This window comes from Diadema antillarum, unplaced genomic scaffold, assembly GCF_040938485.1.
Source record: "Diadema antillarum isolate AM-2024a unplaced genomic scaffold, OU_Dant_1.0 seq00000839_RagTag, whole genome shotgun sequence".
NCBI classification, from domain to species: domain Eukaryota; kingdom Metazoa; phylum Echinodermata; class Echinoidea; order Diadematoida; family Diadematidae; genus Diadema; species Diadema antillarum.
This window is the reverse complement of record NW_027271715.1, coordinates 1,041,394-1,113,482: the sequence shown is the minus strand read 5'-3', so window position 1 is coordinate 1,113,482 and position 72,089 is coordinate 1,041,394. Positions and strand designations below refer to the sequence as shown.

General features: G+C 38.5%; 3 protein-coding genes across 3 annotated transcripts in view; 2 read left to right on the top strand and 1 right to left on the bottom strand.

Annotated features, from left to right (window-relative positions):
• Positions 1-1,764, bottom strand: part of LOC139740179 (cytoplasmic tRNA 2-thiolation protein 1-like) — a 22,386-nt gene extending 20,622 nt beyond the window's left edge. Inside the window, exon 1 of the mRNA XM_071650766.1 lies at positions 1,667-1,764. Coding sequence (XP_071506867.1) covers positions 1,667-1,723 — 57 coding nt within the window. The 5' untranslated portion in view covers positions 1,724-1,764. The remainder of the gene's footprint in view (positions 1-1,666) is intronic.
• Positions 1,765-28,057: 26,293 nt separating this feature from the next.
• Positions 28,058-48,782, top strand: LOC139740201 (choline/ethanolaminephosphotransferase 1-like). The gene is made up of 4 exons (XM_071650785.1): positions 28,058-28,188; positions 31,193-31,436; positions 45,015-45,162; positions 48,332-48,782. Exons 1-4 carry the CDS (start codon positions 28,142-28,144, stop codon positions 48,475-48,477), a joined length of 585 nt encoding a protein of 194 aa, XP_071506886.1. The 5' UTR covers positions 28,058-28,141; the 3' UTR covers positions 48,478-48,782.
• Positions 48,783-52,366: 3,584 nt separating this feature from the next.
• Positions 52,367-58,583, top strand: LOC139740177 (choline/ethanolaminephosphotransferase 1-like). Its single transcript, XM_071650765.1, has 5 exons — positions 52,367-52,398; positions 53,467-53,638; positions 54,421-54,579; positions 56,314-56,439; positions 58,392-58,583. The coding sequence occupies exons 1-5, from the start codon at positions 52,367-52,369 to the stop codon at positions 58,581-58,583; spliced, it is 681 nt and encodes a 226-aa protein (XP_071506866.1).
• Positions 58,584-72,089: the final 13,506 nt, after the last annotated feature.

Below are 72,089 nucleotides of genomic sequence, written 5' to 3'. Positions count from 1 at the left end.
CACAGAACATATCCCCGACGACCAGATACAGACCGATCTTTTAGTCAAGTTACATGTTACAATTGGCTATTACTTTCAACACTTGGTAGACTTATCTGGGCATGTCTGCATGGCTAAGTGATGCACTTCTATAAGTAAATTTATATTTTACCCTAACTGCGACCAGCCCAAATGCAAAGCATTCCTGCTGCAGGGATAATTGGATTTCAGGTCTTAGGCGGGGTAGTATCGTGTCTAAATTCCAATACTAAAAATTGCTTCAATTTGAATATAATACACATGTAGTCCAATTACTGATAACAGGACACGTTTGGTTCCTCGAATAGTCCATTTCTGTCCAAATTGATGACTTTAAATGACTCCGTCAAGAGGAATCTGTGAGAATGACAACTGTTCTGTAGAATAGATTTGAAACCTGTGCACATGCGCTAGCCAGTAGCAGTGTAGCCTTTTGACCAGGCACTCTTGCTGCGCGACATTGTGTGACACTCAATCGCTCTCTGCTGGGCGCGTTTCACTCTAACCCCTTTGCTCGCCACTAAACAGCAAAAGGGCCTTGTCCAAAGGCTAACAACATAGCGACTTTCATGCATATCAACGATGCACGATGTGCCACACAAAGGATGTTTCGAAAAAACAAAGGTATGAAAGAGGGTATGGAGATGAACTTGTAGAAAATCGTCTTTTCAAGACCATGGGATCAATCCGGAAATGAGCACAACGGGTATGAATAAGATACGGAACGTACCTCTATGTATAGTTTAAAAGTAAGCCGTTTGCTGGTAAAATATGGCACTTTTAGAGGTGCTTTATTTTGTGTTTCTTCTTTCATCACACAGAGACACCACTCTGTTGACCCAGGGTGCTCCCACAGTATAACCAAAGGAGCGCCCACAGGGTTCAATCAATTTCAATTCAATTTCAATTTATTTTCACAAACCATTCACATGTAATTTATTACAACCCGGTGGGGACACAAACATTGTTTTGTATACATGTAATTACAAAAATTCAACCAAGTTGATGTGTAAATGTGTACATGTAATGTTGTGTGGGACCTTGAAAAAGTACAGCTTGTAATAATCAAGGTCCCTCTCGAGCTCTCCCCCCCCCCCCCCCCCCCCCCCCCGAAAAAAAAAAAAATAACATGCAGATAAGTGAAAATGACATAAATTTACAATGTATTGCACAATAAATAAAGGGCTGAGGTGAGAAACAAAAACAAGAGGGAGGGGGTTAATTTTACCTGTAATAATTATGGTTCATGTGCAAGTGCAAATGGTGACTCGGCGATTGGTGTGCGCTTCGCTTTCTTTGATCATTGTTGATGCATACCATCATGTGGATCATTACAGCCACAGATAACAGGCGAGTTTTATTGTCGCATTTATAGTCGTAGGCTAATTATACAGGTGTTGCGCATACCAGAATGGTCGTCTAACTGTCTACTGATCTGGCATCTATCTAGAATAGTGACGTGACTAGTGCAGTGTGACCATGCCACCAGGCAGGAAAAGGAAGGCAAATAATGCTGTGCTATCCAACACCAAAAACGATACATGGGACTATCACAACAAAACAGTAGGCACAACTCTTCGCAAAATATACAGTTCATACGAAAACACTGCTCTGCTTGTGAATCCTGGTCAGAACAAGATATACTTACGGTTTTGGGCCTTTTCAAAATTGCAGATCCCCCGCACAATTTACATGGAACAGGCATGATGACAATCTGTGGATACCACAATGCAGAAATCACGTCAAACAGCTCAGCATATTTGCATTAATTGTACACAACGTGTGATGTCGTGGTGTCGCAATCAGAAAGATTAACCTTTTACAAGGCGTTTGTAATTTGTGCGTTGTTTGGTACAGGTCACTGATCAGGTATACTGTACCGCCTGAAAGTTTACATTCGTTTCAATTCAGTTTCAATTTCAGTTTACTTAAAACCAAATGAATAAATACAAACATGAATATACATTGAAGATACATGGAAAATATTTGCCATACAATCTCGTTGGATGGCAAAGGATATTTTGAGAAGTCCATTCACAATGGGCCCCACTCGTGCTTCTTGGGGACTCCTATATCTCAATTTGCTTCGTGTTCATTCTAAACTGTGACTATAATGGTTTTCAATAAATTGAACTGAATTGAATTGAATTATTTTTGAATGGGGGGGGGGGGGGGGGGAGGGCGGGAGCCCGTCTCACCGCTCGCATGGTGGTAACCTATATGGCTTGATCTTTAATGTATCGATTGGTCCAGACTTTTTACTTCTAGTTGTCACGTCTCTTTCCTCCTATTTCTGTTCCCCTTTCTCCCTTTTTTCCCCTTCTTTTCTCATTTCCCGCACATGTAGTTTTAAGCTATTTACCTTTTTTTTTTCCTTTTCCTTTTCCCTGTGAGGTGCCCATATAGTATGAGCACAGTCTTTTAAGTGGGTACCTCCACTTTTTCTTGTTGCACAGAATGTATATGTTTGTATGAAAAATGCCTCACTTCAATATACTGACATGTAAGATGTTACTCCTTGCTACCTATATGCATCATTTTAGAATGCATATCAACTGTTTATACTTTTTGTACATTCTGTTGAAGGAAGTGAAAATAAAACCTTTGAATTGAATTGAATGGAAATTTACCGTCCCCTCCCCCCCCCCCCCCCCCATGCCCGCATTTTCCGAAAAAGCAAAAAGTAAAAAAAAAAAAACGGTAAACGAAATATTCAGAGAAATGAGAATACAAAATGGTATACGTGTAATGTTCCCCAATTTTTTTTTAAATGGGGGAATCCCCCCCCCCCCTGTCCGATCGAATCCCCTGTCGCCTAGTGTAAGGCTGCAGCAGTTCATGGTGTTTTAGCAGTCGAACGATATGAAGAATATAAGTCACCAAAAATAATTCCACACATTTTCATACATTTATTATACAGTACGTGATGGCGGATCGGGGAGGGGGGCACCTGGCGCGCGCCCCCTCTTTTTATTAAATTTTGTTGTTAAAACAAAAGAAATAAAAGATAAAATGAGATGAAACCGGGAAGTATACTATAGCACAAGAAATATTTTTTGTTTGTTTGTTTATTTGTTTGCTTTTATTTCTGCATTCAATCAGATGCAATTTGAATGCAAACTTCAAAAAGTACAAAGACAAAGAATAACAAGTGCAGTGAAATAAATCGATAACAGTACATAAATAGATAGACATAGGTGATTGCATTGAGCAATGTAGACACACAGAAACATAAAATAAAATATACAGTATTTTTCAGTAAACAACAGAGATAATTGAATGCAGGAGACCACCATCATAAGCGATTAAGCTTGAAATGGATGGAGGCCTCATAAAATGACTATCCAACGACATAACTCTCTTGGAGGAAGGTGATCAGGTGAGTGCAGTGCAGTTGCAGGTGAGAGTGCAAGATGCAGTTGAAGGAAGAAAATAGAGATTGACAATAAGATGACAATCTATACTATAAATATTTGTTAGCTCAATTGGTTTGGAGAATATGATTGTATCAAATATCGTTTAAGTGAAGTTTTCAAAGAATAAATGCTTGAACCAAACTTTATGTTATCCGGGAGATTATTCCAAATATCCGTCTTATAGATTTATGTGTCACTAATAATTTGGGATTCAAAAGGTGGAAATTTCTACATATACGAGTAGGGTACGAATGGACAGAGGTATTGAACCTAAACATGTTATCAAACGATGATGGTGTCACAAATGTACACACTAGTAGTTATGTACATATGTATGATGTACTGTATGCATGGCTGTTTTAATGTGTATGTACACAGGTTGACCAGATTAATGGAGAACATTCTATGTGGTATAGATATAGTACATACAGGCTGACTAGATCAGTGGAGAATTTTCTAGGTGGTATACAATGTAGCTATACAGTACATGCATGTAGCAGGAAATACATTATAGCTCACTCAATCTAGATTGATTTCACCCATTCCAGAATCTTCTGGGAAGTGCTAACATAACCTTGGCTGAGTGAGGCACTGTCCCTGTAGCCCAATGTGATTGGTAGTTATTCTTGGCAATGATGTTTTGTACATAGATAGGCAGTGAATCATCCAGGATTCCTGGAACTTGGACTGGCTAGCGATATAGGTTGGAGAGAGTTATAGAATGTGCTAGAAGGGGGTGAATGGATAGTATATAAGCCAGAGAAATTCTGCAGTAGGCAGAGTACCCAACACCTCTGCTCTGAGAGTTACGTCACTTCTGGCTCTGAAGCGACTTGTTATAGTCAGTCCTGTGTTACCTGCTGACCTGTTATGTTTGTGGAGATAAGGCCTGGGAGACATTTTGCCTGCGGAGAATTTCTTCATTGGAGATAGACTCCATGTTTTTATGTCAATGGACATTGCTACAGCAAAGCTGTGACGGGCTGGATTCCTAGCTGGACAATATAAAGTGAATCATCATTCAACGCATCGACTGGACGTGGTTGTTGGATTCTGCACATTTCGCTGGGAACATTATACGGTGGATCTATTGTGGACATATACCCTGGATTTATAACGCGGACTTTTGCAACCTGTGCCTCTGGATTTACGTCGAAGGAATCATTCATCGGTGCATCACGGATCATTCATTTGTGCATCAAGCATCGTATTTGGACACTACCAGGAAACTGTAGGGATTTCGTGATTTAGTGAGTAAGTGATTCCATTACTGACTTATATTTGTTTCTAGTGATCATTATTGTACTGATGTGAAAACCGATTACGAGTCTGTACCCACAATATCACTGTTAATAAACCGCCTGAACATCAGTTGATTGTTTCTTTTGTGCGATCATTCTCGGAGTGATTTTGGTCGTAACAAAATTGGGGGCTTGTCCGGGAAGTGAATTTAAGCCAAAACTTAGAATTTGGAACGTTCCGGAATCCAGAATATTGGTACAGACATAATACCAGTTGAGTTGATTGTTCAATTGTATATTGTGTGTAACACATTGTCACAATGTCAATCAGTACAATGGATGTTCAGGCATTTGTTCAGAGGACAGATTTGTCCCTCAAAGATTTGCAAAGGTTACGCAAATGTGATTTGACTGCTATTGCACAGCATTTGAATGTTGATGTTCCACAAGGTGCAAGAAAGGCAGAGATTCTTGACTAAGACCAGGCGTCCACTAGGGTGCGGACAAGACGCGGACAAGACCCGGAATGCAAATTTGGTATTCCGCACTCCTTCGGCAACCTGTCCGCACGTTCCTGAACGTGTCCGCTCACTGTCCTAAACATGTCCGGGCGTTTCCGCACCTTCGGGAGAGAGAAAAATTTCCGCGTCCAAATTTTGATCGAGACCAAAATTTGGACGCGGAAATGAACTTCCTGACACCTTCGGCGACTTGTCCTGACGATGTCCTGAGGATGTCCCGCTTGTCCGGAACCCTTCCGCTCCTTCCGCACACGCTCCGGAAAGAATCCTGCGGTGTGGGGAAGCTTCGCGAATGAAAGCGGAAGACACCAGGAATGTTTTAGGACAGCGCGGAGCCGATGCGGATCTATATATGCAAGTGTCCGGAACCGATGCGGAAATTATGTGATCCAGACACGAAAATGTCGACACTTTCCGCGAGCGTCATGCCAATGAAACGCAAAATGAGCAAGAAGGGAGGCGAGGCCCCCATGCAAATATCCCCATCACAGGCACACATTTCGTCTAGTGATAAAGAACAGGTAAATCTAAGGAGTTCCCGGTCCCAGAAGGCAAAGAAGAAGGTAGTAGAGACTGTGTCAATAGCAACCAGAAAGAAGTGAAATCAGTCCTCCTAACCTCCTAGTGAGTTTATGTTGATTTGATCTTTTCAGAAATTATTTTTCATCTGAATGACTTTCCTGGTTCCTATTACTTACTATGGTACATTTTCCTTTATGTTGTTTTCTTATCTTATTTGCAAACAAACGAGGTTGTCCCATGTGACAGCCCAGCTGAAAAATCACAAAAGTAGGTGGAAATACACTCAGAAAAAAAAAAGCATAGAATTTTCGGCTAAATGTTAATGTATTATATAAACATGAACAAGTTGTTATTCATAAGTAAATGCTCTCTAATGATACAACATATTGTGAACAAAGGACAAATTCATCACACTAAAAAGCATGAATTCAATTCCAAAGATATACCTGTGGTCTCATTACAATGTATTGAAGCCCAAAATAACAATGAAAGCTAAAGATAATGGAGGAAAATGAAGAATTTTCTGTCAATTCAAAATTCAAGTGAAATGAGAGAAAAAGCAATAAATTATGAACTCGAAAAAGTGTTAAATTTCTGTCTGTCTTTTTTTTTTGCTGAGTGTTAAGTACACATTAAGCATTACAAATCATTTCAGTAATATTCTTTACCTGAATGATTTTCGTAGTTGTTATTACCTAATAATTTTATCTTCTCGTTTTGTTTTAGTTGCAAATAAACTGGATCGTCCAATTTGACAGCACAGCTGAACCCCCCCCCCCCCAAAAAAAAAGTGAATTAAAGTAGGTTAAGAATATTTCCCCATTTATACACTTCATTGACAATAGGCTAGTAAGCTCTCAGCATGAAAAAAAAATTCTCGGACTTGAATCATTGCAAAATGTTCAAAAGTGATCAAAATAAGAGAGAGTTAGAGATGCACAAAGGTAAAAATGTATATGTAAAAATGTTTTATGTATATATATATATATATATATATATGGTTCAAAAAGTTTGCGAATACCATCCATGTAACTGTAGGCAGAGAAAAGATTGTTCTCCCAGATGAGACAAATAAAAAAAAAAAAAAATGAGTCGTCAGCCGACATGCAGACAATCCTGTTTTTCGACTTTCGGTGGTCACATTTGTAAAATAATATTGACCAATCATATCAATATAATATCAGTAGCTACTGCGGAAGCACAACAAGGAGCATCAACGAAGGCTAGCAGTCAAATGAGGAAAAGTCAAAGTCAGCTCCAAATTTATACCTTTCCATTTTCCCGGCATTGTCCGCAGTTTGTCCGCTTGCCTATCTTATGTTGTCCGGAAGGCATCCTGATTGTCCGCGTTCATTCCTGGTTTAATCCTAGATGCTTCCGCGCTGCCCGGCTACGATTAGCATATTCCGAGGTATTTCGCGCTCTTCCGGAGTGATTCCTAGGAATGTCCGCAGTCAGTCCGCGGACAGTCCGCGGACAGTCCGCGGACAGTCCGCGGACAGTCCTAGGAATGTCCCAGGACAAGCCGATTCACAAAATTATTCCGCGTCTGTCGCGGACAGGATGCCGAAATGACAAAAGTTGCTTCCGCAACCCTTCCGGGGCTTGTCCGCGCCCAAGTGGACGTCCGCCCTTAAGTAGCTGGTCACATGGAGCTCAAAGAAGAAATCGACATTCCAGATCAAGCTCAAATTTCTGATCAAACACGGCTTGAGCTTGCTCGATTGGAACTAGAGAAAGAAAAGATGAGATTAGAAATGGAAAGAGAGAGGGATAGAGAACGAAGAGAAGTGGAGAAAGAAATTGAAATGAAGAAACTTGAGCAACAACTGAAATTGCGTGAGATGGAATTGGCTCATGCACAGACTGTAAGAACTCATGAAAGGGCTCCCTTTGAATTTGATTTGGCCAAGAACATTCGATTGGTGCCAAAATTTGAAGAAAACAGAGTTGATGCATACTTTGTGTCATTTGAGAAGGTGGCTGACAGTTTGAACTGGCCACAGGAATTTTGGCCCATGCTTCTTCAAAGTGTGTTTGTCGGCAAAGCAGCCGACGTGTACTCATCTCTCTCAAAAGAGCAATCACGTGACTATGCTACAGTCAAGAAAGCAGTGTTGAATGCTTATGAGTTGGTGCCAGAGGCGTACAGACACAAGTTCAGAAATTCGTACCGCAAACCAGGCCAGACACATGTTGAGTTTGCTCGTGAAAAAGAAATGATGTTTGATAGGTGGTACAGATCCCTGAAAGTGGATCAGGACTTTGATAACCTACGTGAGGTTGTTCTCTTGGAAGAATTCAAAAAGAGTGTTGCTTTCAGTGTGAGGTCACATTTGGATGATCACAAAGTGACAAGTTTGCATAAAGCAGCCTTGATGGCTGATGAGTATGAGCTGACCCACAGAAATGACAACAGACCACCTTTCAGGAATTTCTCTGGAAATAAGAGAGACAAAATTCAGTCGAGCAGTCCAAAGAATGCTGTTTCTGAAAAAGGCACGAGTTCTGAAACTTCATCGGCACCAAAACCTCAATCTGACAAAGGGTCCAGTACAAGTGGAAATGTCATCAAATGTTTTCACTGTAACAAGACAGGGCATGTAAAGTCACAGTGTTGGAAGTTGCAAAACAAAACAAAGAAGGACTTGGGATTTGTCATGTCAAAAAGTGTCCTACCCGAAAACAGTGTCCCGTTCAGTGAAACACAGGCCATTGAAAGTCAATCTCCCAAATTCAAAGATAGGATGAAGCAGGTGGATGAGAGCTATCGTAGCTTTTTGTTTGATGGTGAGGTGACCCCATGTACTTCTGGTGAGGCAGGTAAGCCAGTGGTCATCCTGAGGGATACGGGGGCCTCTCAGTCGTTGATGGTGGATGGTGGTATGACTTTTCCACCAGATAGTGCAGTGAATGCAAAAGTCTTGATTCAGACTGTTGATGGCAGTTATATGTCAGTGCCACTGTATAGAGTGGATTTGAAGTGTGACCTAGTTTCTGGTCCTGTGACTGTTGGAGTTGTTCCTGAGTTGCCCATGGCAGGCATTGACTTTTTGTTGGGGAATGACTTGGCTGGGGACAAGGTGGTTGCGTCTCCAGTTGTTTCGGATAAACCAGTGGTGGTTGCTGAAACTGAGCAGTTGCAGGAGGAGTTTCCTGGGATTTTCCCAGATTGTGTTGTGACTAGGTCTCAGGCTCGTAGAGCTGTTCAAGATGATGCGGATTCTGTTGATGTGGAGGAGAATTCCGGTGTTTGGTTGGCAGAAACCTTTTTCAAGGATTTGAATGATGGGGTTGCTGTATTAGGCTCCGAGGCTAACAGTGATGGGCTGTTTAGCAAGTCTTCCTTGGTTGAAGCACAGCAGGCAGACTCTGAGTTGAAAGGCTTGTCTCAGACGGCGTGTTCTGAGGCTGACGCTGAAAAGGTCCCTGAGTGCTATTATGTCAAAGATGGCATTTTGATGAGGAAGTGGAGACCTCCCCATAGGCCAGCTGATGAGGATTGGACGGTGGTCCGTCAAGTTGTTGTCCCTCCTAGTTACCGCGGTGAGATCTTGAGGATTGCTCACGAGTTACCTGTTGGCGGCCATTTAGGCGTCAGAAAGACAAAGGATCGGATCATGAGGCATTTCTATTGGCCAGGGTTGAATGTGGATGTGGCTGAGTTTTGCAAGACTTGTCACACATGTCAGGTGGCTGGTAAACCACAGCATTCAGTGAAGCCGGCGCCATTGATTCCGATACCTGCGTTTGAAGAACCATTCAGTCGGGTTCTAGTTGACTGTGTTGGACCTTTGCCTAGGACTAGGTCAGGTCATAAGTACCTCTTGACAATCATGGATATGTCTACACGGTTTCCAGAGGCTATCCCATTGAGAAATATCACTGCTAAGACTGTGGTAGATGCTCTAGTGCAGTTTTTCACTAGGTATGGGTTGCCCAAGGAAGTGCAGTCTGACCAAGGGTCAAATTTCATGTCAGGCATATTTCAAGAGGTGATGTATCGTTTGGGTGTGAAGCAGCTGAAGTCGTCAGCTTATCATCCCCAATCCCAAGGTGCGTTGGAGCGCTACCACCAGACCCTAAAGACAATGATTAGGGCATTCTGTGAGGAGTATCCCGAGGATTGGGATAAGGGCATCCCTTTCCTGCTGTTTGCAACGAGGGACTCCCCAAACGAGTCGACGGGTTTCAGCCCATTTGAGTTGGTGTACGGTCATGAAGTCAGGGACCCACTGAAGCTCATCAAAGAGAAATTCATGACGGAGGATGATGAGGTCCACCTACTTGACTACGTGTCAAAATTTCGTGAAAGGCTTTCAAAGGCTTGCGAGGTAGCTAGGGAACACTTGAAAGTGTCACAAGACTCTATGAAGAGAAAGGCAGACAAAAATGCCAAAGCCCGAACTTTCAACCCAGGTGACAAAGTTCTTGTACTGCTGCCCATACAAGGTGAACCACTGAAAGCCATGTTCAGTGGCCCATACTGTGTCAAAAAGAAACTCAATGATGTGAACTATGTGATCAGTACGCTAGACAGATGCAAAGATCAGAGGGTGTGTCATGTCAACCTGTTGAAAGAATGCTATGACAGAAAGTCAGTTGGTGTGACATAAGTAGTGGATAGCACAGTAGGAATTTAAAGGTGAAAAGTTTTCACCGGATATCATATGTGTTTAGCTTATCCATTACTGATGTATGCAATTTGAGTTTGACATGATTGTATAAGCTCCGAGAATCCAAGCAATATCATTGTACATTGTAAATGGTATCCATGAAAAGAGAACATGGAATACAGCTATCCAAAAGGCATGTGATAGTATGTGATTATTGCAGCTTGACTTGGATTTTACCTCACATTCATTGTAAATAATAATGAGAAATTGTGAAGGTAAAAGAAACCCTTGCTACGGCAAGGCTTTCTTTTTCCCATGGGGGATGGTGTCACAAATGTACACACTAGTAGTTATGTACATATGTATGATGTACTGTATGCATGGCTGTTTTAATGTGTATGTACACAGGTTGACCAGATTAATGGAGAACATTCTATGTGGTATAGATATAGTACATACAGGCTGACTAGATCAGTGGAGAATTTTCTAGGTGGTATACAATGTAGCTATACAGTACATGCATGTAGCAGGAAATACATTATAGCTCACTCAATCTAGATTGATTTCACCCATTCCAGAATCTTCTGGGAAGTGCTAACATAACCTTGGCTGAGTGAGGCACTGTCCCTGTAGCCCAATGTGATTGGTAGTTATTCTTGGCAATGATGTTTTGTACATAGATAGGCAGTGAATCATCCAGGATTCCTGGAACTTGGACTGGCTAGCGATATAGGTTGGAGAGAGTTATAGAATGTGCTAGAAGGGGGTGAATGGATAGTATATAAGCCAGAGAAATTCTGCAGTAGGCAGAGTACCCAACACCTCTGCTCTGAGAGTTACGTCACTTCTGGCTCTGAAGCGACTTGTTATAGTCAGTCCTGTGTTACCTGCTGACCTGTTATGTTTGTGGAGATAAGGCCTGGGAGACATTTTGCCTGCGGAGAATTTCTTCATTGGAGATAGACTCCATGTTTTTATGTCAATGGACATTGCTACAGCAAAGCTGTGACGGGCTGGATTCCTAGCTGGACAATATAAAGTGAATCATCATTCAACGCATCGACTGGACGTGGTTGTTGGATTCTGCACATTTCGCTGGGAACATTATACGGTGGATCTATTGTGGACATATACCCTGGATTTATAACGCGGACTTTTGCAACCTGTGCCTCTGGATTTACGTCGAAGGAATCATTCATCGGTGCATCACGGATCATTCATTTGTGCATCAAGCATCGTATTTGGACACTACCAGGAAACTGTAGGGATTTCGTGATTTCGTGAGTAAGTGATTCCATTACTGACTTATATTTGTTTCTAGTGATCATTATTGTACTGATGTGAAAACCGATTACGAGTCTGTACCCACAATATCACTGTTAATAAACCGCCTGAACATCAGTTGATTGTTTCTTTTGTGCGATCATTCTCGGAGTGATTTTGGTCGTAACAATGGAAGTTGATGATGTATATATTTAAACATAATTACTGCTACTTGAATAATATTCAAATCAAAAACCTTCAATGTTTTAAGCTCATGAAATAAAGACTCAGTATGAGCCAGAAAATGCGATCCTGTACAAATACGTATAACTTTCTTTTGTAATTTAAATATAGAATTTATTTTGGTAGAGCCGCAAGTACCCCATACAACATTGCAATAACTTATATATGGGAAAATTAAGGAATTATATAATAGAAATAAAGTTGAACGAGGAAGAAAGAACTTCAGCTTGGAAATTATCCCTATATTTCTAGAAATACACGTTGTAACATGATGTAAATGCTCATTCCAAGTCAAACTTTCACCTATATATACTCCTAGAAATTTTGAATTCATTTTCTTTTCTAATGGGATATCATCAATGTTTTGTATCAACGTATCTTCATTATGAGAATGAAGTTTGAAATGAATAAAATGAGTCTTTTTTATATTCAAAGAAAGTTTATTAGACTTAAACCAATTTGATACTTTACTAATTTCAATATTTAAAGTATCATTTAAAATCTTAAGATCTTTATGAGAATAAAATATATTCGTATCATCAGCAAATAGAACAAAAGAGAGAAGAGAGGATGTATTTATGATATGATTTAACATAAAGAAGGAATAATAATGGGCCCAGAATTGAGCATTGAGGAACACCACATTTAATTAAAAGGGGGTCAGATTCACGACCATTAAAACTAACATATTGTCTTCTATTAGTTAGATAATCTTTAAGCCATAAAAGTGCTTGTCCTCGAATACCATAATGACTAAGTTTGGTGAGTAAAATAGAATGATCAAGAGTATCGAATGCTTTACTCAAATCACAAAATATATACCTGCAACATGTTCTTTGTTTGCAAAAGCACTCGTAATTTTGTCATAAATTTGTATTAGTGCTAAATCAGTTGAATAATTTTTTTCTGAAACCATATTGATTGGGAATAAGTAAATCATACTTATTAATAAATTTAAGAAGTCTATTATAAACAATTTTTTCTAAGATTTTGGATATACTAGGTAATAAAGAAATAGGACGATAATTGCTAATTTCATGAGGATCATCTTTTTTGTGAACAGGATTAACTTTCGCTATTTTCAGCAGATCAGGGAAAATACCTTGTGATAAAGAAAGATTAAATATATAACTTAACGGTTCTGCGAGTGGATAAACTATTTCTTTCAATAACATCATACTTATTTTATCAGAACCACAAGATTTAGAGCTATTTAAAGATTCAGTGATACTGAATTTTGACTGAACTGATTTTGCGCCCCCCCCCCCTTATACGGAATTCCTGGATCCGCCCCTGATGTAGACCTATTTTTTCGTGGTATAATGAAAGAGGGGCTGAGCCTTCCGCGAGGGAGAATATAGGCCCTATATTTTCCCAAACACGCCTGTATGTCAGTAACAAGTTGAGGGACTGTGTACTTTTGGCATTAAAAAGGAACTGAAATTTGTAGAATTCTCTTAGTATTCATTTTCCAAATATCGTCCCACTGTTATACTGTGACATCACAGAAAGTTGTAGTCTTATTCTACGGTGATAGAAATTAATACTAGTACTCTAGAATTAATAAATTTCGTATGGAATGCCTTCTCAAACTTTATTTCCTTTCTGCATTTTACTGCGCACTGAATCCGTAATGTTCGGCTGGGATAATATCCCAAAATATGCGTAGATCACTGGTTAACTTTTTAAAATGCATTTTTGATTAACGGTCTTATACTTTTCAGTAGGCACCCATATGCTTTACAAGTAAAAAACACAACTCAACACTTCAAGATTTTCTAAACTTAACTTTGCATGATTGTACAAAGTGATAAAGCTATAATAAGATCTTGTTAATAATTCGACAACTATATCAGTTCAAAATGAAAACTTTTTAAAATAATATTATCTATGGCCTATACCTGTATAGTTCAAAATGAAAACTTTTTAAAATAATATTATCTATGGCCTATACCTGTTGAATATTTCGATTCTAAATTTTTTGCAAAGAAAAAGGGCCGCACATCCGTCACACATTTCTTTTTGCATGCATTTTATGTTCTTCTTTGTCGTATATAGGTCCATACAACAATTATTCTTCTTCTCAAAAGCTCGTCTGATACAAAATGTTTCAAGGCCTACTCCTCAAACCAATTCAGAGACGATCTTATGATAACATCTTGTGCTGAAGAAGTCTAGCTGTGGAGAGAATTCTAGAAAATCAGTCTTAAACTGATTGTGATATACTGAGAAACTCATAAAATTCAACATTTTGGATAGATCTGTTCTTCAGTAGGATCAAGCATCCTCAAGTAAAATAGAAGAGATTGATTGCAAAACGCCATTAAAAGCGCCATTTTGTAAACATTTAAAGTAAGTCCATCATCAGATCTTATATAGGCAAAATTAAAACTTTTCCAATGATCCCAAACTGTTACACAACATGGAACGTTCTTGAAGTTATGATTAAAAGATTCCATATATTTTCTTTGTTTTTTAGCGGCTTTAATCACAATAAGCATCTCACTTAAAGGACAAGTTCACCTTCATAAACATAAGGATTTAGAAAATGCAACAATATTGATAGAACACATCAGTGAAAGTTTGAGGAAAATTGGACAATCGATGCAAAAGTTATGAATTTTTAAAATTTTTGTGTTGGAACCGCTGGATGAGAAGACTACTACAGCTTGTGAGTCATATGCGTACAACAATATAAAGAAAATGTAAAAGAAAATTCAAAATATTTCACTTTTTTCGCATAATAAAAGAGCACTTGACTTGCCTCTTTCAAAAGGCAGGGGGAATATTATTACCCATAACGTTTTGTCGGTAACGAGTCAGGGGAATGTGTACTTTTTTCAAAAGATGGAATTTTGTGAAATTCTCTTTATATTTTCCTTATATTGTTGTACGCATGTGACATCTGGACGTCTTCTCATCCAGCGGTTACTGCACAAAAACTTCAAAAATTCATAACTTTTGAACGGATTGTCTGATTTTCCTCAAACTTTCAATGATGTGTTTTACTAATATTGCTACATTCTCTCAATCCTTATGTTTATGAAGGTGAACTTGTCCTTTAACTTAGCTCGTTTTGCGATGAAATTCTGCAAGCAGCTAAAGTGGAAAAAGAAGAAAAGAATGCGCCCTTATATAATGTTGAATGTTGAATAAATTTGAATAGCTTGCTTCTGTAATTCGAACGGTCTCTGCATAATATTTTGTTCACTAATGATCTTATCCACGCATCCTGCGTGTCCTGGGCCTATAAGGTGCAAAATTAAATTTCAAGAAGGAGTATAAAGTGAAATAATGGTGTTCTCTGATACAGAAATAATTATAAAGATTTGGACTCATAGCGCCTTAAATCCGTTCAGGATCTCAATTATCTTTTATATATGACTTTGACAGACAGTCATCAATTTCAATATCAAGGATTTTTTTTTTTTTACTTTCTATTTCCATTTGTTGAATCATTAGAAGTGAAAGAAAGATTCAATGTCTTTCCCGATGAATTATCACTATTGAATCCATCGACTTAGCGTTGAGCTTTGCTGAAAGTTTGGAATGCCTCCTTTTGCACCTAATGATTATTGTTTCCAATACAGAAGAAAAGTCGCAGTTCAAGGTTGGAAACACGACGTGTACCACTCAAAAAGTGAACATATGGTGGGCTGGTGGGCGCGCTAATACCCGAGCGTGGCTAGCAGCAGCCGCTGAATAGGGATAGCCGTCGGGGCGATTGGCGGCCAAACACTCGACGAGAGTGTAGCAGACGTCGCTGGTGCGGAGATGTCAGCGCCACGTGCGCGCCACATAAGACGCGCCTAATAAGGGCGATAGATACGCGTGCGTCAAGTACGGTATCTCTTTCTCAAAAAGCGACTTCAAGAAAATGAGCTCATTATAACGTTTGCATGGACAGCCTGTAGAGATGACGGATAAAAACAACAAACTCCGGTAAACAGCACTTAATTCAAACTGTCACTAGATTTTCCGGGCCACACTCCGCTGATGCGAGAAAGAGACACAAAGCATCAACAGTGTGTGATCAATATTTTCAAAATATTGCGTCAGGTCGCTTCGGAGGTGTCACGCTTTTGTCTGCGAGTCTCAGTGCAAGGGCTCCCCCCCCCCCCCTCCAAAAAAAAAAAAGAAGAAACAAAACAAACAAAACAAAACACACACACACACTTATGGATATTTTACACATTATTCTAGCAAAACACGCATTCTTATCAAATGAATAGTATCCTCAGTACAGAAACGCAAAATCCAAAGAAAAATATCGTTAAAAACAAATAAACATTCGTATAGGCCTATACTTGCTACTCATGACACTTCTTGCGCTCGGTATGATAGGAAATTTACATAGCAGGGAGGTAGAAGAGATAATTACCTCTCTTCCCCCTCCCTGCTTATTGGTCTATACACGACTGTGTCATTGATATGTGGTATTTTCATTTTTTGTCGGAACATGGTATTAAAAGTTATCATTAGTATAGTAATAATTTCTTAGAAAGGATTACAAAAAAACATGGTATTAGAAATTAATCATAGTACTAGGATCCTAACTGATTTTTTTGTTTGTTATGTCTCAAGTCTGATGAGCTTACTGAATGTCAAACTATGACTGCTATCACCACAGTTGTATGCAGTTTAATGCTGCGGTGAATCACATGAAAAAAAAAACTATGTGGCACGATATTTCATGTTATTATCAATAGTAGACATTAGGTCATCTTTACGGACACATAGAAAAGGAAACACACTTTCACCCGTCGCTGCTATACTAGAACCTCACCCCACGCGTCTCTCCCGTATAGTGATGCGGCGTACATCCCCCCCCCCCCCCCCCCTCCCCCACCTTTCCCCCAACGTGCCATAGTACGTGCGTCATTGCATTATTTACCACCACCACTCACAGACAACTCCAGCGAGCAGGTTGGATGAAGGAAAGGGGCTGGATGAAGAAGGAGACCCCGCCCCCAGCACGCGACTAATGGTCCGAGAGGGAATATTAAAAATCAATTCGGAGCTCGTTCGTCTTCCATTCTCACCCCACCTGTCACTGCGAGGAGAAACCTTTTCGTCCGGTGTTTGGTTGCTGAGCAGGCCTCCGGAAACTCCCTCTTCATGCCCATCGTGATTTCGACTTACAATAATTAGCAATTAATTTCTCTTTCTGATCACGCGTTTCTCGTCAAGGACTTGTCTTTTAATAGACAGACTTTATCAGTAAATACTCTGACATAGCACTCGCATAAATGAGCTGCGGCTCTCACTACTTTTGGAGAAAAACGAGTGCGCTGTCTTCGCAAGTTTGTTCTGAATAATATCCTATAACAACGCCAGATTTTGATTCTTCGGGTTGTTTGGTTACGAAATTTACTTTCGTCGCCGCATCTGCAGAAAATTTGCTAACATGCTAAGAGATATCAAATCACCTACGTCGGATTCTGGAGCTGAGTTGAGCGACGACACAATGTCTGTTCAATCGACATCGGATTCGTTCTACCATAGCTTCGATGCCGGGACAATCGCAGGCTTCCATCGCCTGGAGGGTGACGACGAGCCCACAGTGGGCGAGGTCGACGACATCACGAGCGGCTTGAGAGCGATGACGGAGGAACGTCTGAACGCCTTGAAGAGCCGCGGAATGTCGGACCTGATGGACGGTTTGAAGAAGTCCTCCAAGATTGAGGCGACGTCGTCGGCAACGGAACACGACCAGCAGGAGCTCCGACTGAAAATCAACAGCCGTGAGCGGAAGCGGATGCACGACCTCAACAAGGCGCTGGACGGGCTGCGTGAAGTCATGCCTTACGCCCACGGCCCGTCGGTCAGGAAACTTTCAAAGATGTCGACGCTGCTTCTTGCCAAAAACTACATCCTGATGTTGCGGAACAGCGTGGATGAAATGCGACAGCTGCTCGCCGACGTCTACCACGGACACGGACGACCACCGTCGACCATGCCGCATCTCCGCTCGTCCCACGGCAATCGTGTTTTGGCGGCGTCGGTTCAGCATCCTAATCTCGCCCCTCCTCCTGATCGTCAAGGTGAGCTACGACATCAACGACACTCTATTCCAGCGTCGACAACACAGCCCTCAATATCGCCTCCGAAGCTCCTTTCGCCTTTCAATGAGGGCAATGAAACTTCACGGAAGTCGCTGAACAACCAAGCTCCTGTACAGCCAGCACTCTGCCGAGATCAGCCGCCTAGCGTGCAGTACCAATCTTCCTCATTGTGCAAGGTGATGGGAAGTGTCCTGAATAGAGATGAACACTCCTCGCCATTTAAACGAGTCGTTCCCTCATCAAAAATATCATCATCGTCATCATCTTCACTGCATCATTCATCGCCCCCATCATCGTTGCCCTCGTCATCGGAATCACTACCGAGCTACCCTCTACGACCATCTGCCGTTCTCCCGCTCCATCTGGACTTTGCTCGTCAGCAGTTCCAATCTGGACATCGTCTTCCTGCTCGTGTACCGGATCATTGCTTTAGCCTCGCCCATGATCGGCGATCTTTGGCGTCTGCTGCGACGGCAACTAGAAATGACGTCCATACGCCTTGGACAGCATCGTCGCTATCGACACCGTGTTCGTGTTTGCAGTGCTCGAAGTCATCGCCTTCTGTCCATGTGTCGTCCAACGCATCGGCTCTGAAGAATAGTGTCCCGCACTCGTGACATCTCCTTCTTAAAATGCCTTCAGACGTCTTGATTGTCAACAAAATTTGGGAGTTGCTGTTCTGGGGAAAAAATAAACTGACTACATCGAATTTGCGTTCCATGTTGTAAGCATAACTGACATGCATGACAGATACTGGTATCATACATGGCTGATGAACACTGAGTTTGTCTTCTTCTTTTTCTTTTTTCTTTTTTGTACGTGCAGACAGATTCGCTCTTATAGTTATAGCCATGCAATATTTTCTATGTCGAACTCGGAAGAAACTGTATAAAATATACTGTCAAATTGGTAATGCAAAAAACAAACAAAACAAATCAAAACACTCTCGTACATGTCACTGTCGTATTTAGTTCTTCTATTAACATCAACTGATGCTTTCGATGTTGCATTAAGAGGCTTTCTGTGTTTTATGGTTTCCGCTCTATTGGATTATCATATTGCTGTAGTAAATAATGTAAATCCAATGATTTTGAGTTAGCGACTCCTTGACGCGAATATCTGTTATTAAAAAAAAAAATGCTATGCCATGGGATATGACCAATTGCGTTTGTGATTAAGTGAAAACGTGCGGTCAATTTATGTACTACGTGAAAAATGAGTTGTTCATTTCTTTGATTGTGTTAATCACGACTGTTGTCAAGTTGGCAGTCTGAACGTATTATCTGTGGTCAACACCATTGCTACTACTCAGTTACTAATGCCATTCCTGCTGATGCAATTACTTTTATCTACTGCTATATACTTGATTTATCATAATGTCCCACCACCATCGATTCTACATGTGTTGGTTATACAATGATTAATCATAATCATATCTTGATGATCGTTAGAATAAACTCTGCAAACGTTCTGGATACCGCATGTTCAAGAGCCAAATTTAGATTTATTTTTGATCACACACCAGTTATCTTCAAAATTGCAATTTTGCTTTCATAATCTTTCCCTGAACTTTTTGACATAACAGTTATGATTCATTTGGGAGGGAATGATTCTTTTATACATAGCGAATGAATAATCATAAAGATTGTTAATTTGTTTGTTTGTTTATTTGCTTTTTGTAATAGGCCTACATAGAATTTGCAGATGATTTTTTTTTTTTCGGGGAGAAATTATCCTGTGCAGTAAAAGGTTTAATCCGAACTCTATGTATGAACTTTCCTTATAGAGCAATCAGACATTGATAAGAAGAAAAAGAAAAAGACAGTGACAGCTGGTGCTTGAGCAACTTGTAAATATGCGTAAATAACAGATTATGATCCCGCGACAACCGCTCCCATGAAATAATATCTGCATGTTAACAAACATAAATTCTACCCACAAATATTACCCTTACCCTAATCATAATCCCCATAATCAAACTGAACCTAAAACCCTATCACAACCCTAACCCGAACCCTGTCCCTAACCCTAAGTCCCTGGAGAAAATAAGACCGGAGCAATTGTCATAAGAAATGTCGTGTCACCGTATAACTAGCATGGTGAATCTATATAGAGACAGCTGTCTCAACACATTTAATATGTCGCGGCACACATTTCAGTCATGAGAAACCATATATCGGTGTATATATATATATATATATATATATAAACATGAACACAGTAACTCCTGTTGGCGTGTCGGAAAAGTCATACAAACGCTCGTGTTTTAAAAAAATTGAAATTATTCATCATTCATCTTCGAAAGATTTTAATGAGAAACAGCAGTCGTTATAATTATGATCACACCTAGGTTTGATGTAGGACATGGAGGTCGGACAATGCAGGAACAAATCTCCGATGATTCATTCCCCGCCATTCGGTTTTTTTTTTTTTTTTTTTTGTCTATGTTCCATTTCACTCCAGAAGTCAGTTGATATCAATTGTCATGGATGTGCTTATTCAAATGAAACATTTGCTTTGGAGGTTAAAATTTCCCTTGTCGTGGCATGGGTTCTTATGCCCAGGTATATAAAGAGTATTTTAAGTCATTATTTCGTCACCATAATCAAAATCATCATTATGATACCCCCCCCCCCCCCCCCACCAACTGGCCCAAGTTGCGTGTCATTGTTAGTAATTTCTTAATTGTATATGCCAACTTATCCAAAAAATAAAGTGAAAACACAGTGAAATTTGAAGATCTTATTGTTTCAAGATTGGCATAGACATTTCGGCAGTACAAGAGCACTTTACCACCTGTTTTGTATACCAGATGGTATAGCAAACGTAACAGAATAGAAGTGCTTTGTGTTTTATCTAATTTTTGATTTGCAAATTTGAGACCTCGTTCATTTTGGCACATAGATATACCTTTGCTGATTAAATCTTTTCCTTTATTCTAGTTATGTGCCAAGGAAAGTGTTTATGTAGTCATTTGTGGCAATCCACCTTGAATAAAAAAAAGACGAATGAAATTAAGCCGTGTTTGGAGTTATGTTCCCTGTTTTGTCATTCACCATGAAAATTTTTTGAAAGTTTGCTATGAGACTGCGCGAGGAGATGGGTTTAAGTGGTAAAGATTGTGATCAAAGACAGATTTAAAACAAAGAGAAAAATGAAATAGATGTATGTAAATGAAGAGCTTGTTTCCAAAAGGCGCTAAATCCATAATTTTTCAATAGATTTAGCTCCTTTTGGAAGCAAGCTCTTATATATATATATATATATATATATATATATATAATATATACATAAAGAGAGAGGGGGGAGAGGAGGGAGAGAGAGAAATGGTTGAGAGGGAGACTGTAAGGAGTGAATAATAAGAAAGAAGGAATTTTCACCCTCTTCACACCATGCACGCCTATATACCTCTTTACACAACTTTCGACAGACTTTTTTTTTGTATAATTATATTTTTATTAAAGAATCATTAGGAATCACAATATTTACAAGTGACTGTTAGAAAATTAGCGTACGAAATCACAAGAAATAATAGGAGTATTAGATAGGGAAAAAGGCAGAACGAAGATAAAAGTTAATGCATGTATTTTTCGAGAGCGGAGCTCCTATATAGGAAGTGGGATCCAAGGAATGCCCTAGTTTATATTTAATGTTTACATTCCAGTTTGGGTACTTGAGCACTACACTGCCAAAATACTATACATTATTCGATTCCACTTGTTTCAAATCTATGTTATACGACAACAACCACAGGGATGGATTTCAATAACATACTAAGTAATTATTCTCTATCATATAGTAAGATACATCTGGTGTTGTTTAGCTGAAAAAATGACCTCATACGTTGACAAGTTACTCGTTTATAACATTAATTTATGACACATTCAACATGAAAGGAGATTATGAAAAGAAAAATGAACAAATTGAATCAGCGTGCAGGAGAACGAAACGTAAAATGATGAAAATGGCTTTTATTTTGTATTGTTTGGCGCTGTGCGTTTCTTGAGTTTATAGGGTCTTTGAACAAACAGCTGATAGGATATACTTATACCGGTCGTGTTTGTGTATTAGAAATCTTAAGAAACAAATTATTCAATTCAATTCAAACTTTATTTTCACTTTCTTTTTTCAACAGAATGTACAAAGAAATTCTATGAGAAATTTGACATGCATTTTATCGAAATAAACACCCAGCCAGGAATAACAACATGTTCATGTCAATTATTAGTACAAAAAGAGACATATTCACCAATTGCAGTCAGTGTATAAAAGGTCTGCGGTAAATGTGTAATATAAAAGACCAATTGAGACGCATGAAAATCTAAAGTTAAATTAAATTAAATTGCACCAATGAGCATTTATAGGTAGAATGTGATTTCATTTGGCATTCTCCCCGTTCTTTAATGACTGACGATAACAAAATAAAATAATTTGTCAATAAAATTCTTATCGCTTTTGTCACTGAGTCTTAAAGACATTTTGAAAATTTACAAGCTAAATACATGAAGAGAAAGTCATGAAATCTACTTCTGAAAAAAAAAAAATCTGCTGGGATACTTAGGCCCTATACTAGAATAAATTGGAGGGGAAAACATCTTAAAGGTAAAATATAACAACTTGATTAACATTAATTATGATATATAATTGTGGTTGATGTGGGTGGGCCGCGCTCTGCAAAATACACCTCGTTTGCGAGACTGGACCCGAGTTCTGTTTAAATGTATATAGCAGGGAGGTGGGAAGAGAATTTTGCTTCGGCGTAGAGCAAACAAAAAACAAAAAAACAACCAAACGAAAACAAAAAACAAAAAACACAACAACAACAACAACAGTAATAAACGAAAGTAAAGCAAAACAAAGCAAAGAAGAAGTGATAAGTTTTTCTTAGGTATATGACACGAGAAATTCATAAATCTCTATTTGTGTATTAAGTGTGGAGAATTTGTCAATCTTTGGGATTTTAACACGTGTGGGATAACAAAACTCTACACACGACTGTAGAATTCTTTATGTGGTGGGGATGTATGACCACCATTATACAGCAAGTGTATACAGAACACATATACTCCATATCCAAACTACCCCATCTACGAGCAGCGACTGTCACAATGTGCGTTGATGGTTTCGTTCTCACATTTAGTGATGAAAACGTGAAGAGTTTTATCGCAAAACGAGCTGAATCCATTCTTGTTAAGTTGAGATATTTGTGACTAAAGCTGATAAAAATCCCAAATAATAAGAAAATGCAGGCTATCTTTAATCATCATTTCTATAGAATATCCCTCGTTATGTTAGGCAGTGAGATATTACTGGAAAAGTTTTATTTCGCTCTGTCTGATGATGGACTTACTTTGAAATGTTTAAAAATGGCGCATAGACCATTTTGCAATGAAACTCTTCACATGTAATTCTATAATATGCATAGACAAAATATATCAAAAAGAACACATAAGAGATAAACGAACTTGCTTTACCTCAGTCGTGAACGTTGCAAAGCCCCTCCCCCGCCCGGGAAAGGGGGGGGGGGGGGGGTTTGCTCAAACTAACTCTCAAGGGGAGACTACGCGGTTCCGCCACGAATATATTGCTTGTGTAAAGGAATCTACATACACTTGGGAGCACTGCCCTTGACAAAGCCACGTATACTACTGAAATTGAAATCAAACATAGAGTAAAGAAAAAGACACAAAAGTGGAAAGAATCACTGAAATCACAACATAAATAAATAGAGGGCGTTTTTTAAAAAGTTCACGTCTTTTGTCAGAAACGTGATGTCGGTCAATATCAAGATGAGGTCATTGGGTTAGTCATGACGTCACAACTCATAGAATATAATATCATGGAAATCTTTATCAAATTTCGTTTGTTCAAAAAACACAAACATTCTCAAATGAACATGTCTTCACAATGAATCATTACCTCTACCAAGAAATATGTGTTTTACCATCATTTTACATTAATTTTGTTTGTAGCAGCAAGTTATTCAAAACCACTGAGAACAGATATAACATGGTCAGAAAATAGCCACAAGGGACTCCCAAACCCAATGAATGTTTTGTTGGTTGTAATCTAGGAATTTTGCATTATTTAGCAGGTTAGTTTATAATGATTATGTATACTTTTTTCTCTATACAACCATTTTTTTTCTTTTGCCTCATCTGAGGATTTATTCAGGATTCCATTCAAAATACACAATCAAAATAATATTATCGTAACGATGTCACATAAAAGTGATGCAAGCACAATCGTGCATTAGAGGTTCAACAATTCGTTTGGTAACAATTGTTCATTTCTCCGTAGTGTTCTTCTATGTTTCATACAACATTGTATTTCTATTCTCGTTCTAATTTCTCTCATAAACACATGCTTTAAAGAACAACTTCTTTTATTATTACTGGTTTCATTCCATTTCAAAATAAGCTTATAAATACTCCAAAATGCTATTGTCAAAAACAAACTATACTGACTCTTGCACTCTATTTTCAGCAAATGTGAAACGTTGATATTTGTTACTGTTGCATGGTATACATCTTGTAACAAACTCCTTACGTATATAAAAGAAAATTTTCATTAAGTTTGCATTCAATGAAAGCATGAACAATGTCCTCTTTATACGTTGCAGTTCGGGCACAAATCCTCATGACTTAAACCCCATTTTAATAGATTACTTCTCACTGGCAATAAATAATACAAAAATTTCAAATTAGGTTCTCGTAATTTGTTTTCTTTTATATATTCTAAATTATATCTGAATACACTGGCCCAATCAGCTTGGAAGTGAAACTTGTTCTCCCAATATAAGGAACATGTATTGGTTAACAAGTTTTTTGAAGGTATCAAATTATACAAAGCCTTGCTGCTTAGATCCATAATGAAGACTACTTTTTTGAAACACACACACACTTGGTATACACAATACTTTTTCTTTTCTGATATAACTATCAAACATTTCCTTATGTATCATGTTAAACCATACTAATGGTATTGCCTTTTAATAATGTTGCATAATCAAAAATTGCAGTACATTTTCTTCTTTTGAAATTAATTTCTGACATAATGTATGCAAAAGACCGGAAACCATGTATTGTTACTAAATCTCCAAAATAGAGTATGCCACTTTCATACCAATTTTTACAAATGCTTGTCAAACAATATAAGTTTGTTATGCCAAACAATCTGATTTAAAACATCAGTTGACCCACTGTTTACACTGTCGATATCTTTCACTGTAGTACAATATCGTATTTGTTCCCATGCCTGTAAAATTTCTTTACAAAACTTTGGAACTTTCTTATCAATATCATTAATAATACTCATGTTGTAGTTACAATTCAGCAGCAAAATAATATCCCCTAGCAAATCAAACCAATAAGAACACATTTTTTCCCATTATCTCTTGAGTCATTAAGAAAACGACCAAGCCATTTCAACCGAAAACTTAGCAATTGATTTTGTTATATCCACCATCTTTATTCCTCCTTTGCTGAAATCTTCTGATTATGTATACTTATATACTTCGCGTCGCATCATTCACTGGAAGCCACCCATTCGTTTTCAGGGGACATCTCATGAAGCGTTTTGTCAGATGTTTTATCTGACAATTTGTTAAAAGCTACCGAAATCAGTGCATCTGATTGGCTGAGAGCAAATTTGTCCGACAAAGTTGTCGGACAAAATGCCTCATGAAATGCCCCCAGGACCACCGTATTAATTTACAGTTTTCTTCATAGGTTATTAAATTTTCTCGGGCCCGTTTTGTCTTTCTCCCACAGGAACCTTCTCCGGATTTAATTGTCATTAGTTTTCCTCTCCACATTTTTTTTTTCTCTCCTCTGCAGCATTATTTTATTTCTGGGATCCACCCAAGCCCCCTCTCCTTTGCTTTCTTGACTTTCATTCCCTTTTTTCTTCTTCTTCTTCTGAATTCTTCTCTTTGTTTTTCCTCCCCCACCGCCCCCTCTCTCCCCCTCTCTCTCCCCCCTCTCTCCCTTCTCTCAACATAGTCTAATCTCTCCTCGACTTACCTTTCCTTCGCTTGATTATTCATCCTTTCTCCATTGATTCTGCATTCCATAGTCCACCTTGTTCGCCGACTTTGTTCTTCTCTTGGTTTCATGAATCCTCACTTCTCTCTCTTATCTCCATGATTTTCCAATCTTCAACTCCCCCTTCTTCCTCTTCCCTTCTATTTCATCTTTCTCCTCCTAACGATGTCCGAACATCTTACTTGATTCTCACTCTATTCTTCCTTACCGTCTCCACTAGTGCAGTTCTTCAACTTCCAGCCCAGTACTGTCCCCCACTCTTCACTTTTTGCCCTCCTTTCAAGCCCCACATGCACCTGTCGCTTCCCTTTTCAATTCTCATATTTCTAAGCTCTTCTTCTGCCAAGCAACGATCCGGTTATAGGACTACATACACAATGGTGTCACCGCAAACCTTTCTCCCTCATTCATTAAAAGCTCCTCCTTCATTATACCGAAATGATGCCAGTTAGGATCGTACCGGTTTTCAATATTTTTTGTTGTTGAAACAACAATAACAGTAATGACAACAACAATAACAACAGCATGATAATCTAATAGGGCCGATAATTGTCATATACAAGGAGGGGGGGGGGAGGGAGAAAAGAAAACGTTGAATAAGAAGAAGAAATAAGATATCTAGTGTATAGGCCTAATGGAAGAGAAGAAGCAGAAGCCGTATCGTATTACATGTATCTTTCTTGCGACTCACCTCCCTGCTTTCAGTTGCCTGAAGTATACACTGTATGTTTATCTTTGAACATACTAAGGAATTTCTGCTCACGCTTCACTATCAAAGTATCTATGTGATATCATATCTATGTGACATCTATATGATATTATATGAAATCGCAGGTGCTAGACGAGGTCGCATATAGTGAATACGGCCTTGCAAAAGCCAAAAATGTTTGAAGGGGGAGGGATATAGTTTTGATTATGACATGGGGATTCGGGTTTTTACTTTATTGCGAGATATTAGAAACCACTTTAAAGAACATACAATTCTGAGAGGAATTAAAAGTTTATTTGAAAAAAAGAAGGTTTTGAAATGGCCGAGATATCCAAAAATAAAGTAAAACAACATGGGCCTAATAAAAGGTGGGTCCCACATTTTATTTATTTTTTTGGGAGGACCACTTTGTTTTACTATGTTTTTGGATATATCGGTCACTGCGATTTTCATCGAATAAACTTTTGATTCCTCTTTGAATTGTCTATGCTCATTAATATTTCATATAAGCGATTTCTGATTATCTCGCAAAAACTTAAAACCTGAATTCCAATCTCAACCAAAACTATACATCCCTTTAATAGATTCATACTGAAAATGGGTCAGTTTGAGTTTGGTACGTACTATCATCGAACTTTAATACTACATCCAGTTTCAGCCAATCAGAATCCAGTAGTATTCATCAGAGGGCTATATCATAGGGGGGTGTTTCATCAACGAGTTCGTCGGAGGTTTTCACCGACAAATTTGCTATCAGCCAATCAGACGCAAGGATTTCAGTAGCTTTTAACAGTTGTCGGTGTAAATCACCGACAAAAAGTTTCATGAAACACCCCCCAGAAGAGATAAAGCCAATAGACTTCCAAATGAGTCGGTGAGCGAAGTCACGGCGCGGAACGGGGGCAGTGGCTGGTCAGATAAGGTCAATTTTGATAGGTCGTTGTGTATTGTGCTTGGTGCCTATTTATTTTCTCCGTCTAGACTTTCATGGACCTCCTCTAGCTTCGGGAGCTATCAGTAGCTCAAATTACTAGTACTGTAGTTGAGCGCGAGAGCGCAACGAGCGTGTGTACATTGTAATAAACGTACCCGGTACCCGGCCGGCCGTACAATTGTACTGTATCGTTGGATTAGCTAGCCGCTCCATATTGCACTTATGAGCTAGAACCGCGATCATCAGTCAGCAAATCTTCGTCTCTAGACGCTACGCACTACAGAGCTTCTATGACTAGACTGTTTCCAAACAAGTACGGACCAGCCAAGACACAGTAGATCAACAATCCTTACTAATTTTGTGCAATAGATATGAAATGAACCAGTGAATAAATTGTACGCCTGTCATACTGCGTTGAGTCGTTCGCCAACCATCGAACCCCACCACTCCCACCAGCACCAGCCAGCCAGCTCATCTTGCGGAGGCAGATCGAAGGAATCTCGCTACGCTTCGATCGAAAGAGTGGGATCCCGCAGGCATCCTGAGCCATGGCTGTGAATTCAGTTGGAGGAGCAAAGGATGAACGCAGAGGCAGGTAATGAATAAAGCCGCGTCCGTTTGAGCATCTCAGGCTGCGGTAGAAGGGGGAGGGGTCACAATAATCGATTTTTGCCCTGGACAATTTGCACTTAGTCAATGTATGCCCCACCCCCTCTGTGAAGACCAATGCAATTTAGACTAGAATTCTAGTTCGAAGTTACTTGTTACTTGTTGATCCCAAAACTGCAGCTCCGTTGAAGCTATACCGGGATGAACAATCCTTGCTGTGTGTCAACAAGGGTGCAGAGGTGCCATAATCGTAACCCACATATTCAGGTTAATGTAGAGCTTCTAATCGTTAGGCCTAGGCTATATGCTATCAATACCATTGTAAGGTAGGTCCTACATCTGTTCCTATGGTAACCTTGGGTACCCATCAACTTACTATTGATTTTCATTTAACTTATTTTCTAATTAGATCATTCCTGTACTGTAGTACATCTAACAATATTTTTTAGTTATTTACCACTGCCACTGGCACTGCTGATTACCACAGATACCCCTCGGCTCACCCTCACAGCTGGCTATAGAAACCTATATGTCTGTATCTAACCCCGGGGCGCTCCTTGTAACACAGTAATAAATTCGGGCTGGTCGCAGTCAGTCTGTATCCTATTCCATGAATCAGGATAATTTTGTGAATCCAAGATAGAATATTAAAGGACAAGTCCACCTTCATATACATAAAGGATTGAGAGAATGCAGCAATGTTAGTAGAACACATCAGTGAAAGTTTGAGGAAAATTGGACAATCTGTTCAAAAGTTACGAATATTTGAAGTATCTGCGCAGTCACTGCTGGAAGAGAAGACTACTACATGTACAGTGTATGATGTCACATGTGTACTATATAAGGAAAATAAAAAGAGAATTTCACAAAACTTTACTTTTTGAATAAAGTGCACATTTCTTCGACTTGCTACTGACGTATGTTAAGGGTAATATTATTCCCCCTGCCTTCTGAAAGAGAGAAGTCGAGTGTTCTTTTGTTATGCGAGAAAAATGGAAATATGTTGAATTTTCTTTATTCTTTCTTTATATCGTTGTACTCATGTGACATCACAAGCTAGTGTAGTCTTTTCATCCAGCCATGACTGAGCAGAAACTTCAAAGATTCATAACTTTTTAACGAATTGTCCGATTTTGCTCAAACTCTCACTGATGTGTTCTACTAATATTGCTGCATTCACTCAACCCACATGTCTATGAAGGTGAACTTGTCCTTTAAATAATTGATCGCATGGACAACCAAGTGATAGATCAAGGGAAACTTGGCAAATATTTGAAAGAGAATGAGACCCAATGAGATCTATTATATGTGAATTGAGTGAATATATTTCCATTATGCTAGCAGAATGAAAAAGTACCTGACTTGCCTAGATTTCAAAAAACAGGGGGATATGTTCCCCTTAACATATACGATGTCAGTATCCAGAATAGGGCATGTAGATCTATACTTTTCATTAAAGGGATAGTACAGTATTGGTGGAGATGAGAATTGGGCTTTTAACTTTTTGTGAGATAACAAGAAAATACTTGTGATGTAGTACAGAGCATACCATTTTAAGAGGAATTCAAAGTTTATTTGATGAAAATCGGGTTTGGAATGACTGAAACAGCCAAAATCAAAGTAAAACAAAGCATTCGTAATAAAGTGTGGGTCCCACACTTTATTAGAATTGCTTTTTTTTTGGATATCTCAGCCATTTCAAAACCAATTTTCATCAAATAAACGTTGAATTCCTCATAGAACTACATTCTCTCCCATATTTCATAAAAGGTTTCTCATTATTCACCAAAAAATGTTAGAAACCCAAAATTAGGTCTCAACCAAAACTGTATAATCCCTTTAAAGAAAATTATTGAATTCTCTTGATATCTGTTTTTGCATTATTATTCATGCGTGACATCACAACCTGTTATGGTTTTCTCATCCAGTGATGATGGCATGGAAACTTTTGAAAAATTAAAAATTTTGACTCCACTTTAAAGAATCTAGAAACTTTTGAAAGGATTGTCCACTTTTTCTTTCAAACTGTACTAAAATAACTGGTGCATGTACATCTGTATTCTAATGATGCTGCATGCATTCGTTCAATCCAGATACATACCATATATGGATTTCATTCTTCTTTAATGTCAGTTTGAATGTCAAATGTGAAGGGGCATTCTGAAACTTTATTTTCAAATAGTCGAAGTGGATGCATGATAAATCTTCATGTGAAGGTCGCTTAGCTGTACTAAGCCGTCCCGCATCACGAAGATGAAGACGATGTGATGGTTAAATGCAAAAGAGCAACGAGATGACACGGCAAAGTTTGTGTTACCAATGAAACATGATATTTGAAGCTCTTCCCAAAATTTATATCAAATAGTGGTTATTGCAAATGTTGCCACATTCACATTATCAAGCTGAATGATGCAAGGTCCCCATCAAAATCTATATTAGATCACTAACCAATGTTTTGAACATTGGTAAAACTTAAAGCAAAGAATATCTCTTCACAAATTTGCATAATCTACTAGATGACTGATTGCTACATATTGCTACACAAACTGAAATATGATTTTTGAAATTGTTTTTGATGTTTAATGATTTTTTTCATGTACTTTGTTCTGTTATATTAATTGTTATGAAAATTAATAACTTATTTTTCAAGGAAAATTTGGTTTGTAATCAAAACATTTTCAATCTGTTCAGGTATGAGTTTCAATAGCATGAATAGTTAAATGTAGTAGCTCATGTATTCACTGTTGGTAGAATTCAAGTCATGATCTTTTTAACAGACAGGATCTGCTAAAATAATTTTGATTTAATGATGTAATCAAGCGATTTTACTCAAATAATCCAAGCTTATCTATAAAAACAGCAACATTTTGTGTTTAATTTTGCAAAATAGAACTTCTGCACTTTTACCCTGTATCATTTCTTCAGAATCATCTGAAAGGTATCTCCATCAAATGTAAATCAGGAATGATTTTTTTTTTCGCATCCTCCAGCTTTCTGTATCGATGTCTCACGTTTGACAAGATGACCGAGGGGGAGGTGGCAGGAGTCCGCTATCACAGTTACCACGTACGTGGCTCCACCCTCCTGCATCCAATGATGAATCTCTTTTGGGAGTGGTTGGTGACCAAAGTGCCCCACTGGCTGTCCAGCAACCTGCTGACCAGTGCTGGACTGGTGCTAAATATTGTGACCGGTCTGCTGTTTGTCCACTACTGCCCGACAGCCACTGAAGAGGTAAGGCACAATTAAATGCATCTGGACGCATTGTACTACCTGGGCCCTGTTTTATGAAGAGTTATAATTGATTATATACATATGTAGTTCATTTCTATGGTAAGTCTATGGCAGCCTGTGTGGTAAGGAAATTTATAATCGATTATACCGTATCTTTCGATAAAGCGGGGCCCAGGTACGCTACATACAATGTATTCATGGGTACAAGGATTAGAAATACCTTGGTATGAGGACTTAAAATCCCCTACTCAATTTAAGAAAGAAATGAAGTGAAAACAAACAAACAAACAAAACAAACAAAACCAAATGTTCTGTAAAGATATGGGTGTAGCCAGTGTAGAAAGTCCCAATGTTTTGTGCTTAAAATAGCTAAATGATCAACTTATTTGAACGTGGCAACACCCCCCTCCAAAAAAAAATAAAAATAAAAAATATATATATAAAATATGGTATATATATGTGCACTGGGCACAACTAAACAATGATAGGTTCTGAAGATTGTTCACTTACTTCATTTCATGAATATCCTCTGCTTCCTGTTTATTTTCCCTGACCCTTTTTATGCCTCCGCCATGAAGTGTCACGGGAGGCATTGTGTTTTCAGGTTGTCTGTCCTTCTGTCTGTCCATCCTTCCGTCCGTAATCAGTTTTGTGGACAGCAAAACTAAAAAGCTGTTTGAGGTATCCTAATGAAAATTTGTATGTATATACATGAGTGGGTGAAGTTGTGCCTATCAACTTTTGGGTGCACATGATCAAGGTCAAAGGTCAAAGGTTAAGGTCAAAAGTTCAACATTTTATAATTTCCCTTATATCTATGCAATGCCTTGAGGTATTTTCTTGAAACTTAGTGTACAGTATACATGTACTACCCAGTAAAGATTCTCTAGAGAAAGTTTCGGGCCATGAGGTCAAAGGTCTCCATATCACGGAAATGGTCCAAGGTATCTTCTTGAAACTTAGTAAATATGCGTTTTAAATACTGACAGGCAGTGATTGTCTTGGGATTTTGGGGTCATGGGGTTAACGGTCAGGGAAAGGTCAAGGTCAACTCCTCAAAATTTCACTATTTCCCTCATATCTATGCAATGCCTGCAGGATTTTTTCTTGAAACTTTAATAGTGTATACACGTGTTGCCCAATAGAGATTCTGTGGGAAATTTTCTGTCACTTAGAGAGCAAATGCTAAATTTCATTTCTTCTTCCTTATCTCAGAAGTGGCTCAAGGTATCATCATGAAACTTAGTACATTTTTGCATGTTCTGCTGGACCATGATTCTCTTGGGAATTTTAGGGTCATAGGGTCAAAGGTCAAGGGTCAAAGGCCCAGTTAAAATGGTAAGATTTTACGATGATGTAAACTTATTAAAGAAATTAAACTTTTTCTCCATATCTTGGAAATTACTCAATGCATAAACTTATAAAAGGGTCAAAAGTCCAGTAAAAATCCTCAAATCCCCAAATACCGACTCTCTTAGACAATATAGCCATTTGTCCAATGAAACCTAGTTCAAGGAAAGTGGACATTCAACACGTTTGTGACAAACATGTCATTTTAATATTTTGCCAATTATATGAAACTGTCATCACACATTGTCAAGACTTACCATAGACCTATTGGGAAAATCATGCATTGTATGGCGGAGGCATACCAGTCACTATAGCGACATTTCTAGTTTGAGTATTTTAGACTTTGTTGAAGCATGCCATGCTGCATGTTTGAATATTTGATAGGACTTTGGGCTTATTTTTTAAGTGTTTTCAATCAGGCTATCAATTGACTTTATTTTTTAAGTGTTAGTCATTGATTTCTATGTAATTTTTTTTTTGAAGATTATTTGTGAATGCTTTAATAGATTGGTATGATTTTGTTTCCTCGGATGCACATATTGTTCATGTCATCATGGATACAGCCAGGGCTGCACCTCTTTGTAGTTATAAGAGTTCAAAACTGTATCAGGGTCAAATCAATTGCAGATTGTGTGGGATGTGGGATATAGCAGAGCATCTGTTTCCCCGTCTGTTCATGACCTTATCTTAGTGAAACCATGATCTTGGACCTGATAAACTTATCTGTAATATGTCATCTAATAGTGAACTTTCATTTCAGTATTTTTGTTTTTATTTGTGTGTGTGTGTGTTAGTCTTTCTGTTGATAAAATTATTGGATGGCCTGCTCTTGCCTTAAATAGTTTTCTTCATTTTCATTCATTCATCCAAGCCATGGTGCGATATACATGTAATAGCATATATGAAACCTATAAACCTATCTGTTATACAAACCCTATTTTGTAACTTGTAAACCTTATGCCAGGGCTCAAGTGAGTGCCAATTGTGATTCTTTTTTTTTTTTTTTTTTGTCTGTCAACTGCTCAATATACTCCTCATAAATCATACAGTGCTTGCATAAGCTACATGGTAAGTACAGTTTCATACGAAAGATACATATTTCCTCCCAGTAAATCTCATGGTCTGATCTCACTGGTGGGGTGGTTCCGATAATAGTTCTGGTAGCCCAGAGTGAAATGGGTGGGTTGAGGTGGGGGGGGGGGGGGGGGGGGGGTGAGTGTGGTGGGAAGGGCTTCAAATGAGCTCAAGACTGTACATTCCATTTCATTGTATGATCTTCTCCCGACCCAGAAGAAGTATTGTGTACAACCAAGTTACAGTGCATTTACCCAGGGCTCGACACTAACGGTGGCGCGCTGGCCCGGGGCCACCAAAAACGCACGTCGGGCCACCAAAATTTCAGAAATGAAGAATTTGATGGCCTGATCGGGCCACCAAAAAAGGTCGGATGTTTGCCTTTGGGCCACCAAAAATAAAAGTTAGTGTGGAGCCCTGATTTACCTAATGTAGACCGATACACACTTCCATTGTACCAGGTGGTAAAGCACTTGCCCATAGCTAGGCAGTCATGACCTCAAAGCAATATACCCCAAAATGGTCATCAGCACTGACCACTTATCTTCTTTAGGTCAAGCTGGTCACTAACTCCTCTTATAATTTGTGTGTATACATTGTACATTCATTGTACCTAGGGGAAAGATCTTTTTTCTTTTTTTGAAGGCAAATCCTTCCAGATGGTGAAACTAATTATTAAGTAGAACCCTTGAATCATTTTCCTAAACATACTTTACAAGCTTAATCTTGTTACTGTTTATGATTTTTTTTTTTTTTTTTTTTTTTGGGGGGGGGGGGGATGCAAATTTTCTGCAGCCCTGAGAAGACTATACAGAGTTCACAATACTAGGAACATGCTTTTTTTTCTTTTTTTTTGTCTTGTCCATGTTATGTGGTTGGATGATTTAACCACAAATACCTGCAGGGAAGAAGTATTGAATGGAACTTTGATAATATTCTATTTGCCTTTTCATGCAGTGCTTTTGTGAATACTTTGAAGCAGTAATCAGAGCTATTTGAAAAGTAGCTCAGCAGATTCTTCACATCTGAGAGATTATGGATAATGAGAAAGTAATGGGGATTAAAGCTTCTTTATGTTGCAGTGAAAGAAGCATTTGAACGTAAAAGCAAGTTGGATTAAAGGGGCATAGTCCCGGTAGTGTAGATGGCGCTGTTGATGATACTGCCGATCACCGTTAGCATTGATACGAAGATTACCGAAGTAGAGCTGTCATCAAGAGGAAAGTGCGTAGGTGTTGCTAAGTAACGTTGCCTTTGTTGTCTTCTCTGCGCATCGCGCAGTCTGTAGTAATGCCTGGGTGCGTGCATATGTGCTTGTTATTATGACATCACAAAGGAAGTTTGCTAAAGCTGTCGGGATCATCCCCCTCAGCCGAATCATGAGCCGAACTGTGATCGGACCACTGACTACAGTGAATCGGACTTCTTCGGACTCGGGAAAGTGGGCCAAAGCGTAAGCGCCAAAGAGAAGTCGATAGCGTAGGTCTCTATAGGAAACTTGCGCCGTGCGCCCGCGTACGCATTTGACTAAAACACGGGGACCATGCACCTTTAAGTGAAAGGTATGCTGCTTTAGCCTTACAGTTGTTACGGTTTGACGTTTTAGGATTAGGGGTCATTCTAAACCACTGCCAACTGCGAACTTGTTTGTTCATTTTCCATCTGAGAAGATGGCTGGATAGCCCATATTCAGCTACATTAAGCTGGTCTTCCATGGGGTCCAGTTGGATTTGAGGTGGGACCACTTCACCGGGTTAAACACCCTACTCTTTATGATGAATAAATAAAGCGGGATCTTTTACATGCATGAGTTGTTACTCTCTCATACATGGGACCTCCATTTTATGTCCTATCCGAGGGACAGAGTGTTTTGCCTCTTGCTAGAGGGGACAGTATGCTTACACACAACATTGCTCAGTCCAGACTCGGGTTCGAACCTGGGCGGCGTGATCGTGAGGCAGACGCGCTACCAACTGAGCCAACTCACCGCCCTTACTTGTCATACACTATTTTCTCCAAAACAATATTGTGTCCGTGGTTACTCGACTGAACATCTGTGTCATGGAGAAGATTTTCTTGGCAAGCAAAAAAGGTTGTCCAATCTATCCAGCCCAGCAGTTACAACTCTTAACACAAAGTTGGACAGACTCAAGATTTGACTAATAATTTCTAGAAAATTGTCAACTTGCATTCATAAAATGGGCAACTGTGAATCTTACTATAAATTTTATATCGGAGAGATTTTCAATTCAAATTCATAAGGTCATTAAATCTGCATGAAATCAGAAAAAGTAACACAACATGTTATTTGAGATACAACCTGTAGAAGCATCGACTTAAGTCTTTTAAAGTGCAATATCAGTGACAGCCCAAATCAAAGACAAGTTCTTATTCTACCTGATGAAACATTGACAATGAATATAAAGCAAAAAGTACAAGATGCAGCAACACCCCCCCCCCCCCCAAAAAAAAAAAAAAAAAAAGTGGTTTCTAGGATGTGGGAGGTTTAGACCAGGTTCTCAAAAAAAATACCCAGGATGTGAAGGAGAATTTTTGTGAATCACTCATTACCAGCATTAGGATTTCATTTACTGTGAACTTGCTTGAGTCACTCTTGCAGTAGTCAAAAAAACAGAAAAAAGAAATGTTTAAGTTTAAGAAAAATTTTACCCTGCATGGATGAAGACATCATAATGTTTTACAGTGCATTTTTAGTATTGTGTTCTAAAATGCAAGTTGAAAGATTTTCTTTGGTCCCCTTGGATTGGATTTTATCGTAGAAAAAAAATGACTATATTAGTCTACATTATGATTATTAAACTGTATTCTTAGAGCTTCTGTATATTATCCTTCAAACGTTTTCATTCACTACTATTAACTGTTTTGATAAATTCTTCTCTAAACTGCCTTTACCTATGCTGTTATACATTTGTATGTCAGAAAGCATTTTTCCTGTGTCAATTTGCATGGAATGCCAGTTGCAATTTGCAAAAATTTCATGCTGCGAAAAAGGCTGTCGACTCCAGTTTGCAAAAAATTTCATGTTGCAAAATATTGCAGTACACTGTGAAATACCATGGTATAATAGGGTGGTAATTCACACTTTCTAGAAAATATCAAATTAGAGTGAATGATGTCACGAAATACCACCAGTTTTATGGCAGTGTTATTTTTTTTTCTCTCTCTCATGACCTGACACTTGACCTGTCTATTCCATGCATGATTTGTGCCTGAACATTTCTAGCCAGGAATACTAAGGTAATTTTGTTTTGTGAATGGTACAACTATTTGCCATGGTATTTCGACAATGAGAACAGCACCAACAAAGCGGGCATCTTTGAATGTTCTTTGCACTACAGATAAATGTTCATCATCATCATCATCACTATCATCAACAAATCACCATACTGAGGGTATTTGAAGAATTTCTAGTCTTTGGGCCACTCAAGCTTTTAGAAATAATTCAAAAATGTAATATTTTTATTTTATATGTCATGTTATGAACCATTTTGAAGAGGATTAATTTTTTTCACCAACAAGACTTCATTTTGATAAATTTCAGCTAATGTATTGCAATATCTTATGCCAAACATAAAATTTAATATTGAAAGATACCATATTTTGGGGGTTTTTTTAAATATGAAAAGTAATATATTTTCCTAAGTGTACTCTCAGGTTTTTCAAATGTTCCATCTAATTGTGTAGATTAGTATGTTCAGAAGCCAATTATGCAGTAAATTTCTAGGTATTTATCTCTTTTTTTATATTTGAGTGATTGTGAAGCATGTCTGTCGTCCATGTAATGCATCTATGATCATTTTTCTCCCGTACAGTACCTGGTGCAAAAAATGCATATATTTTGACATAATTTGTAAGTGTCAAATTTCATTTTTATCAGGAAAGCTCATTTTTTCTGTAGTACTTTGATTGAAATTAATGGATTTATATGTTCCAGGAAATATTGAGTTTTCGCCAAAATACCAGCTATTATCATCAAAATGGTACAAAATGTACCATTTTGGCCACTGAAGTGGCCCTGCTGCAGTTTATGGGTTAATGCCATAATTAATTCAAATATGAATACACCTGGTGATTATGGTGAGTTTTGTGATTTTTTTTTTTGTTTTTTTTTTTTGTATGTATGGATCTGTGACAGTGTTTCAATCTGAGAAGACTGTACATTGAAGCCAGCTGCCATTTAGTGTGCTTTAGCGTGCACAGACAGGGATAATGAGGAAGCGATGCAGATCTTGAATAGAAACCAAGGACATGAACAGTGTGAATATCACAATATTGACTGGCACATTGCCTGCTTGTTTTGCTGTCGTGAATAGGAGGTGCCTTAGTACAAATAATAATCATGGCCACTTCAATAATTGTGTGTCGAGTAGATTAGATGGTGTGTTATTCCAGTGATGTGAGTTTGCCATGATATGATATATCATGGCAAACAGAGACTTGTATTAAAAGACCATTGATTCCAATGTAGAAATACCTGAAGTGGAGGCACAGGTGTATGTGCATGCATAATCACGGACTCTCAAGTTTGAAATCCTTGATACTATATTTTTCCATCTTTGCTGAATTATTAAAGCTTTTTCTTTAATAGTACAGGTCATCATTGACAACCACAATATAATAAAAAATGTACTCTGATGTTTATCATGTTTGTGGTTTAAGAGTCATCCTAGGTTAGGAAGTTCACCTGATGATTCTCAGAGCTGATGGATAAAATATGTGCATATTCCATATGGGTATATCTATTAGAATGCAAGAAAAAATGCATTGAATTCCAACAAAAACATAGAAAGATTACAAAAAATCCTGTGTATTAGCATCTCCAAACCTGAAGAGTTCCAAACTTGTGTGTGTGTGTGTGTGTGTGTGTGTGTGTGTGTGTGTAACATCTAATTTCTTTCTTAATTTTTTTTCATATCTATTACAATGTACATTCTTCTGCTTCATGCAAAGAAATATGATACTGTGATGAAATTCCCCTTTAACCTACAATGTACACTGAACTAACTTTCACTGGAATGATAGTGGGACCTTCAGATGTACATTGTACAATGTAATTGTTGATACCAACACATGTTCAGCAAGTAAGAAAAGTTTGGAAATGTAAACACTTCATCACCAGCCAGAGATATGAATCATATTGAATCTTGCACACTGTGTAGTAGCCAGGATCCTGTACACTGTGCCCTGTCTTTTTTTCAGTGGTTTTATCTTAACCACTTCAGCAATTGCCTTGGGAGTTTTGATTTGCAAAATGTGCTGGCAAATTATATGGTATCCTAATATACAATTGTACAGTGTATTGTAATTCAATATGAGGTTGCTTCCTTCAAAAGTGAATGCTGTGAAAGAGATGAATGGTAAAATTTGGCTGTAGGTTTCTGTGTTATCAAAATGCCAGGTAAATTAGTTTAGCAGACTGGGCAATTGGTCCTGATATTATATCAAGCAGTGTGATAAGAGCAAGAAGTTGGGAATGAAGCCCCGGCCTGGGGAAGAGTGAATGCAACAATATTATCATTAGTAGAACACATCATGAAAATTTGGGGGGAAACCAAACAATCCATTCAAAAGTAATGAATTCTAAAAGGTGTTGATGCAGCCATAGCTGGATGAGAAGTTACTTTGACAGTAAGTTGTGATAATACACAAGAACAATAAGAGAATAAAAACAAAATTCAACAAAATTTCTACATCAAAATTTCATTTTTCTTTTAAATGAAAGGTACACATTTCCTTGACTTTTTACTGACTAAAAATGTGAAGGGTAATATTATTCCCCCTGCTTTCTGAAAGCAATAGGTCAAGTGCTTTTTCGTTGTGATGGAAAAATAAAGTGAATGAAGGATGAGCCAATGTTTTTTTTTTTCTTTTAATACATCTTTGCCAGTCCTGTGCACCCCTGCATGATATGGCAAACAACTTTATTATCTGTGGGATATCTACAATACAAAACTATGAACCATGGCAAAACAAGCTAGGAGAACTGCTATGCACTAGTTGCTGAGACAATGTTTGCACAAGGGTCTCTGCAAAGCATGTGACCTGAATATATAGGATGCATGTGCATAAAAAATTGAAATAGAGATTTAGATAGAACTGCATGTTTGTAAACATGTACATAACTTGTATTAAGCAGAGCGTATTATTTGATTTGTGTGGATCAATGTTGCTGTATGTGGTGGCAGAGACAATGTAGTATTTGTACAGACTGTTCGTGTGTGACTGAGTCATTGTACTATAGTCATTCAGTGTATGTGGCATGTACGGCCTTGAGGATTTTTCCATGGAAAGTTTCCTGTTCTCAATAACGTACATGTACATGCATTAATGCCATCAGCAAAATGAAGGACTTCACAGTTGAACAGATGATAAGAGAGTCACCTTGTCTCGTTCACGTGACTCATATTAAAGGGAAGGTGCAGTATTGGTGGAGATGAGAATTGGGCTTTTAACTTTTTTGCGAGATACCAAGAAAACACTTATGAAATAGTACAGAGCATACCATTTCAAGAGGAATTCAAAGTTTATTTGATGAAAATTGGGTTTGGAATGACTGACACATCCTAAAACAATGTAAAACAAAGCCATCGTGATAAAAGATGGGTCCCACACTTTATTAGAATCGCTCTGTTTTGGATATCTCAGCCATTTCAAAACCAATTTTCATCAAATAAACGTTGAATTCCTCATGGAATTACACTGTACATGGTCTTTCACGTCAACGTCATGTTACCATGTTCGTAAGGAAATGAACATTTTGTCGACGAAATTGACGAAATGACCGATTTCGTAATGAAATTGGCCATGTGAACATACAAAAGTACGGTCTTTGTCCATCAATGGTTTAAACCATGGTTTCAATTATACCACCTTCGTGAATTCGGGCCAATGAGGTAGGTCTGAGGCTTTGCTCCCCCACATGTTTGGGTGCAGAAACTGTTCGGCTCTCTCTCACAGTCTAATGAAGATGCTAAAATAATTATAGCTAGTACTGTATACGCTATAATTTTCGCGTACATACATTTTCGCGAATTGCCGCTGTCACACATTTTCGCGAGTGGTTAAATTCGCGATTAGGGGACCAGAGAAAATATGAAGTGGCAAAGAAAGTGTGAATTTTCAACTTACTAGCAAATAAGAATGATACTAGTTATACACTGCATGAAAAAAACTTACCAAACTCTGCGAACTAGTAAGTTAGAATTCAACATTTTTGAAGTGGTTAAGTCCATCGCGCTAGATTTCTGACGAGTGGTCCCCTTGCGATAATGGATTGGCTCTCTTCAGTATTCGCAAGTAGACGTGGACGTGCGTAAACAAGCTTAGCCAGTATGGTCTGTTCGGTAAACCGTGACATGGTATACTAGTACTGAAATGTTCGTATCATCAAGGCAAGGGATTCATTTTGGAAGGTAATATTTTCGCGTGATGTTAATTTCGCGAATAGCTCCCGACTCGCCAAATTTGCGAAAATAAAACCCACGCGAAATATATAGCGTATACAGTACTTGATTCTGAAAGAGGAACATACTGTGTAGACTGCATCAGTCTACTACATGACAGTAGAGCTACAGTGTAGGCCTACAAATGTGTACTTCAAATCAGACTATGTCATACAACGAAGTTATTACAGTCATGCTGATAGTGACAATTTTGACCATGAGAATAGTATTACAGTAATGATTAAAGGGATTGTGTAGTTGTGGTTGAGACCTAACTTCACGTTTCTAACATTTTTTTTTTTTTTTGTGAGATAATGAGAAACCTCTTAGAAAATATGAAAGAGAATGTAATTCCAAGATTGATTCAGCGTTTCTGTGATGAAAATTAGTTTTGAAATGGCTGTATAATATCCAAAATAGAGCAATCCTACATGTAGTAAAAGGTGGGATCCACCTTTTATTAGGATCGCTTTGTTTTACTTTGTTTTTGGATGTCTCAGCAATCCCGAAACCGATTTTCATCTAATAAAACTTTGAATTCCTCCTGGAATGGTTTGCTCTGTATTATTTTATAAATAGGTTTTGGTATTTCGCAAAAGGTTATATGAGCCCAATCCTAATCTCTACCAAAACTAGTATCATCCCTTTAACATCATAACAATGAGTACCGGTATAGCAATAATTGGAAGATGAATTATTACGTACAGTACTTTTCTTCACATGTAGTCCCTTTTTATAGCGTGTAAAAGCATCTATCATGATTGCAAGGGTAATGATGGTATCATTTGTTTAGCATGTAACAAAACAAAAACCATGAGGTATTTGGAGTCCCTTGGTGTCATTTGAAAATGGCCATCAAATTCCTGGCTAACCTTTGATTTGAAACATCAATAAACCAGTTTTCTTCTGTTATTAGTGGAAAAATGAGCAAAGAAAAACCATGTATCAAAACCTCATACAGGTAGCAGTTTGATAGAATGTCTACTGTAAAACGAGGAATGTTCGCATGCATTTTGATTTCGCGAATTTCGCGAGTGCCAAGATTCGCGAAATTAAAATGCATGCGAAAGTTATTGTTTACACTGTATGCATTGAGTGACAGTGGCAGTTAGAGAAAATTTCATGCTGCAAAAAAGGCCATTGGCTCCAATTCGTGAAAAATTCATGCCGCAAATATATCATGATTTTTATACAGTATCTTCAAGTCAGTTACATTTTACTCCATATTGATAATGCAATTAACCTTTGTAGTGTGCATGCTGCACATCCGTGCATGCATGAACTTACATGTAACATCATATTATCAAGCCAAAGAAGGGCTTTTTACACTTGTAAATTTTTGCTTAGCCCCGGACTATCGGTGGGGCTAAGGGGGGGCCTTAGCCCCACCGTTGGTACGGGACTATCCTTAGCCCACTTTCTGTTTACACTCGTTTTTGCCAAAGTGGGCTAGCCCCACCGATAGTACGGTACTATCTGGCCCTGCAAAATAGCAGGGGTTAGCACCGCAATTGCGGTGCTAGCACCGCAATTGCGGTGCCAAGCAAGTGAGTGTAAACAGAACGAAAAAATAATCCTGGGCTAAGCGACGGAGACGAAGTCCGACCCTCACTGACCAATCAGAAACGAGGCAATCAAGTGCTGCCGGTGCGTGCGTGTACGTGTACAGTACACAGCGTAATTATGAATATTCATGTGGTTTGGAAAGTCCGGGGCTAAGAAATACGAGTGTAAAAAGGTCAGTTTTCTCCTTAGCCCCGGACAAGAGATAGTACGGGACTAATTGGCCAGTGTAAAAAGCTGAAAAAATTGGTACGGGACTAACGATAGTCCTGGGTCAGAGAAAGTCCGGGGTTAAGAAACACAAGTGTAAAAAGCCCTTTCGTGTGCTCTTTGAACGTGATGGGTTGAATGGTCAAGTGAGCTAGAAAGTGGTAATGACTGGATGACGTCCTCATTAGTTACATTCAGACGACAAGCCTTAACCTCGAGGTTAGGAAACCTTGAGGTTAAGCTTGTAGTTAGGGGCCATGTAGACGCACTTGTGGTTAGCTAACCTCGAGGTTAGCTCGATGTTAAGAGCCACGAGATATCTTAGGGTTAGCGCTCTAACCATGAGCTGGGGGGGGGGGGGAGGGGGGGTCCCCACTCGTAGTTAAAGGGTGTGTACAGTTCTGGTCGAGGTGAGGATTTAGCTTTAAACATTTTGTGAGATATTCAGAAACCACTCTATGAGATGTCAAAGAGCATGCAATTCTAAGGGGTATCAAAAGTTTATTTGATGAAAATCGGTTTTGAAGTGGCTGAGATATCCAAAAACAAGGTGAAACAAAGAGATCCTAATAAAGTTGTGGCATGTCGCCTTTTATTATTAGCACTTTTTTGGATATCTCAGCCATTTGGAAACCAATTTTCATCAAATAAACATTGAATCCTTCTTGAAATCACATGCTCTTTTTTGTATTTCATAAGAGGTTTCTCATTATCTCACTTCAGAATGTAAAAAACATGAATCCCCACCTCAACCAGTACTGTACACCCCCTTTAAGCACCGTGTGGACACAAAAATCAACCACTCAAAGGGGCCTCAAGGTTAAGCTGCGTTGTGTGGACGCACACCAAAGTTAAGGGGCAAGAGCTTAAAGGAGACCTCCGGATGATTTTCAGATTTTTACATTTGAACAACTATAGATTAGTTTTACTGAGGACAGAATTTCAGAATTTGTGATAATTGGGATGAAGAATAAGAATATTTTCAAAATTTAGAAAAAATTGCACTGAACAAGGATGATGACATGGCAGAGTCACCATAAGAATGCATGAGTTGGGACTCAAGGAAGCAGAACAAAAGAAGAAGGCATGCATAGATTATACACAAGTGAACTCGCAAGCAAGCGGTATTGTAATGGAATTAATACATTGCTACATTTCTGAAATATGTGAACCTCCTATGTCATCATCCTTGTTCAGTGTAATTTGTTTACGATTTTTCAAAGTAATATTTCTCTGCTCAAGAACCACTATAGATTCCACAAATCTGTACATGGAGTAGTCGATTTATGAACTACATGATGTGAATTTATGAAAATCGTCTGGAATGTCCCTTTAACCTTGAGATTAGGGCTTATCGTCTGAATGTAATACTGTATACGCTATAATTTTCGCGTACATAAATTTTCGCGAATTGCCGCTGTCACACATTTTCGCGAGTGGTTAAATTCGCGATTGGGGGACCAGAGAAAATATGAAGTGGCAAAGAAAGTGTGAATTTTCAACTTACTAGCAAATAAGAATGATACTAGTGATACACTGCATGAAAAAAACTTACCAAACTCTGCGAACTAGTAAGTTAGAATTCAACATTTTTGAAGTGGTTAAGTCCATCGCGCTAGATTTCTGACGAGTGGTCCCCTTGCGATAATGGATTGGCTCTCTACAGTATTCGTTAGTAGACGTGGACGTGCGTAAACAAGCTCAGCCAGTATGGTCTGTTCGGTAAGCCGTGACGTGGTATACTAGTACTGAAATGTTCGTATCATCAAGGCAAGGGATTCATTTTGGAAGGTAATATTTTCGCGTGTTGTTAATTTCGCGAATAGCTCCCGACTCGCGAAATTCGCGAAAATAAAACCCCCGCGAAATATATAGCGTATACAGTATGTTGACTTGATTTCCTTTCCTCCCCATGCAGGCACCAGGCTGGCTCTACCTGTTTGCTTGTGTGTCAGCCTTTACCTACCAGACCTTAGACTGCATCGATGGCAAACATCAATTTCGAACTGGCTGTAACAACGACGTGGCTGAGATTTTCGACCACGGATTCGATGCTGTTTCCAACAGTAAGCTCACTACACCTTTTTATGTGTATATCAGTTTTAGAGAATATTCATTAAAGGTGCTTTTTACCATTGGGAGCAGTGATTTAAAAAATGCTCGAGATATCACATTTGATGCATATGTGTAGGTCAGTTGTATCACAAAACATCCTACCATATAAAGATTTTGCAATAAAGCCTAAAATATTTAAATATCACTACTTTTCTCAGTAAACCATAACTGTAGATGGTTTAGTCAAGAAACATTTTTATTATAGTTATTGTTCTCATATTATAAATTTAACAACGACTTAACACTGATTATACTGATTCAAGTTTTTACATTGGTTGTTTCTATCCCTAACTCACTTGTCAGAGCTATTTTGAAGCACTAAAGCTGGGTTTTTGTTTCATCTGCAAATGGTAAATAATGTCTTTAAGAATCCTTCAAATTTCCATTGTGTAGTTTCGTACCAAACTTAGCCTTCCCTTCCACAGGTTTCATCAAATTGTTCTAAATCTTATCTGAAGATGACGTTTCACTTTGGGAATGAAAGAAATGAAAAAGGAAGATACAGGTCACTCTAAATCTGAAATCAATGTGATCCATACCCTTTTTCCCCCTCATCTGTTTCTGATACAATAGATAGCAAATAGTGATTGATGAATTTGTGCTTCAAGATTTTTTCTTTAATGGAAACTGATCAACAAATTGCCCTTCATCCACATATAAAACAAACATTGATTTTTTTAGTCTTCTAGGAGTAGCCATGATGAGAAAAAAAAAGTTATGGGGGTACAAAAATTAATAGATCCCCCCCCCCCTTTTAGAGAACACTGGTTATGGGGACATATTCATGTCAATGGAGGGCAGTTTGTCAATCAATCTTTAGCAATAATTTGTGTTATACAGGTCTGTAAAATTGTGAACCTGTGTGCTTTGTCTGCTACTTGTCATGCATGCTGGAGCATACTTCTGATACAGTACTTTGCTGATCAATTTGAATGGGCATGTGGAAAATTTAATAGAGTTTTACCGACGGTATTAACCCGCGGTATTTACCCGTTGAGGACAGGCTGATTTACTTACAACACGCATTTCCCATTTATAGACATCTGCCCAAGTATACTTGGGACGCGTCCTCCATGAGTAGATCCCATTGTGTCAATATGGCCTTCTTGTTGGACTGATGCACATCAATTGCTACAACTGAGTGGGCTAGCTATATAACTACAATGTAGGTCAAGTTTGGTAGGTTTTACTGAAAAGGCCTACTGATGGAAAAGTACCGGTAGGGCAAGTTTCTCTAACTGCATATGGGCAGGCTAGAGTGGGCTTGCTACTTCGTCCGTAACCAGGTCAAGTTTGAATTGGTATGACATCCCTAGGCTATACTGAATTCTGATGGAAAATCTGGACAACTAATTTACTCTAAGTACCTTTGGGCATCCTAATACAGTATATGCATATTTTGGGTTATAGCATATATTTTCCCCCTCCCCCCCCCCCCCCCCCCCCCCCATAGAATTTATTCACTTCCATTCAAATAATACTAAAAACAGCAATTCAATTCAGTATTACTTTACAACGTAAAATTTCAGCACTTTGAAGTAGAAACTAGAAAAGCGCTTGGAGAGCACAGACCTCCACCAAGCCAGCAACTCATTTCCACCTTTACACGCATGCAATTCCCAAAATAAAAGCATTTTGTTTACATCATTGCACGGCACCTTGCCCGAGCAGAACAGGCACTTTAATAGTGCGTGTATGTAAACCTCCACCACTATACAGCTTGAACCCCAAGTTCATAGACCTTACATGCCAGTAGGGGAAGATAGAAAAATCCTTCAAAAATCCACAAAAATTTCGGGATCATTACCAAAATTGAATGAGGTGTTCCTTGTGTCAATGTCAACTTTTTATGCAAGTTTCATTTTTATCTATATTCAACTTTTTGAGTTATTTTGCAAACAGACAAATCATCGCCGATGATCACCTAACCTCCCCCTTCCTTGTTGGAGGTAATTAAGAAAGGCAATGATTGAAGATCACATTTCAATTTTCATCATAACAAGTAAAATGAAAACAAAATACAGTTAAATAAAAAAAAGTGGATGTTCTATCTGAAATGAACAACCCACCCCCTCCACTATCTCTCCTTGGCTGCCCTTCTTTAACCAAAACACTTCTACCACTGTCCAGAACAACAAAAACCCTCCATACTTACATCTGTCCTCCCCCTTTAAATCCAGCCTATTACCAAACGGACATCTGTTATTCCTCTCATCCCATATAATACCAGTATCTTTGTGAAAATGCTACCTGTATATCTGTCAAGTTAAAAGTTAATTGTGGTGATTAGGTGCTTTTGAATTTGCAGAAGGAGGCATCATAATCAATTGTACCATCACACAATCTCTATTTTTTTGATACATATATATATATATATATATATATATATATTTTTTTTTTTTTGCTTATTGAGTTTTTCATAACATCATGCTTAATATGTTAAAATATGATGTTATAACTCTTTGTAATTTTTAAATTAAAATTCTCAAATATCAAGATTATGGGGTAAAAATGACATCATTGAGCTGGCAGAACTACATAACTTGAGATATGTAGCAGGTAACTGTAATGATAGTTACGTAGTTTTGCCTGATCGTACTCCTTCATTGAGGTAGCTTGAGCGGCTGGCAGAACTACGTATCTCAAGTTCCGATCTGTATGCATGTGTCATATTTGTACACAATCTATGAGATTCTCATGATTAGGCAGCGAACTACGTATCTTACGAACTACGTATTTTACATTAACCCCCCATCCTGGTCCAGCAGCCCCCCACTAAAAAAAAAAAACATTCAGTGGCCCCCACCTCTGAAAAATGCTATCTGTGCATCCTGTTGTGGTGGTGAGTAGTAGATGCTTTTGTGTTAATTTAGAATTGCGAAGAGAGGCCTCTGAACCAAAGGCTCAATAGTCAAATTGTGCAAATTTTCATCTAGTGCCCTTCCTTCTCGTAGCAATTCCACGTTTGATTCCAGGGTTTTATTCCCTTTTTGCCTTTCTTGTCTTCGTCTCTGTGTGTCTTTTCTGTCTGTCTGTCTCTCCCCTCTGTCTGTCTGTCTGTATGTTTGTCTTCAATCCTTCTCTCCAATCCCTCTATGCCTGTGTTCAATCGTGTTCCAGGTCTCCTTGCCGTAGAGATGGCCTGCATGCTTCAGATCGGATCCCACCCCAACCTCGTCCTAGTCTTTGAACTGGCCACCGTCGTTCTGTTTTATGAAACCCAGTGGCTGAATTACATAACAGGATACATGAATTTTGGCAAGTAAGTACCGCTATACCATAACTCGGTCACTGATATCAGACCGTCTATATGTTTTGCATGTATGTCCACTTTGCTTGAGAGTGCTTTGTGAATAATAAGCTGAAAACATAGTCGAATGTTTGAAGAATCTTTTGCCATTGTTTGTGGCACATGTACTTTGTTGTGTTAAGAGCGTAAGCCCATCACATCCATATCAACCGGACACAAATTAATGAAGAGTCTGGTTTAGGAGTTTTTAGATTTGTTCAAGAGGAGCAAATGGTTTGACAAAAACAAAATGTGCCTATAGTTTTCTTTTGAGACGCCATGAAGGAGAAAAAAAAAACATAGCTGGTATAAAGCAAATTGAAGCCACCAGGCTTTGTGCAAAAGCAGTTCCATTGAATTAAAAACATGTAATTGTACAGAAAGATTTTACAGTACTCTCCGCATAATCGGGTGGGCTCGGGCAGAGCGTTTCTTTCCCGATTAAGCGGAGTACCCGATTAACAGAAGAACACGTCTCATTTACATTTGACACACACAATGTGTATGTATATATGCATTGTACACTGCACCGAACACCTACACTGTATGCTTAGCACGCGTGCTTGCAGAGCACATTATACATACCTTGCGGTTTGCTCAGTCAGGAGCATTAATTTACACTCTTTTTATGGACAAATATGTCTTCATAAAACTTTGTGATTTGACTAAGACTCCTCGCTAACGTGGAAAATTTGACATTCATGATTTCTCAAAGTGTTGTATCAGTGATAAAATGTGGGTAGAAAGTAGAGTAGAAGAAAATTATTAACCCATTAATGCGGAGAGGCAACCCGATTATCAGGTGATTTTGATGTGCGTTGGAACTGACTTTGACATTTCTACCCAATTAAACGGAGTACCCGTATAAGCGATACCCAATTACGCGGAGAGTACTGTATTATAAAAGTCAGGTTGACTTTATTAGTTTGAACGTTTGTACCGCTGTGAAGTGCACATTTCACATAGGCATATGCATGATAACAACAACTCGGTTTTCTCCCATATTGGAATGTGACAAGAATGTGACCAACTATCTTGAAAAGGACAATTCAGGACCATAAATGAATTGATTTAGAAAAAAAGGCAAACAATTTACAAGCAAATTTTTTTTTTCAACATGTGATCAAAGATAAGAAAGTTATGAAATGTTGAAGATTTGCTCATTTTTGCAAAACAGTTCTCAAACAGTTGTTATGAATATCCAAATGAGTGGGCTGATACAGACCCCGTTAACAGTGCGGGGCTGGGCCGAGCCGCGGCCGAGCCGCTGCCGAGCCCAGCCTCAATTGCGAGGCCAGGCCCCGCAATTTTGTCCGTTTACACTGCTGGGCTCGGCCGCGCTTTTGATTCAAACCTTTCAATATTTTGTTGTAACTGATATGCCAACTGAATTCCGTGTCGCCGTTCGGGCAATGGCTTTTGCCTTTGCAGGACAAAACCACCTTAAACTATACTAGTTTTCGACGTTGAGGGGGTTAATATCCTGAATAGCGAAATAGTACAGGCAGAGGGTTTGGAAGCCAGACTAAAATTGGCCGCGCATTTGGCCCAGTTTGCGTTTACACTGAGAAAAGGCCGGGCTCGGCCGGGGCCAAGACCACCTCCAGAGCGTGGCCAAATGCGAGGCCAATTTTTGCCTCGCATTTGGCCTTTTGCGCGTTTACACTGAAGTGAAGGAGGGCTCGGCCGCAGCTTGGCCGCGGCCGAGCCTTGCACTGTAAACGGGGTCAATGACATCATCCCACAATTTTCCATCGAACATGGACGAAAAACCCAATATGAAAAATTCAGTTTTTCTGACATACATGTAACATTGTATATCATTCTGGTAATATTATTTCCAGCTGAAGGTCTTCAAGTAGTAATCATATACCTAAAGTGGGATTTGAAACTAGGGCATAATTGCATTTGAACGAAGGAAAATGGGAAATTTCAAGACCTTGTGTACAAACTATGTGCAAGTTGTAATGTGATGACATCATCAACTCACTCATTTACGCATTCACACTGAACATGCAAGAACAGTTTTGTGAAAAATAAGCAGAACTTCACAACATCTTAACTTCCCTCTGATCTTGATCAAATATTTGCTGTTGTGCTTAGAAACTTTTACCCTTTCTTGTCAGACTATTTAAAGTTTGAACATGTCCTTAATTGTCCTTTAAGCCTGCTGAGTCAAGTGTCGACAAATCGCTCTTGGCTGCAGGAGTGTGCTCTTCCTTATTTGCCACGTGATACAAGCTTGCAGACGTGTCAAATTTTAAATAACCGTAGAAGCTAGACGGATCTCTGAGTAAGAAGCCAACATCCTGTCTGTCTGTTGGTCTGTCTGCCCGTCTGTCTGTCTGTTTTTCTCAAGTCTGCGGTGAGATTATCTCCTTTAGATATTGTCCCCATGATAATCTCTTTTATTTTCTGACCCACCAGACTCGGCTGCATGTGACACAAAGTAAATTCGTTCCTGACCCAGGAAGTAACAATAAAGAGGGGTATATTTGCTTGTTCAGTTTATAGTGTTTCTTCTTGAATAATTGCTATACAACCTATGCTGTGTCTGTGTGGACTTTGTGCCTGCTATGTACAATAGATGGTATAACAATATGTCAGTTGTTAGAGTCATGCTTTCTAGTACCTGACCTAGATCCACTCAAAGATCAAACAATATCATTGTTGCTGTTCTTTTCTCCCTTCGCAGTCTCATCCATTCACCAGTCTCAACACTGCAGATAAAATTAACTCTGTTGTTTTTGTTTTTTTTGCCTCTCTTTCCTTCTTTGTTTGCATTTTTCCCCCACGTGATGTGCGTGTCAATTTCACCCCTTTGATCAGGATCGACGTGACCGAAGGCTTGCTAATGTACTGTGGCATGTTCCTCCTGACGTCTGTGTATGGACCGCGTCTGTGGATGACTCAGGTGAATGAATTCCAGGCCAGTTTTAACCCCGAGTGGTGGAAGGACACGGCTCCGAGCTCTAATAGCGACCGCTTCTCTCTTACATCTCACCTGTCTAGATTTCATCCTTCCATAAACACCTATCACATTAATTTGCTCAGATATTAATTAATTGTCACATAGCCACACCACGTCATGCATAATTGTTGATGCTTACGTGTCACAACTGGGTGCCATTACTCAGTCTGCATTCATTGTCATTTATTATTTGATACACTCATCACTATGTTCCTTATGCTGTTAATATGATATTTTTTTTTATCATATCCTTCACTATCATGGAAGTAAATCATGATGATGTACATGTATTCCAAGAATGGTAAAGTCTATGGATTTTGACAAATCATAGTTTAGGTGAAATAATAATGGAAGTACATAAGATGAGCCAGAATTAATAGTCTCAATCAAATGATTCACTCAGGTCTCGGGTCTTAGTTTATTTATTCATTCATTCAAATAGTTTTAGTCATCTTATTCATCAAAAGGTCTGAAGACTATACAGTGTGAGTATACATAGACATGACTTTGAAAAACAAAATGTGTTCACACAGGATTGCAAAGTTGCAAAGCATAAGTATACAACAAATAAACATACAGTTAAAAATCATATAAAACACTTCAAAAGTTACATATAAAACCAAAACCTAAGAGACTTAATACTTGTTATTGTCCATTTTAAAAGTTCATTCAAATATGGGAAGTGAAGAAGGGTGAATTGATTAATCGGAAGCTGCTAAAGCTGGATAGTCCTCACATATATCGTCCACATTATCTGATTTCTTCAAGTACAAACATCCATCCATAATTAAGTGATATGTCTAACAGCTTAATAGAGCCGGATTGTGTGGTGTCAAGTAGACGAGGGTACATATTACTTACAAGCTAATCGACAGAGTTATTAGCAAACAAGTCGATGGCTCTCATCGAGGAGGTTGTGCTAGAAAGGTAAGTAGTAAGATATAAATTGTACCTGGCCACTCTGTAAGAGAGTGCATCTGTGTTCAAAAGGGGAATGGTGCCCTTCACACCAACTGCCATCCATTTTATTTTCTTTACCAGCTCATCCGCTGTGTCAAGCCTTAAACCCAGAGAGGCAAGTTGCCCCCCAAGGATTTGATCCGCATCTGGGTCAGATTTGCGACTGAGTAGATCCCCGTCTGATTTACTCTGTCATCGTTTCATCACTTTGGATTATGCATTTTGTTTTAGCTTAATTTTCTCGACAACATCCAGAACTCAAACTTGGACATGTGGACCTGTCATGAATATTGCATTGTGGGATCGATATTCAAACTTCAGTCATTCTCTGCTGTTTCCAACAGTAGAGTACACAAAATTTTAAGTAACACTCAAGATGATGAAAAAAAGATGACTAGTAAGAATGCAACATGAACTAAAATGAGTGTTTTCTTTTTGATATTTAATCCATGTGTCCACTTTGTGCATCGATAATGTTGGCGTTGCAGTCTGAATAAGACTTGAATCAAGCATGGCTGTGAAAGAGGGCAACCTAGAGGCTGACCACTGACCACAAGCTGACCATGATGTATGCAGCCAGCAGCGGTCATTGGATGGTCCAGCCAGTGCAATCTTCCAAAGAATTTACAACCATCACACTCAGATTCACAGACCTCTAGCAGGTCCAAATAAAGGGAGCTGCTGAGCTGGACTGTGGGGATTTTAAATCCATATCTGGACCACATCTGAGATGCAACTCTTAAATCCACCAGATAGCGGTCATCTGGTCTGGCTCTGATGCAGTTGGGGGAAACAGCATGACTGGTATGAAATTATCTACCAAGCACAATTAAGGGGAGCCAGCCAAATAAGAACCTGTGATTGTTGTGTTCCAAAGAAGCCAATAGAACTGATCTGGAGATTTGGAGATTGAAGTGTGGTCCACTACCTGATCACGACCAATAATTATGGTTTCTTGTAATAAAGAATAAATGAATAATTCATGACTTTTAACACTGTTCTCTGTGTACTGTAGCATGTTTCTCATTTGCCGAGATTCTTCACGTTTCCACTCCACCAGGCTCCGTTGATTGGTGTGGAGCTGCGTTATCTCATCCTTGGCTTCGGTGTGATCACATTTCTCAGTTGCACGGTTTCCACGCTGCATGAAATCTACACCGCCCAACAGCCCACATCCAAGGCAACCAAGACAGGGCCCATTGTTGCTGTAAGAGACTCACAATTCCCTTTGTTTCCATCACACTCAATCCATGCCATTCGACCAGTAAAGAGAAACCACATTTGTGACTGGAGACAACAGTTTCAGGCGAAAGTCTGGAATTTTGATTTTTTTTTTTTTTCATTGAATCACACTTTTAATTGCCCATTTCCTGAGCTTTGCATTGATATAAAACACTTGTATTCTCCTGTACCGTTTTGAGAAACAGGCTTTAAAGATTCGCCTCTTGCTCAAAGACAATATCCAAGCAAATTAAGCTCTGCCCGTAGCCACCACAGGGCTTTCTGATTCGCTCACTGAAAGAATGTAGATGTAGAAAACATATCAAAGATTCTATTTCTGTGAGAAAAAAAAAATTGACATAAATAATGGTCAACATTTTGTTACCCCTCTTACAGGACGAAATTTGCTCTAGCGACTTTTGCCTGAAACCATTGTGGCGAGTCACATTTGTGAAGGAACCTACTGTACGTGTATATGGTATACTACTAATAGTTTGAATCATTGTACAGGAAACTTGCCTTGTAGACATTTATGGCAAAACATTTAAAGTTCTTTATTTCCCATTTTCATGCAATGAAGCTCACAGAACTATTGGTCAAACTAGACAACACAGATGACTTTCGATTTGTTTTGCCTGCCCTACATCGGTCAAAAAAAAACAGAAGCTGAGCCGGAGTTATACTTTGTATAATTATATCTCCTATAGGATATACATGTATTAACAAGCTGTGTTAGAACACACTGACACGTAAATGCTTTTTATCCAGGACTCTAGAAAACTGCCCCCTATCTACCCAATGGTGGCGCTTGTCGGTCTGACAGTCCTACTCTGGGTCTCACCGGGAAGTGAATCTATCTACCAACAACCCTGCGTCTTCATGCTCATCATTGGAACTGCTGCTGCAAAGATCGCTACAAAAATCATTGTGAGTACATTAGTAGCATATTTTGGATCAAAAATTCATCCTCTATAGTTATTTGTTTAAAGAGCTTCACATAATTTTATGCATTTGTAACTATTTCAGAATGTTGGCCTGTTTGACACTTTGTTGTATAATACATGTATGTGGAAGATGACATCACTTTCTATGACAACATTTTCCAAATAGTGCATTATTTTTAAAAGGATATCACAATGCAAGCATGACCAAAGACTACTAAAGTGTGCTCAGTGGTGCACTGTGTGTGCTTTTATAATCTCTGGTTGTGACATCATCACTGTTACATAGCGTCATTGTAGGAACCCTCTACATTGCATCCACTAAATTACTTCTTGCCTTATTTTGTCCATCCTTTTGTTCGAATGTTTGATCCAAAATATAGAACAAATTTTCTCCGCCTAATATTTAGTTTCTGGTTAAAAGTATGGGCCTCAGTGCCTCCAGTAGTAGTATTCACTTCAGGTGCATCCTTCAGTGAAGAGTACAGTTGAACCTCTCTTATCCGGCCTCCCTTTATCCGGATCTCTCTATTATACGGACGCAATCTCGCCGTGACTTTAAAAAAAAAATAATTACGGGAGGAAAGGGGGATTCCCAACTCCTTGAGAACTCCTACACAAACACACATGAATAACATATTACTTCCAACATGAATAACATGCATTACATCACATTTCCTTCCAAATTGCTTACCTTCAGACATTTTAACATCCCCAAACATCCCCAAATCATCGCAAGGACATGGACAGATTATCTACTTGATACCTTTCTTAATAATTATTTAGGTAAATCATCCCAAGAATTAATAAAAGAAAATGATTTCATTCGTGCAAACACGAACCTCTATTTTGGGGTCTGTTACTGAGTGTAGCAATGAAAAGGTTGCAGTATACACCTTACTACATGTGGTACTACAATGGGCTACATCAGTACATGTGTATGTATATGTACAAAATTTGTACATGTATAAAGCATTGAGTCTCCTGTATCCGACCAAATCCCTTATCCGGATGAGCCCCGGTCCCGACTTGTCCGGATACAAGAGGTTCAACTGTACTACTTTGGATTCACCTCTGCCCAGATTGAACACTCACAGCAAAGTATAATTGTATTACATTTGCATGAAAGATGATATAATCCCCTCATCTATTTATTTGTCCCATTTATTCAATGATTAATCTCTGTTGTATTCATTCATACATTCATACATTCATACATTCATTCATTCATTCATACATTCATTCATTCATTCATACATTCATTCATTCATTCATACATTCATTCATTCATACATACGTTCATTCATTCATTCATACATACATACAGTGTACATACATTCATTCATTCATTCATTCATAAATTCATTCAATCAGTCAGTCATTTGTACTTTTAGTACATACATACATACATACATTCATTCATTCATTCATTCATTCATTCATTCATTCATTCATTCATTCATTCATTCATTCATTCATACATACATACATACATACATACATTCATTCATTCATTCATTCATACATACATACATACATGTATTCATTCATATATTCATTCATACATTCATTCATTCATTCAGTCAGTCAGTCAGTCAGTCATTTGTTCATACATACATACATACATTCATTCATTCATTCATTTATTCATTCAAGTATTCATGTATTCATGTATTTCATTATTCTTATTATTCATTGTGTGTTTGACCCTTAATCCCAGACCATGCACATTGTAAAGGCAGAGATGACCTTCACAAATTCTGCCTACCTGGGGCTTCTTGTCCTGCTGGTCAATTCTGTCCTGGGATCACCGCTGGACACATTGGTCCTCTGTCCCATCGTTCTGGTATGTAATATATCATTCTGTCTTTTGTCTAGGTAAGAAAGGAAGGTACAATGTAGTTGTTGAGTTTGGACATCTGTCGGCTTACTGTAGTTATAATAACATCTACAACTAGGAGAGCACTGTGAGAGTGCAGACCTCTGCCAAGCCGCTCATTTCCACCACTGATCTTGTTTTTTTTGTAGAAATCATTGATTTCCACCATAGCATACATGCATGCTGAAAATCGCCCAATTTCCCAATATAGAAGCCTTTTGTTTGCGTCATCAACTTTCAGCTGCCAGGCACCTCACCCGAGCAGAGCACGCATTTTAGAGCGCGTATGCAAACCTCAACACGCTTTAGAGCGCGTATGCAAACCTCAACATGCTTTAGAGCGCGTATGCAAACCTCGACATGCTTTTAATAGAGCGTGTATGCAAACCTCGCTTTAGAGGGCGTATGCAAACCTCAACATGCTTTAGAGCGTGTATGCAAACCTCAAATATGCGTAGCTTGAACTCCCAAGTTCATTAACCCTATATTTCCAGAAGATTCAAAAGACTGAAAATAGGTGAAATGGGTAAACTTAGTCAATTTTGCATCCATCTAAGCAAAAACATGTAGAAGATACATGTATGTGACCCGCTACAACAAAAGGATCCGAAAATCGGGGGAGGACAATTTTCTGAAAATGGCATGATACTATTCCCTTTTATACTCTTTTACTTTAATTTCATATATAGCACAACTCTTAAAAGTATTTGGTTGCAGAGATATTAATGATTTTATTAGCGCATGTCAAGTGGTTGAGGAAATCATAGTTTCGAGAAAAACGCCTTCAAAGTTTTCCTTCTGACGCTATCATGATCAAGGGGGGCGGGACAGTTTTCACCGCTTGACATTAGAAGGCATGCTCCTAGCAACCTCCGCGATGTTCATTCAAGCTTAGCGCCGGCAATCTACGCACAACCAATCAGTAATCAGGATGCCATGCACTGACCAATAAGATCACTCCCTCGCTGCTAGGGGCAGAGTCTAGCTGCGGCGCTAAATCCAAATCTTCGGACACGTTTCTGCTAAATTGAAAGTCGGAAAATCATGGCCCAGAAAAATGCTGATTTCTTGCCTTCCTTTGATCATTTAGCTTCGAAATTTCGGCATATGATAGCCAAAACATTAGATTACAAAATTATGCCAAAAACAGAAATCCCATGGTTTTGACCAATTTTGATGATGTGACTTCAAACTCGATTTTTTTCGGCTCAGCCGTCGGCGACTTAAAGGACAAGTTCACCTTCATAAACATAAGGATTGAGAAAATGCAACAATATTAGTAGAACACATCAGTGAAAGTTTGAGGAAAATTGGACAATCGATGCAAAAGTTATGAATTTTTAAAATTTTTGTGTTGGAACCGCTGGATGAGGAGACTACTACAGCTTGTGAGTCATATGCGTACAACAGGATAAAGAAAATGTAAAGAAAATTCAACATATTTTCACTTTTTTCTCATAATAAAAGAGCACTTGACTTGTCTCTTTCTAAAAGCAGGGGGAATAATATTACCCCTAACATATGTCGGGAACGAGTCAAGGGAATATGTACTTTTTTCAAAAGATGGAATTTTGTGAAATTCTCTTTATATTTTCCTTATATTGTTGTACGCATGTGACATCTAAGTTATTCATACACTGCAGTAGTCTTCTCATCCAGCGGTTACTACACAAAAACTTCAAAAATTCATAACTTTTGAACGGGTTGTCCGATTTTCCTCAAACTTTCAATGATGTGTTCTACTAATATTGCTACATTCTCTCAATCCTTATGTTTATGAGGGTGAACTTGTCCTTTAAGGATCCTTTTGTTGTAGCAGGTCACATATGATCATTGCTCTTTCTTTTCAGTAAAAAGTAACAGACATGCAGAGGACGTCCTCATCTTATTCTCTTGTTTCCTCTCACCTTATGTCAAAGGTCGTATCCTTCTTGGACTACATGAGGTACTTCTGTCTGGTGGCATGGCAAGTTGCCGAAGAGAACGGCGTCTACATACTGACCTCACCAGACAAGAAGACCCTCTGGGCTAATGGCACGGCAGTAGAGGGCGCCCTTGGAAATGGAGTGGCGGAGAATGATTGCCATGGCAACGGCTCTAATCATCACTGAATGGAGATACTGGCTGCTTGGGAAGGCATCTTTACCCTCAGCATCCTCATGTTCCATTTTCCCCGTGCCGTTGTTGTTGTTTGTTTGTTTTGTTTTGTTTGTTTTTTGTTTGTTTGTTTGTTTTTAAAGGCCAGAATGGAGAAGCAGGGGTTGTTGAATGTAAAGTGTGAAATCAACTCAGAATGGCAGGATATCAGAAATGATGAAAAATGATGAAAAAATTGAGAAACAGCTCACAACAGAAGTGATTACATGTTAGACATATATACATATATATATTTTTTTTTTCTGTGTGTATGTGTGTGAGAGTATGCATGTATGTGTGTGGTGAAGGTCATTAGAAAGAAATAACAATACTATGTCAAACATAATATGTCTGACAACTATTAACATCATAATAATGAGATGAAATTTTCATATATTCTGCATTAACTTAAAATGTTTTTTGTTTTACAAATCATTGACACTTTGTGAAATATGTAGCAATCATTATGTAAATATGAAATGCAACTTTATGGCTCAGGCATAAGAGATTAGGACGAGTTCTTTTCAAACTATGGGAGGAAAAAAAGATTATCATCATGTGTGCCCATTTTGATTGACTGTACCCTAACATGTGTTTTTCAGGTTTGTGCTTCATAAAGACATCTGCAACTATGCAAGCAAAGAATATTGTAGATGCCATGGCTTACCCTACAAACGGATGTATACAGCCAAACTGGGGCATGGTCAACCTGTTGCCATGGCAACTACTTACTATTGTGCAGTGCCACTGTATTTTAGCATACAGGACCCATAGATACCTCAGCTCTATGTGTGTAATATTCCTTACATCTTGTGTAAGAGAAACAAAATATGAGAAAAATGCAATTATAGCATAATTAAAACAAATTAGATATCAACCAGTCTAGATAGCATATTATCCACCCAAAAGGTTGTCTATTTAACTGTTTTACAACCAAAATCATTATTAGTTGATGACATGTTTTGGTTTTTTTTCTGTCAAAATAGCTTGTCAACACAAACACTGTGTAATAGGAAGTCCCTGGACATTGATTCTTACTGAAACAATTACTGCAATATCACCTTGTGTAGTGCAGAATAATATCCTGATTATGATATCTCATGTTGAATAGAGCTCAATTGACCACCTGTAGCTGCAGAAAGATGATCATCAAATATTAACCCGTTGAGGACGAGTCCCGAGTATACTTGGGCAGAGCTCTATGGGAAATGCGTGTTGTAGCAAAATCAGCCCATCCTCAACGGGTTAAGATTTAGAAATTGAACCAGTACCAAGAGTGTGGTGAGATGGCAGATATAGCACTATTCAGATGATATTTCAAACTCTTGCTAACCTTACCAGAGGAGCTTCTCATCACGGTGCTGTCAGAGAAAATGGCGATGAATTATTCAGGACCATTTGCTAGTTTTTGCAATCTCCAAGCTGTTATCCTGCATCGTGATAGCTGGTAGTGAAGGGTTGTATTAATACACAAATGTGTAATGCTGTACTCAAATGGGCATTTGTAGATTTGTCAAAATATATATTCTATGATTATTAATAGCTTTGCCTTTGATCATGAAAGGTATAATGGGAATTGTACTGATTTTAGAATTATGACTGTTTTAAGGTAAAGAAGATTGAAGATGCTGTGATAGTTCCTCTCAATTTATTTTGCTTTATGTAGTTAGTCTTGAGCTGATTTGAATTTCAGACAGAGTTTACCCCAATTGATTGGCTTATTCATAATATTTGTCATTATTCTGATATACAAATGTACAGCTATACATGAATACTGTGTAAGCTGTTGTTTTCGCGAGGGTTTAATTTTCACGAATTTCGCGAATCTCAGTTGGACTGCGAATTTAACAACACGCGAAAATGTCACCATACGCTAACGTAGTAGTGTGCTTATTTAGGCCTCTGTGTCAATTCGCGAAAACAACATCTCGCGAAAATGTCCGTGACCTCCTCATTCGCGAAAATATCTGTACGCGAAAATAACAGTGTATACAGTACATGTAGTTAATCAAGTATTGTTTCAGTGTAGACATACAGTATTTGAAGGTATTGTTTACCATTGGGAGCAGTGATTTAAAGAAAAAAAAATGTTCAAGTTGTATCACATTTGATGCATATGTGTAGGTCAGTTGTATCACAAAACATCCTTCCATAAAAGAATTTTGCAATTAAGCCTAAAATATAAGGAGATATCACTATTTTTCTCAATAAACCATAACTGTAGACAGTTAATAGTCAAGAAACAATCTTATTACATGTACAGTTAAACTCGCCTAAGTCGACATCGCATATGTCGAATAATCGCGCAAGTCGATGATTTTAAAAAGTCCCGATTTTTCCCAATTGACTTACGTGTATCAATTCACTCACAAGTCGAATTTTGTAAGTCGAATACTCGCCTAAGTCGATGAAATTCCAAGAACACTGTCACGGAAAATCCATTAAATTCACTGTGCCTAAGTCGAATAAGATTTTACTGTGCAATAAATCACTATCAAAATCACGAGACGCCAGTTTTTGTTTACATAAGACCTAGTCCGATCAGACAGGTGACAAAAAAAAATGATATAAAGTATCAAAATTCAAAGCGATCGCATGCGATTGTTGAACTCTCTTCGTGTTTGGAGGTCCACTGGTACAGCCCTGTCGCGCTACGTACGTACAGCTACTAGGCTGTGTATAGTCTGTGTATGTTTGCAGTCTGCGCTGTGCAGTGGATGGATGAAGCTGCTGAGTTTTCAAAGCGGAAAGTAGGGGGAAAGTTACGGGCACGGGTAAATCAGAATTACACCTCTACACGCATTTCAAGCCACGGTATGGTAAACTGGAATCAATCACTGCTCAAATATCGTTCATATTCACTTCCCCAAGGTTTAACAAGGGTGTAAAGTAATCGGACCTGTGCCAATACCGTAAATGTACTGTCCATGCAAAGTTAGCCACGGCCCTGCCAGGCGACCCGTGCTGCGGCACACCTCTCCAGCTCTCACCTCCAGAGCAGACAACATACATGTACATTTATACATAATGTACGTGTGGTGTAACTGTTGTTAAGTCGATTTTTTTCGACTAACGTACAAGTCGAAAATCGCCTAAGTCGATGTGTTTTGCTCAGTCCCGAGAAGATCGACTTATGCGAGTTTAACTGTATATCTATTCACATTTTGTATATTTTGCAATACTTAACATTAAATATATTGATTCACATTTTAATATTGGTTGTTTTTATCCCTACCTCACATTTTAGAACTGTTTTGAAGCACTAAAGCTGGGTTTTTGTTTCATCTGCAAATGATAAACAATACCTTCAGCTTGCTCCACTGTTAATGATCTGCTTGCTAAACATCAATTATTTCATAGGTGTCATTCAAGAAGAATCAAAAGATATTATCTACATAAGCCCGAGTTCTTTCTTTGAAAATCTTTCTTATTCTTTGGCACCGTTGAAATGTTGGTAAGGCAGTATTAATATTCAGATGGCATGTTTCAATGTGAAGTATTTCTTCTACTCTGAAGCTTCTGTAACAATGTATGTATTTATTCATTTGTTCATTCTTTCAAATTAATTCATTAATTTATTCATTCATTAATTCTTTGTTTGTTTCTTTCTTTCTTTATGCCTTCCTTCCATCCTTCATTCATTCCATCATTCCTTCATTCTTTCATTCCTTCATTCCTTCATTCATCCATTCATTCATTCATTCATTCCTTCTTTCATTCCTTCATTCCGTCCTTCCTTCATTCCTTCCTTCATTGCTTCATTCCGTCCTTCCTTCCTTCCTTTCCTCCTTCCTTCCTTCCTTTCTTCATTCATTCATTCCTTCATTCATTCCTTCATTAATTCATTCATTCCATCCTTTCTTCATTCATTCCTTCATTCATTCCTTCATTCCTTCCTTTCCTCCTTCCTTCCTTTCTTCATTCATTCCTTCATTCATTGCTTCATTCATTCCTTCATTCATTCATTCATTCCTTTCCTCCTTCCTTCCTTGCTTTCTTCATTCATTCCTTCATTCATTCCTTTCCTCCTTCCTTTCTTCATTCATTCCTTCATTCATTCATTCATTCCTTCCTTCATTCATTCATTCCTTCATTCATTCCTTCCTTCATTGCGTCCGTCCTTCCCTCATTCCATCCTTCCTTCATTCCTTCATTCCGTCCTTCCTTCATTCCGTCCTTCCTTCCTTCATTCCTTTATTCCTTTCTTTCTTTCTTTCTTTCTCACTTGATATAACATACATGCACAAATACTGCTAAAGACATCACAACAATGTAAAAAAATCCAGTATGTCAATGTGAAAGAGAAAACACAGCATTAGGTTAACATTAATGAGAAAGTGACATCGGGTGCGTTCGAGTGCTCAAAAGCGAACCAAAGCGAACTGAACCAGAGCATACCGTAGGCCTACCGAACTGTGCCAGTTTTGGAGCGTTTGAGCGCTCTGTGGAGAAAGCATACCTCACAAGTTATTTTTAGAAAAGGTCACGCTTGTTTGTAGCAAGAATGTCATTCGACACCTGTTGCTTGAACTACTTTACAGCTGTCCCGAACAAAGAGAATTATGTTTTTGCATTGTGATGTATGTGCATGATACGCGCATACTTTACAGCGAACTTTTGGTACGCTTTGGTACGCTTTTGGAGCACATCGGGAAGTGGTCCACTTTTGGCTCGGTACAGTACGGTATGGTACACTTTTTAGGAGCGATCGAGCGCTCCTCTGCCACGGGTACGGTATGGTACAGTTCGCTTTAGGAGAGCGCTCGAACGTACCCTTAGCCTTACTAATCCAAAGCCAGGGAAACTACAGTCTGACCTCTCCTATACAGACAAGTCGGGACCGGCGCTCATCCAGATAAAGGATTTGGCCGGATATGGGAGACTCGATGTTTAATACACGCAGCTGCCTACCCACGAAGTAGCTACTGTACATGTTCATGTATCAAATTTGTGTGAACATGTCACATCCTCCTCAGCTGGTCTGTGTTCAGAATTCTCTGATAATTTGCTCAATGAATGATCGCCTGCCCCGTGCCTTGATGTACTGAAAAGTTTTCTGTCCGTGTTCCTGCTGTAATTTGGGAGTAGTGAATGTCTAATGAATGTTATTTAGATGAAAATTAGATGTGAATGTACAATGTATGTTTATTATGTTGGGGATAATGTGTAATTTATTTGAGTTTGTGTAGGAGTTTTGTTTGAGTTTTAAATCCCCCTTTTCCCCGTAATTATTAGATGGGAGAAAAAAAATCACACTGAGATCGCAATTTTAGGTTAGGTTTAGGGTTTAGGAGTTTGGGTTAGGGTTAGGGTTAGGATTAGGTTCAGGATTAGGATAAGGATTAGGTCCAGGGGAAGGGTCCGGGGTAATTGATCAGGGGGTTATTGCCCTAGACCTGGATTAAGGGAGGCCGGATAGGAGAGGTCGGACTGCAACTTGTGCTTGTACAGCTGTACCTCAGAGAGCAGGAAAGAAAGTGCTTAAGAATCACTGCCTTTGTCTTGTTTCACTGTGCTGTTGTCATTTTCAGATGCTGAGTGCAATGTAGGTATACATTGTATTTGTTATAATCATGGTTGTTAAAGGTAAAACCAGAGTTTCTATATGTATATACCGCTGTAGTTGCAGCAATTGTTTATTTTTGCCTTGATAGAAAGACGTACGCATATGAAATGTGTGAAACAATGCTGCAATAACGCATTTTCAGTGGGGTAGCAACAAAATACAAATTGTTACCCCAAAATGTACGCTGGAAGTATGACAGTCTCAGATCATTCTCGATCGTGGTATACTAAACCATATCAGTAGGTACTTTATCCATTGCACGAGAATAAATTGCATTCGCAGCTTGTTATAAATTGCATGTGATGTAATGCTACTGCTAGGGCACATGTTGATCATCACATACTGGTATCATCCTACCTATTGTACCTGCAAGTGAATGGGGAGGATGCTTAGAATTAAAGTTGAGTATGCTTCACGCTTTTGATCTCAAAATACCTTCAAGTGACTTGTGATCCTGGCAAAATGGGTCAGGCAGACATGTTGTTTTTTTTTTTTTGTTTTTTTTTTTGTTTTCTTGTAGATCCAAGTTCCAAATGGTGGGAGATGAATTTTTAGCTCTTATGGGAATTATGTTTTCAGCGTTAATTGTCATACTGAAATCTGTTGGATAAGTATTTTGTGTCTTTGTTGTTATTGTCGTGATGAAAAATAAGTGGTTTTACCATTTCAGTGCAAAGATAATGGGAGAAAAATTGTGACACAATGTTGCCTTAATATTGTCCACACTGTCACGCAAGTACTTCTTGATATATTACAGGGGCCTACAGATTATTGTGTGTGAAAGACGTGACTGTGTATTCACAGTTTGTATATGTCATAGCTTGAAATCATGGAGTGGCAGTATTAAGAGAGAGGTATGTTGCTAAAATCTGGAATATATCATGATTTCAAATTTGCTGGGCATTAGCAAGTCTGTCCTTAATGAATATTGTGTGTGTTATATTCTGCATACACTGTACTTTTCTTGGTAAAGTTAGGGTATGTGTTTTTGCCTGGGTTTACTCACAGCCATGTTGTTTTTACAGCAGTCAATTATATTCCTTTTTGTCTCGCCCACCGGAGGTGAAGGCGAGACTAAGGGATCCAAATGGCGTCCGTCCGTCGTCCATCCATCGTCCGTCCATCGTCCGTCCGTTGTCCATCCGTCGTCCGTCACAAATGTTAAAGTTTACCTGCAAGACTCTCTTATGATGCATAACTTGGCAACTGTTACAGCAATGGCAGCCACACTTGGGTGATAGAAGCACTAGGGGTATCTTCATGTTACGGTGTTGTCGGAGGTCATGTGATGATGTCAAAGGTCATTTGAGGTCATATATTAAAGAGTATGTGCAAGACTCTCTTTTCTATGTTAAAGATTACCTGCAAGACTCTCTTTTGACAAATAACTTCACATAAGTTGCTTGGATTACAACCTAACTTGGGTCATAGATGCACTGGGGGTACCTTCATGTTATGGTGCCGTTGGAGGTCACAGGATAAGGTCAAAGGTCATTTGAGGTCATACGTTAAAGTTTACTTGCAAGACTCTTATCACACATAACTCGACACATGTTGCTACAATGGCAATCAAACTTGGGTGATGGATGCACTGGGGGTACCTTCATGTTATGGTGCCGTAAGAGGTCACATGATAAGGTCAAAGGTCATTGAGGTCATACGTTAAAGTTTACTTGCAAGACTCTCTTATCACACGTAACTCGGCACATGTTGCTACAATGGCAATCAAACTTGGGTGAATGATGGTAGATGTCTCTTGGGAAGTTGAAGGTATAACCACACGGTCAAAGGTTACAGACGGGGGTCAACGAACTTTTGGGGCGCATTTTGTTTATGGCTCATAACTTCTGATCCCTTAGTCTGTTTGTGACCAAACTTGGATGGAAGATGTCCCTTGGGGAGATAAAAGGTCGTCACAAGGTCAAAGACAGGGGTCAACAAACTTTTAGGGCCCAATGTTATGTTTTAGGGCACGTTTTGATTGTGGCTCATAACTTTTGATCCCTATGTCCGTTTGTGACCAAACTTGGACGGTAGATGTCCCTTGGGGAGTTAAAGGTCATCACAAGGTCAGAGGTCACAGAAAGGGGTCAACAAATTTTTAGGGCCCAATGTTAAGTTTTTATGGCGCGTTTCGATTATGGCTCATTACTTTTGATCCCTTTGTCCGTTTGTGACCAAACTTGGATGGTAAATGTCCCTTAGGGTGTTGAAGGTCACCACAAGGTTAAAGGTCATAAGCAGGTCAATTAACTTCTGGGAGTTATAAAAAATATTAATTCCTTGTACGCGAATGGGCGAGACACAATTTGGCGATTGCCTTGTTTTTTTTTTGGGGGGGGGGGAAAATAATCTTGAAATACCTTACTGGCTTTTTCGCAGACTTTGTCATGAGAGCAATGTGCAAAATGTGTAGCTAAAAGAAAATTGAACTCTATTTCTCCCATGCTCTCATACTCTGTCTTAGTTGTTGAGGTGTAAATTGTACAGGACATGTCTTAAGTGGTATTTGTATTACCAAGGAGGTTTAAGAGTTGGAGTTCCAACTGGCAGTAATTATTCAAACAGTTGTCAGATTTCTATTGATGTACAAAAGAATTTCACAGGTGCATTTGTGCCTTTGATGATCGATGTTCGATGCCGCTGTCTTGCTGAGCAATCTGAAGATTCACTTTGAATGTTAACATAATGTTGGCCATATTTTGCTTATTCATTTGTTAAATGAAATGAAATTTCACGTAATGATAAAGCATGTACAACAAAAGAAGTCAACCATGTCCAGAAATGTGTGCGAAAGTGTAAATCAGAGCCGTATCATGTGAAAATGTTTAAACCTGTACCATCCTGGAAAGCTGGTTTTATCACTTTTCCACTTAATTTCCACAAATAAAACTAATATGGAATAATCTTCAAGTATAATTCTTTATTGATAGATATATCAGATTAGTGCCCGGGTATGCCCTGTTGAGTAATTTTCATCTCTATTTCAGCATTTTTTGCGCAATTTCTATTCGCGCATCCTCTTGTCTGTACCACCTACCTTTTATAAGAAGGGATAGCGAAAAGTGATTACCATCACAAAGACATATCTTCCTTTGAAAGTGGCTGGTGATTATGCAATGAGACATGAGTCAATTGTCGTCGTATCTGCGCAGCAGATCCTGTTTGGCACATGCTTTAAATATTTTTGAGCGGCAGCATTGAACATCTAGCAAAGGAAAGAAGACGGTTGTGACTCCATTCTCTAAACCTCCTTGGTATTATGTTTTGTCACAGGTAATCATGCATGAGACATGAAGCACATTTACACGTGTACTTTAAAAAGATTGTATAAATGTGGGCTAGTGGTTGTCTCATTATTTTTGCAGTCCTTCACTTGTTACAATATTGTGCACTTACATTATTTCGTTAAAGCTACCTCGTGCTGCTTCTAATTTCGAAATTTTACTTCCTTTTTTTGTTGTGCATAAGTTTTGTTTAGATATCATTTAAGTGCATTATTCCATATTTGTACATTGTATTTTTTTTTTTACATTTAATCTGGAATAAATATTATTGGAACATTTATAACAGCTCTGCTTTTCTCATTTGAAATCTTTGTTATGCGTATGTTGAAAAGATTCCAGTTGTGTGCTTCTACTTCAAAAGTGCCACAGTGTAAAGCGGATTGTTGCCAGCGATAAATCAGTCACATGTGACAAGTGTCCTTGTAAAACCAGAAAGAGAGCCTCCCCCACCCCCCTTCCAGCATCCTTAATTCTGACCTTGGGGTCTGATTCCTTCACTTGTTAATCTATTGCATCCTACCTACAGCCAGCTTACTGAGGTAATGAAAATGTTTACTTTTACAGTAGTTTAACCCTTTGTTAACTTGGGGGGGGGGGGGGGGTCAAATTGACCCCCCTTGACATTTCGCGCTATGATTCCGCAACATGCAAAGATTTTGCCACGCCATTTCATGACCTTTTTTCATTGAAGACTCCTGCATCTTGTGTTTTGCATATGCATGTCAGCAAAACAAAACAAAACAAAAAATGCTCAAATTTGTGATATTGTGTGCAAATCCAGTGCAAATTGTTTTGTTGTTAAATTGATATAGATTAGATTATTTCAACTTTTGATCATTGAAATTAATTGATTCTAATGTAGATAAGCTTGAAAAAGGTACTCTGCAACAAATTTTGGCAAAACAAAAGTAGAAAACAAAAGGTTGAAAAAACAGTAAAATACGTAGGAAATTAACAAAACGATGAAAAAATAAAGAAAATTTATATTGATTGTGCCATTTTTTGGCAAGAAAATTGTTTGATGTGTCTTGAGAAATTCTGACACAGAAAATTGGCAATCCTTCAGCCTTTTTAGTAGAGTTACAGGCAAAAATATGATTGCATAATCAATTAAAAATAGAAAATCAATATTTTTCTCTTGTATAACTATATGTGACCGTGCATCACAAAATGAACAAAAAGTCGCACCCCCTGATTTTACGCGAGGACTCAAAAAAGGTGAAATGGGTCAACCGAGTCATTATTGGGTTTTTCATATTTTCTGCAAGAACTATCCTTCTTCTACATTAGTCGTTAGTGTGGGATCATAGCATTGATGGGAAAGTGTGTTTTCAGCAGTTTTTCTACAACCCTTTTATGGGGGAGAATAGAATGATCGGGTATGTCTTAAGAGTCCCCTTTTCATTTCTTGAAATCCTTTACACACTCCTCACTTTAACCAGTTGAGGACGAGTCCCGAGTATACTCGGGCAGGTGTCTATGGGAAATGTGTGTTGTAGCAAAATCAAACCGTCCTCAACGGGTTAAGGTCTAATAACTTTTGAAAGGATAACACAACTGCTTTGAAAGTTGGCATTAATCACGGACAGAATGTGCTAATAGAACATGCTTAATTTCAGCTTAATCTGATAATCCCTTCATTGTTATTGCTCCAGTGGTTTACATCCTGTGTTTTGTCCCTTTGATCACACAGCTAGCACAGCTTGGTACAGATTTAGTGCTTGAATAGACCCTGTACTTCAGAAGCCTCTTTTCTTAGTTCAAACTTTTCCAGAGTGTGTGCTTTCTTTCTAGTATTTAGATAGGTTAGGGGAGGCCATTTGAATTGAGTTATGTATCATTTTAAAACTTAGAGTCTGCTCGTTAAGAATCTGCCCTTAACTAAAAATCCATGTCTGGTGACTTTTTGTTGGTTTTGTGGTGCAGGGTAACACATCATCTTGTAGTTGACATGTGGCACTATGTTAGGACAACATTTTGTAGCGATTGCGCCATTAAGGGTCGAGATCTGAAGGGGGGGGGGGGGGGTCACATTGACCCCCTTCAGTAAAAACTTGGGTCTCAAATAGCCCAGTTAGAATAGGGTTAAAAAAAGAATGATATCCTTCTTCCAAATTGCACTTTCTGTTGTGTCAGAGTTCATGCAGGAGAGAGTTGACAAGATGATTTCATACGAACGCTGTCTTTGATGCATCGGTCTTTAATTGCACTGATAATACAATAATAATCCTTTCAATGGCGATAAGTCACAAAAATTCTCTCAACACAGTTTCAACATGGAGAATGTCTACATATACCAACTCAGTGTAAGTTTTTCAGAAGACATTTGATACAAAAATAAGTACATTCACTAGAAATACATGTTAAGAAAAGAAATCACAGAACTTGTGCACTTAGATGTGCTACAGAATTGCATGACGACATGGAACGCATCTCAAAGCAAATTGCATCCAAAGACATTCCACAGTACTCGAGGAATTCACGCAAAACTCAAAGTTAGCCAGAGAGACGTGCGACAAATAACCACTCATTACTTTTTCGACATCAAAGACGTCAAAGATAAGTAGAAACCTTGCCATACATGCGTGTCATAAACTTGACCACCAAGTAGAATAAATTTGATTTTTCTGCTGTGGAAAGATACAATGTGGAGGATACACAGACAAATCAGATACATTGTGTAAATACAGTACAATGTACAAAATGGTATAAACTGTACGGATTGGAATATCACACAACTCTCAAGTACATTTACAGCAGCAGAAAGAAATGAGCAGGGTGGGTGGGATGCTGCACATTAAAGAAACACAGGTACACTTTGATGGTCACAAATCTATAAAATCTATCGAACAAAGTGAGTCTGCAGTATGTTGAGATCGTTAGAATGCAAACCTGGCCATATGAAGGGCTGCAAAACAGTCCATTTGTGTGGGTATTGTTCCAAGGTTAAGATACCGCAGCCGGTGATGTATGCTACTACATACAGTATTTGCCTTCCCCTCTTGAGGCAGCCGTGTGACTGGTAGAATCTAATAGAGAACACTGAAGAATGTCCCCGATGGAAATGATGGGAATTCAATGCTGACATGATAACTTTCTGCTAATTACATGACCCAACCATAACAGATCTGCCCTAAAAAAGAACAAAAAGTATACATTACTTTTGCATTGCATACATTGTTTCATACCCTGACATTAAGTTTCCTGATTTACAGTATGAAGTATGACTTCACACTGGCCATAATTATGCAGAAATTCTGCTTATTGAATCACAGTTATAACAATCATTGCTTTCAAAATATAACCATCAATTAAGACAAGTCCTTTTCAAGGAAATGACTAAGTCTGTTTCATTAATTTTCTCCAAATTCATAAAATTATTTTTTTTTTGTCTTTTGACTTGCCTTCAAGTCTAAAATCCCTTTATTAAGCTGTGATTTTTTATTTTGAATTTGAGTTTTGATTTTCATTATGTTCAGCTTTTGATTTTATCTTTTTTAATTTATTCACTGTGATTGTAAATGTTTACTAGTAATAATTCAGTTGCACTAGAGCACACAACAGCTCTAATCTGCTGAAGTGCTTAAAAACACTTGTTACCAATATCATTAACCACAATCCCATCATTTTGTAAAATACTGCAATGTTTATGAAGCAGCCCTAACTATAAGGAAGTACACACACTGTAATACTTCATGCCTTTATTTTCTACACTGGATATGCTCTCCTGAGAAAGCTGCCTCGTGTGAACAAGCTTTGCCCCTTCCACTGACCTGACTAGTTTACACTCAGTCAAACTTACGTTCAGATACATTGGGACATATCATTTACACAAACACAATGGCCCGAATTCACGAAGGTGGTACAATCTTTGTCCATGGTTTAAACCATGGACAAAGACTGTAGTTTTGTATGGGGCGCCAAGTGTCGCATGACCTATTTCCTTACAAAATCAGTCATTTCGTTGACAAAATGTTCATTTCATTACGAAATATAAACATTTTGTCGGAAATGATCATTTCGTGGACGACATGAAATGACTGATTTCGTAAGGAAATAGGCCTTGCGACACTTGGCGCCCCATACGAAATTACAGTCTTTGTCCATGGTTTAAACCATGGACAAAAATTGTGCCACCTTCATGAATTCGGGCTTATGTAGGACAAGAAATACAACCATCAATGAATGTTACTTCAGAGGTGATACTGAAAGACAAACATTTTTTTTTTCTGTATTAACCAAGACTTTTACAATGATCCTCACAATTAATGGAACCTGAGTTGTCATTGAAAATGCACATGTTAAATATTCCACTTGTGTTTACACTCACCAAATATCATCAACAATCTTATTATATGTAGTATTAATAGTAAAGTCAAGTTTTGCCATATTTATAAAAAACTTGGTATAGCATCACACAACATCAATATTCCAAAATCTACACTCTCTTCTTGGTAGTTAAGTCTCCTGTACGTTGTAATTATGGCATAATATTGCTTCTTCCGAGACTAGAAAAATGGATTACCTGTGTATCTTGTGGTTACTTATCAGAATAATGTTAAACATGATGAACCAGAACACCATTTCATAGTGCTCTTTGCAACAATTGTATGTTACAGCAATAGCAG

What these genes read in the sequence shown, in the direction of transcription:
- LOC139740201 (XM_071650785.1), top strand. Translation starts at nt 28,142, where the DNA reads ATGGCTGTGAATTCAGTTGGAGGAGCAAAGGATGAACGCAGAGGCAG. An exon ending in AAGGATGAACGCAGAGGCAG is followed by an intron (nt 28,189 to 31,192) that starts GTAATGAATAAA and finishes CGCATCCTCCAG; the next exon opens with CTTTCTGTATCGATGTCTCA. An exon ending in GCCCGACAGCCACTGAAGAG is followed by an intron (nt 31,437 to 45,014) that starts GTAAGGCACAAT and finishes CTCCCCATGCAG; the next exon opens with GCACCAGGCTGGCTCTACCT.
- LOC139740177 (XM_071650765.1), top strand. Translation starts at nt 52,367, where the DNA reads ATGGCTCTCATCGAGGAGGTTGTGCTAGAAAG. An exon ending in GAGGAGGTTGTGCTAGAAAG is followed by an intron (nt 52,399 to 53,466) that starts GTAAGTAGTAAG and finishes TCATTTGCCGAG; the next exon opens with ATTCTTCACGTTTCCACTCC. An exon ending in TCCTCTGTCCCATCGTTCTG is followed by an intron (nt 56,440 to 58,391) that starts GTATGTAATATA and finishes CTTATGTCAAAG; the next exon opens with GTCGTATCCTTCTTGGACTA.